This window comes from Mixophyes fleayi, chromosome 12 (genome assembly GCF_038048845.1).
Source record: "Mixophyes fleayi isolate aMixFle1 chromosome 12, aMixFle1.hap1, whole genome shotgun sequence".
Classification (NCBI taxonomy): domain Eukaryota; kingdom Metazoa; phylum Chordata; class Amphibia; order Anura; family Limnodynastidae; genus Mixophyes; species Mixophyes fleayi.
Window position 1 is genome coordinate 764,934 of NC_134413.1, and position 68,285 is coordinate 833,218.

General features: G+C 43.8%; 1 protein-coding gene across 1 annotated transcript; it reads right to left on the reverse strand.

Annotated features, from left to right (window-relative positions):
* Nucleotides 1–30,216: 30,216 nt before the first annotated feature.
* On the reverse strand, nt 30,217–46,391 carry DIO2 (iodothyronine deiodinase 2). Its single transcript, XM_075192970.1, has 2 exons — nt 45,518–46,391; nt 30,217–34,986 (listed from the first exon to the last, which is right to left on the reverse strand). Exons 1-2 carry the CDS (start codon nt 45,737–45,739, stop codon nt 34,411–34,413), a joined length of 798 nt encoding a protein of 265 aa, XP_075049071.1. The 5' UTR covers nt 45,740–46,391; the 3' UTR covers nt 30,217–34,410.
* Nucleotides 46,392–68,285: the final 21,894 nt, after the last annotated feature.

Below are 68,285 nucleotides of genomic sequence, written 5' to 3' on the forward strand. Positions count from 1 at the left end.
AATGCTACAAAGGGAAAAGTGTCGGCCATACAGACCACTCTTTGGGGCTACGCAAGACAGCAAATGCCTATTTTTCTTCCCTGAATGTCCACGGATACATTGCACAGCACGATATCTAATGACGACCACCGTAACACTGTCCAAAATATCACAGCCAGAACTGCACTAAGTGTTCCCAGCTTGTGCCCAATATGTTATATGGTACTATCCTTCTGTATGGTACCAGCGGTCACAAGCCAGCATTCACCTGAGCCTGTGTGACGTGCGTGAGACAAAGGATTGATCACATCAAACCCACCTGGTCTAACTTACAATGATTAAAATCCCATTTTTTATATTTGTTTTATTTACAAGCACACACTTACTTTTAATTCCCAAATTCTGCAACCACCAGGTTTGCTTCAAGAACTGAACTCTTACAGAAATCCTTGGTTTCCCCCTGCCTTATCTCAAACTACAATCAAAACTTACGTTCAACCAGTTATCAATAATTAAATAATACACTGTATTTCAGTTATGTAGCGCTACCAAGTGACCTAGTGACCAAGCTTACTTAGCACATGAATTTGTTAAGAAAACAGACAGAACGTTATTAAATTTAATATGGCAAAATAGCCACAATGCTTAAGATATTCAAAACAAGATAAAGTGACAGCAATATTAAACAAAGAACTTTCCTTAAAAAGAAAAAGAGTAAATGCAGAAATAGAAAACTCACATTATTCCTTAATTTCTGTGCTGGAGAAAGAATAAAGTTGGACAAAATTTCGCAAGCCAAGTGATCTGATTACTTTAAAAATGATGAAAACCTGTCAGACTTAAATCCTTTACCCATCAGCCCGCTCCTTTCTGTGGTCACTCAGAAAAGCAGCATATATGATAATAAAAATCAGACCTGGGTTTGAATTATAGTATATTCAGGAATAGCCAGAAATGATTAAACAAGCCATACATTTCCTCTTGAACATCACATGATCATAATACATGCTATCATCAGAGTTTAACTATACCTACCTAATTTGGGACAATACTCGTTCTATCGTTCCTGCCCAGGTAGACCTTTCTACTTGACGTATTGGATGTAGTTCATTCTCTAGAGTATAAATAAGTACAGGGATTAGCTCAAATTGGTTTGATGTGGACATTTCATATTTGAAACAATAAATCAGCCTATGTGCTCTGAATTCAGAATGGAAGGTCATAAATTTCTATCAGACATGTGATAAGAGTCTCCACATTTCAGTAATCCTAACTTCACTATGTACAGACTCTTGTTAAGACAGAGGACATAAAGAACAGAAGAGGTGCCTGGCTATGGCAAATGGTTAGTTGATCTGTCAGCAAAGCTAAGAGGACTGGAGCAGGGAATTTCTTGACCGTTATGTCACCTAATTCCGCTAAAAACTACAACTTCTAGTTTTGGGTACAAATATTATTTATACTTTTTACAAGTGCATGGGCCTACATGTTATGCCGGATTGGGTATGAAATGTCTGCATCCATAATGTCTACATTCAAAATGTCAATATGCACGATATGTTTACAATCATATTGTCGACACGGCTAAAATGTCAACATAAATAATGTCAACATGTACAAAATGTCGACATTTTGGATGTCAACTAGTACAAAATTTCTACAAATTGAGTGCCGACTATGTAAAAAGAGATATTATAATATGTTAACTACCATAACTTCAAAAGGTGTATATATAAAATGTCCAATTAAAAGGAATAGCACTCAATCTATACAATTATATGATATTTTTATATGTATTAAATATAATCTGTATTATAAATCACAGCCTCTTTACTGTATGTTAATAATAAAATACAGATTTGCATACTAAAACCCAAACTTATTTTAAAAAATTATAATAATTTATTTGCCTGTATAGCTTAGAATATCAATTAAGTGAATTTTACATTCCTATCTCCTTTGTTAATAATTTTGTACAGTAATAGTGTATTTTTGTATTCTGTAACCTCATAGCTTTATAACATCTCTTTTGGTTACATTTATTGTTGTGAAATACTTTTATTCATAATAATAGCTTAAAACACTTGTAATAACAATAAAACAGACTTTGTTTCAAAACAATTACCTTATGCACGACTGTATCCATCACTGGTAGACACATTTTTAAACTAAATATTTCATTAGTGATAATGATTATCTCTTGAAAACATGCACTGTACATTTTCAAGGTGTCACGGGCACTAGGAGTCTTTACCCAGGGATCACCAGATGGTAGGCTTACCAGAGCAATGTAGATGGTAATAGGGTACTCTGGTAGCTGGGTGATCACGGAACATGAAATGATGACCGATGAGATGCTCAGGAAAGTCTATGACTAGCAACACTGGTAATACTGAGGTAATGATACACAAGGAACTGTATGGACAAGGACACGTGAAGGTAGTCAGTGGTCTGCGATAGCAAGTTGTACCACTGCTATAGTGAGGAGGAATGTCCAACAGAAACAAGGAGGTGATGAGAGTCAGCGGTCTGCGGATAGCAAGTTGTACCGCTGTCTGAGTGAAGGAATGGAATCCAAGTGGAGGTATCCAGGTAGTCAGTGGTCTGCGGTAGCAAGTTGTACCACTGCTATGTGAGAGGATAATGGAACAGGTGATACCGGAAACAGGGATCAGTGGTCTGACATCAGCAAGTTGTACACTGCATATATATATGTGAGGAGGTGCACGGGGGAAGACTGCAACACAGGATATACACAGGCACCTTATACACGATCCACAGTAATATGCACAATATAGGTATATATATATGTAAATGACTGATCAGGTCTGCAATCTAGAAAGTCTCTTGAAGTAGTCCAGCACAATGATAACACAGTCAATGATGGCAATAGACTCAGCGGATAGCAGACTCCAGAGAGAACCAAACACAGTCCAGCAAGATATGCAATACACAGCACAGTCAATGAGAAGTATGCATACCGTGGTTCGGCAGTAGCAGTCAGAGGGGATTGCAGCGGTACCTGAGCGGCTGGAGACCGACTGGATAGGAAGTCCCTGGATAGGAGAAGCAGCGGTCTAGCAGGTGCAGCGCACAGGTGAGTAGACCGACAGGGACACGAATCCACAGGAGTCAGCAACACGTGGAACTGGACTCATAGGAAACCCAGGAGAATGGAGATGATCCAGCAGAGGGTAGTAGAAGAGATACAAATCCAATGCTGACAGGAGGGTAGAGGCCAGTGGAACACGTGAAGACGTGGAGAGTGGATCAGCAGGAGATGGACGATAGCGCTGACCACAGCGGCAGGACTCAGCGGCACACGGAGGTAACCAGTAGCAACCACAGGAACCAACAGCGACGGGAAACAGGAGTGCAGCGCAGGGCAGGAGCTGTAGATCACGAAGTGTAGCAGATGGTAATGAAAAGCGGCAGTCTCGAGGAAGCCACAGCAAAGATGAGATGAGAATGTAGTGCACGGAGGCAGCGGATAGTAATCAGCTGGTAGTCACGATGTTGAACACAGGCGAGTTGCAAGCAGGAGACGGTAGTGCACAGAGGCAGCAGATAGCAGTCAGCTGGCAGTCACGATGTTGAACACAGGCGAGTTGCAAGCAGGAGACTGTAGTGCACAGAGGCAGCGGATAGAAATCAGCAAACAGACTTGATGAGAAGCAGGTGAGTGAGGTAAAAGCTGGAGTGCACGGAGGCAGCGGATAGCAATGAGTAAACAGTCACATAGATATAAAATAACGTTGAAGTGGTGTAGAAGACTGTCGTGCACGGAGGCAGCGGATAGGAATCAGCAAACAGACTTGATGAGAAGCAGGTGAGTGAGGTAAAAGCTGGAGTGCACGGAGGCAGCGGATAGCAATGAGTAAACAGTCACATAGATATAAAATAACGTTGAAGTGGTGTAGAAGACTGTCGTGCACGGAGGCAGCGGATAGGAATCAGCAAACAGTCCTGATGATACAGTTGATGGTAGAAGTGGTATGGAACCACAGTAGTAGAAGTGGTTTGGAAACCACAGGAATCAGCAGCACTGAATACACAAGTAATACAGGAACACCTTCAGAGACTCATGAGGAATGAGACTCCAAGATCAGGCAACGTGGTAGTGACCACAGGTGCTTAATATAGGGAGGTTGCCTGATCTGCCAATTAAGTTAAAGGGGTATACACTGAAGTATAGAAAAGGGCTGCGCATGCGCAGACCCTCAGGATGGTGGACGGCCACGGTTCCTAAATGTCCGGGAAGAGGCACTCACGGTCCGGTGAGTGACACAAGGTTAATGAGTTTAATATCATAAACACTAAACCAACATACTTTTACAAAGATAGACAAGTCCACCCATTCTACACCTTTTTATACTAAATTTCTTGCTGAGAAAGAGGGTAAAGCTCAAGTTCTTCTTTAGAAAGAAATATATAATTAGTGTGGTTCTTAATGTAAAATGCACCAAGATGTATAGATTTTTAACTTTATCATCATCATTTATTTATATAGCGCCAGCAAATTCCGTAGCGCTTTACAATTGGGAACAAACATTGATAAAACAATACTGGGTAATACATACAGACAGAGAGGTAAGAGAACCCTGCTCGCAAGCTTACAATCTATAGGACAATGGGAGTTTGATACACAGGGGCACGTGCTACATCATATTGCACACTGGACCAGCTTCCATGCAAAGGTAAAAAGTACTGAGTGGGCTGTGTGATCAGTCACACAACTATGTTGGTCAGAGGGCTGTTGTCTTGTGTTAGCAGTGTAGAGGGTGGTAATAGGGTACCCTAGGGAGATTAAAATGCTGGCTGAGGAATATCATAAGCTTGTCTGAAGAGGTGGGTTTTCAGAGAACGCTTGAAGGTTTGAAGACTAGAGGAAAGTCTTACTGTGCGAGGGAGGGAATTCCACAAAGTGGGTGCAGCCTGAAAAAAGTCCTGTAACCGAGAATGGGAAGATGTGATGAGAGAGGAAGAGAGACGTAGATCTTGTGCAGAGCAGAGGTGTCGAATTGAGAGATATTTTGAGACAAGTGAGATGTATGATGGCCTTGTAGGTTAGTAGAATAATTTTATATTGGATTCGTTGAAAAACAGGCAACCAATGCAGTAGTTTGCAAAATATCTTGTATATTTTCCTATAGGATGTCAACATTTTAAACCTGTCAGACATGTCATGTGTCAACATTTCATAGGTCAACATTATGCACGTGTAGGCATTGTCTCAGTCGACATTATGATGTAAACATTTTAAATGTCAACAATTTCATTTTAGATGTTTCGACTACATCCTGATATCACCATCATCGTTTATTTATATAGCGCCACTGATTCCGCAGAACTGTACAGAGAACTCACTCACATCAGTCCCTAACACACACACACAGACAGACAGAGAGACTATGGTCAATTTGTTATCAGCCAATCAACCTACCAGTATGTTTTTGGAGTGTGGGAGGAAACCGGAGCACTCGGAGGAAACTCACGCAAACACGGGGAGAACATACAAACTCCTCACAGATTAGGCCATGGTCGGGAATTGAACTCATGACCCCAGTGCTGTAAGGCAGAAGTGCTAACCACTATGCCACCGTGCTGCCCAATATATGATATGCCATATTACAGCTGTGTCATTAGCTTGATGGAAGGGGATTTTACAGCTTGAATATTTAGCTATATTATTGTTTAATGCTTGTTACAAGTTTTAACTCCTCTAAAAAAAAATGTATATTTCCATGTAGGTATTTATAAGCAAAAATGGTGTTTCTCTTTGTTTGCCAATCCATATTAATAAAAATACAACTTTATAAAGTTCTTCCAGATATGATTAAAGAGGATGGGAAACTATGCATGCTGAATACAATAGATTAACTTAAAGAGGTCACTGAACTCCCCCGGAAGTCCAGGTGTGGGGCAGGAGGCCGGCGGGGGAGGCAGTGCACTGTCCCGTATGCACTTAACATGCTGAGCACACTGTCAATCTGTCCCAGGGTAACTGGACGGAGGGAGGGGAAGCTTTGAACAGCCCGAGGACTTGTGACATAGGTAACAGAAGAGCAAAATCATTGTCTACCATAGCTACAGACCCTATACTCTGTATAATTACATATCTATCCTCTGCATGACCTCTTATCCTCTCCCAGCTCCCTAAACCACCATTCCATAGCCTGGCCCCCCTCTCTAAGTGTCCTCTCCCTTGCCTCTCACCCCGGCTCTCCCAGCTCCCCTTACACAAATATAGCCACCTTGGGAGACTGTTTTCCTGGAAACGCTGGGGTAATACATACATACTCCTTTAAAGCAAGCAGCATTTTTTGAGTCTCTGTAGAAACATTAATTATAAATAATAAAAACTGCTGTAATCAATCTAAACATTACATTTACCTAACTAACTAGCATGGGCTAGGGAATAAAACCATAGGACAGGGTACTCAGTGGTCGTGTGATTGTACCTGTTTGTAGGATATTACCACCAAGCAGCAAAGATTTACTTTATTGATCCTGACTCATTGCATATTCAGTCTCTCAAAATCATGTGTATCAGTGCTCCTCACAGTAACTGTAGTAGGAGACACTTAGTGGTCATGTGATCGTACCTGTGTGTGGGATATTACCACCAAGCAGCATAGATATACTTTATCCATGTTGGCTTACTGCATACGGGGCCTCCTGATTAGTGGTTCCAAATAAATGTGCCCGTAGTGTCTCCTACAGACGGTGTGAATAACTGTCAGTAAGAGCCCTAGTGTCACCCACGAACATCTACAGAGAGCACTTTAACTGGTTAAACGATATTGTGCGTTCTTGTGAATGAACAGTATCTGGGTATTGCTCCACTCAGTCTGCAGGAATATAAGCAGCAGGACGCATGTGAAAGGTTTTATACATTAACCTTGAATTATTTTATGACTAGTCTAAATTCCAGACATTAGTGACCTAGAAATAGCAAAACAGTCGTGACAGATAATAACTTTAAACAAATTCAAATAAAACAAACTGAGTTCTGTAATTGAAATAATGCGATAAGAACCCAATTTTCTCTGATTTTAACATGAGCTCATATCTTGCTTCATCCTATACACCCACTCATCTCCCCCACCGGCAGCAGATATACTCTGCCATTATCTCCCCCCACCTACACTTCATCAACCCGTGATAAACTGCAGAGAGATCAGCAAGGCGGAAGGGGTTAAAATCCATCATTTTACAATCTTTTCTTGTGGTTAAGCCAAATTTTTTCGGGCTCCGCGCCAGGCTTCCAGATTTATTGGGAATAGGGAGGGCATATTTAATTACATATGATTTATAAGGCGAGGACAGAGTGGAGGTTTGTCATATATGGATGCCGTTCAGGGAACGCAGAGCTATATTTCCTGAAGATTGATGTGCAGGTGGCCCTTTCTGCTCATGTTCTGCTGCATGTACAAATAATCTGCCGGACATCTGGAGGGCTTCTCCGCAAGGACCAAATACCACCCTTTCTCATGAAAGGGAATGTCACCGTCATGAGGATATATGAAGGAGATTTAAAGAGCAAACTGCAACATATATAACCCATACATTGGTGGCATAAGACCTTGGAAGTGATTGAGAAGCACAATACATTTACGTTGCAGTTAGGCAAGGTATGATTAAAGTGGTCAGACATATATACATACATAAACACATAAATATCCTTACAATGAGTACCGAAATGAGGACCCCGCCTGCCTAACAATCTTAAAAGTGCCACCAAAAAGAGCTGGAGATCCACAGCATAATTCCCACCTGACCCCCTTGCGGACCACAATCACACTGCTCATTGTCCCATCCGCACTATATCCGAATATCTCCTGTAGTGATCTTTCAACACAAGAAAACTGTTTACATAAACCCTAAAGCTGGGTGCACATGAACACAATATTGTGCAGATCACACGATTCACAAATGTCTGGTCAAATATTGCTAGAGTGCGTACGCTCCCATAATCATGTTTATTTTTGTACCACAACACATTGCATTTGTTGATTCAGTTTTATAATCTTCCTAAAAATCACGATGAACGATGGAACGACGTTGGGTAAATGTGGCAGTGTGTATGCACTCACCACCAGTATGCAATCACGATCTTTTCAGCAGATAGTTATGGGAGAAGAAGATCACAGATCTGAAGGTAAATTGTGTAGGTGTGTACTCATGAATCAGCATGATCATCAAGACTTTAAATTGTTGGTAAAATTGCATCTGAAGTAAGATTGCATGGGTGTGTACCTAGTTTAAGTCTTCCCAACTGACCACTTGAACTGTTGTGAAATATTCAGCAGACTCATGTTATAGAGTAAGCACATTGTACATGTAAATATAGGTAATAACAGCATTTAATGGTCATTCCCCTTCATACGGTTAACCGGAATCCCAAATTGTCTGGATATATTGACTATAAAATGCACTTTGTCTATGTTCGTCCAGGAAGCAAAGGCTCAATAGCAACATAAAATCACAGATAAATCTCATCAGTCACTGAAATAAATGTTAACCCAGGTTATTTAATAAGGCTGACGATTCCAAGACTACAAAGTGTCATCATAAAAGAAACTTACCGTCCGGAGAATATTCGGTATAGGAGTCACACTCGAATCACATGACCATCTGTCAAATAAACACACATTAATCTTATACGCAGGTCACTTTCAGTATTATTCAAGATCATTAAACGGGGGATACATTTTTGTCTGTTTATACAACAAGCACAATACTAGACATGCTTGTAATTAAATATAAATAAAATGATCAACGATATGGCATTTCTGTATAAAGACATGCAGAATTGATCACATATTCTAGTTCCATTGCAAATAGAGCATCTGGCGATATTAATACGTTTATCAGAATCTCTGAAACAGTAATACAGAGGTTGGAAATCGCTTCTCAAGCTAATACTGTCAGGCGATATGCTGGCACTTCTAGTTCTACAGCAGCCAGGGATCCATGTGCATAAAAATGTATTAAATAATCCATGTGTATGCATGTAGTGCCACCAGCGCCTGCCTTGCAAGGAAAGGGTAAAACCAGTTTCGTGCTAGAAGTGGTGATGTGAGGACTTAGTATCAGGCTGCCAAGAGCCCTAATTTACTGCTCACACATCACTGAGTGTTGAATGCAACATAATGACACTTTAATAGAGCGAGCATGATCAAATACCAGCAGCAAGCATTCTGGGTAATGACCCAGACCAAACGAGCTTGGTAATGGCTTTTCCTTATCTATTTACCTGTGCCCACACCAACACAAATACAACAACGCGCAGTGTGGGATGAGGTCGTTTGGGATTCAGCAAGATGCTTAAATCACCCAGACACCTTCATTACATGTGTGTCAGGTGGCCAAGGGGGGTTAAGAAATATGACTCCTCAGTATTATCTTAAACACAAAAAAAACCTCACAGCAGCATTTCAGTCACCAAACAAAATACGACCTCCGCCTCTGAACGTGAGGACAAAGCAGTCTGTGCGGAGAAAACCAAAAATGGCACCCAATTACAATTCCAGGATCTTCTCACAATTACCAGATTACTCACAGACCCCAGATAGAAAAAGCACAGGTATTTTATAGTCTACCAAAGACAGTATTGTTGCACAAAAATGTCTAAAACAGGATATGGGAGCACAAATAGGAGTCTGTCCTACCACAAACAAAACTAGGACAGATGCCAGAGGCAATCCCGTCAATGCATCTGCGGTGCAGGACTTGGAATTCTGCTTCAGGAAGGGATAGCGGCATCTGACGGATGGGTATTGGGTTACCCAATTGGGTGCATCATACCACTATGAAAGCCGGCCCAAGAGGGGTCCTGGCGAGTTTTATATCAGTATGGGTGATGTTTCCAAGAGACTGACGCTTGACCTTTACTGCACTACTAAACAGCTCTGGGCAAGAAATGTCCTTGTGTGGACAACCCTGGCATATTATTATTACTATTGTCGTAGGTTTGTAAGGCGCCATGGTGCTCCGCAGCACTGTACAATAGGGAAAACAGTGCATAAATGAAACAGGGACATGCAAGGTAGACAAAATAAATGCAGACATGAAAACAAATGAAACGAAGGACCATGCTCATTAGAGAGCTTAAATTCTAAGTGGACGAGGGCACAGCTGAAACAAGAGGAGCAAATATGGTTCAGAGTGGAGATTATGGATATGAGTATTGCTATCGGGGATAAGGTCACCTTCAAAAAAAAAAAAGAGATGGGTTTTCAAAGAGCGTCTAAAGATTTGAAGGCTGTGGGAAATTCTGATTCAGCATGGTAGGGAATTCTATAAGCGGGCAGCAGCACGGGAGAATTCTCGTAGGCAGGAGTGAGAGGTGGTTATCAGAGACAAGACAAGGCGCAGGTCAGAGGTAGATCTAAGAGGGCGGGAGAGTATTTTGATATGAGATTTGAGATGTATGAAGGGGCAGTCTTGAGGAGGCCTTTGTAGGTAAGGGTGAGTAATCCAAATTTGATTCTGGAGGACACAGGGAGCTAATGTAGGGATTTGCAAAGTAGTGCAGCAGATGCGGAGCGGTGACAGAGGCAGATCACTCTTGCAGCAGCTTTTAGGATGGATTGAAGTATGAATATATGGGTGTTAAGACGGGAGATGATGAGAGAATGGATAAGAGTTTTGGTAGCATGTTGAGTAAGAAAATGGCGTATTCTGGCATTGTTTTTAAGGTGGAGTCGACAGAACTGGGAGAGACTCTGAATGTGAGGAATGAAGCAAAGGGTGGAGTCAAGCATGACATTAAGGCAGCGGGCTTGGGAGACTGAGGAAACTGTGGTGTTATTGACAGTGACTGAGATTTGAGGGCAGGTGGTGACTCTGGCCGGAGGGAAGTTAATAAGCTCTGTTTTAGACATGTTAAGCTTTAGGTAGCGTTGGGACATCCATGTGCAGACAGCAGAAGCATAGTTGGTTACACAAGATAGTACAGAGGGAGAGAGGTCAGGGGAAGAGATATAGATGTGGGTGTCATCAGCATAGAAGTGGTATTGGAGGCCCAAAGAGTGAATTAGAGCCCCAAGAGAAGAGGTGTATAATGAAAAAAGTAAAGGGCCAAGAACAGAGCCTTATGGGACCCCTACAGATAATGGGAGTGAAGGGGAGGATGTGCCATAGGTAGAAACACTAAAGGAGAGGTTCGATAGGTAGCAAGTGAACCAGGAAAGTACTGTGTCACGAAGGCCAATAGAGTGAAGGGTGTGTAGGAGAAAAGTGTGATCTACAATGTCACAAAAGCAGCAGAGAGGTCCAGGAGAACGAGTATGGAGAAATGACCCTTAGACTTTACGGTAAATAGATCGTTGATCACTTTTGTAAGAGCAGTTTCAGTGGAATGTTGGCGGATAGATGGAGGGCATTAATAATGGGCTTGGAGGCTGCTCGGAAATCTGCCCTAAGGCCTTAGTACATGCCTTAAACCTTAATGATCAATTATATGACTTGTCTAATTCAGTGCCGAGTGTAATTTTATCTTCTCTCCGAAATAGTCATTGCCAGTTTGTAGCTGCTATACAATGCAAACAGTAGAAAATGAGAACGAAAGGATTGTCGTGAGAGAGGATGAGGAGACTTCTGTCATCTCAGATATACTATAATATGGAGGTTATCCACCCATTGTTCTTTCAAGAAATAGATCTCACAGCTGTTCCACTTTACAATGTAAGATTATTGCTCGTCAACCTGAACATGCAGCCTCCAGAAGTGAGGGGGTCAAGTGATGAGACCACAGGGTCATATGATGAGATCACATGATTCACACAATTGTATCATGTGATTACTGTATGGTCTATATGAAACTAAATAGTCCCTTCCATTATAGTTTGCTCCTGGGCAAATTCTTCTTTTTTTTTTGCATGCAGCCAGGAAAATACTGGCTTCTTTTCCATGTGGAGCACAAATACTAGGCATACCCCCTCCCAACTTTAAAGCTGTCGGCACATTTTACATTTACTCCCACTGCAGAATTACGGTTTTGCCAACGTGCAAAGTTGGATCTACTCCGGACTCTAAATGCGGTCTGTGCAAGAAATTTACAGCAACATATTAATTTATGTAAAATGAAACCTGTTCCTCTTCAATGTGGGAGCACAACATTTCACAACTGCCAAGCGTGTCACGGACAGATGTGTGATTCACTGGGACAGGAAACACCAACATCTGATAAGGTATGGAAATAGGCCATAGGGACTAATTACAAGCAATGGGTGCGGTCCTACATGACCTACTTGTTCTATAGCCAGACACCACACAAGGAGTAACGCACAGTAGGATTGGCCGCAGTCGTCCCTCATGGCTCAGGGATACTTGGCCTGGGCCTTCTGCCAGTTAAGGTTTATCTGTGCACACACATTACTTAATTCTATTTCAGAGAAGAGACAGAATCTCAGAGATCTACGGAGGGTCGCACCAGCAGTACGTATGGCTGTCATTACAAGGTGGATGACGGAGCAAGAACGGAGGAAATTAAAACATGTTCTACTTTCACTATTCCTTCATCCGGCCTTGTAAAAACAACCGCATGCTCCTGCATTTCTCCATCATGATGGACATATGTCTCCTTTCCCCCTAAACTACCAACTATAATCCCTATCCGAGACTCGCTCAGCTGTCAAAAACAGAGCAGAGGAGAGACAGAAATGACGGACGCCTGTGAGCACAAAGCCTGTAGCGAAGCAAACAATCTAGGTCTCCGGTCAGCGGAAATGACTGGGCTGTGGCCTCTCTAAACTGGGGACCCATTTCATAGTTGTACCGTCACATTAACAATGCAGCCAGGAGGGACTTCAAAGGCCTGCAATGCACTGCTTCTCATTTATGTTAGTTTTCTATGTCTCCATTTCTCATGGTCTCGGTAATAAAGCATAAATCTCTCAGTCTCTCTCGTTTCACTTAACCTCTGCTCTTTGCACTAATAAAGACACCCATGCCTCTGAAACAATCAGGAACAGCCATCCCTCTTGATCAGTTCTCTAACACAAACACTGGGCTATCTTGCAGGTACATCAGTTCCACAACACCAGGGAAAAGGGGACATATCCTCTCGATTCTTCAGTCTGTCTCTTTCTGGTCTCTAGTTCTGTGACACCAGTGTGAGCTGCAAAACCACAGGCTCAAGGAGACTTTCAGGACTTCATAAAGCTCTGGCTCGGCCAAATAACACTACTTGTCCAATGATGCTGTCCATTTAATAATTCTGGGGAGTGATTGTTAATTCACTATTAAATAAAAAAATAAAAAATCACCTAGACCCTAAATTATAATACTGTGTACGGTGTCAACTGCACAAGTGGTGGGAAGCCATTGTACAAAAACTACCCCCACCACTGTCATGGGGAGATATAAATATCAGTGTCTTGAAAACTCTGGTGTGTGATAGGATGGTTGATACAACGATCACTAACTGTATTCCAGAGACCGCGCTGCGTTATCGATCGGACAGTCAAAGTTCCATCACTTTTTCCGTCAGGAGAGTTGGTGATTAAAGAGGCGCCAGTGGGGCGAGTATTGAACAGCAAGTGTCACGCCGTTTTCTACTAGGACGTTTTTATAATGAACGGTTAGGGTGGGGACCCGTTTTAAATGGGTGCACATTTATATTTGTCTCGGACTCTTAATTCTGATAGCAGACTTTGCACTTTAAATATTAAACTATTTCCAAACCAACATTGCGAGATGAAACCAAGAGGATAGGATACATTTCACCAGAATATTCATGCCCTGACCAGTACACATTAAATATCCGCACAGCAGGATCAGAGGCAAGTCTGCAACTGTACAGTGACAATCATACATAATCACAACTTACACAAGACTTACTGCAAGTCTGGACATTTCCAGCAGCCTGCAGAGAGGGCTTTGATGACATTTCCCCAGTAATGATGTATGAAAAATGATTTATAATTTATCTTTGGACCCAGGTGCGATGATAACGTTGGGGAGCTCTGGGGCTATTAAGACTGTGACTGCTGTCGTGCTCCAAGATCTTAGCACAAATTAATTAGAATTATTGAAAGACAAATCCTGTAACATTTTTTTTCAACCAAAAAGCAATATCACTAACTGTACGTATGCTAAAGAGTAAGGAAGTGTCTGTACCGCAAATATAAACAACTATAGCAGATGTTAAATTGGCATTAAAAAAGGGAATATTTTATCTAGGAAAAACCAATGTAGAGTAAAAAAAATGGGCGATTTTATTCTTTGTAAAAATAAGGGGAAATTGGTTTTATAATAGATACCTTTTCATCTCAAAAAGTCCTTAAAATAACTTAACTTCTTACGAACATTTACACTGAATGTCAATAAATTTAGCTTCTCTTTTACTGCAGCTCTTCAATATAGTTTGCAGCACATTGTACCTAGTGATGTTCCAATGTACATAATTACGTGTATGCAGAGACCTGCGAGTGTAGAAATTCCTCTAACTTCAGTGCGGTACGGGAAATATCTTAGCTATGTGAATGGGAGGTTATAGTAACGGTGTATAGTCAGCAATGGCTCTACCATTAGGGGACCTCTGGCAAGGTTTAGGGGGCACCTACAACACTGGATGAGGGACATAACATCACTCATTCTCTGTTATTGTATTCCCCACGGTGGCCTGGTACCAGGCTCTGGATACGAACATGAAGAAGCAGCAGTCGGCAGCTTTTAGCTCCTTCATAGTGGTGCTGGGCTGGAGTGTGGAGCTGGGCTATGATGTCAGCAGAGCCGAAACTAGGGCTGTGCTAGAGGGGCGACCGCCCGGGGCACAACGCTGAAGTAGAGCCCAGTTTATGAATATTTTAGGTTAATTTGGCTAAAGGTGAGGTCTGGGGGAGGGGGCTCTGGAAGTCACAGTCTAGTGCCAAACTCCCAGTTTGACCCAGAGGTGCGGAAGATGTTGTCTGCCCCCCGCACCCCCATTGCTCCACACAAGGTAAGATTAGGAGGGGAGGCTTACGTGGTGCAGCACCTGAGGGGGAGTGTTCCCTGCAGGGGCCTATGGTGCTTGCACTGTGTATACTAGCTATAAGTTCTTGATGGCTCTTAAAGCCTGATTTGAAAGGTAAGTGAGAAGAAGGATAGGGAAGTAAAGCATTACAGTGACACACAAAGCTGTGGAGTAACATTTTCACATTAAATTCAGAGGAGAGCAGGTACCCAAAACAATGAAAGGGGGTAGCAGGAATAATAAAAGGATCAGTAAGGGAAAGGACTCCAGGGGGTATATTTACTAAACTGCGGGTTCGAGAAAGTGGAGATGCTGCCTATAGCAACCAATCAGATTCTAATTATTTATTTATTTATTTCATACATTCTACAAAATGACAGTTAGAATCTGATCGGTTGCTATAGGCAACATCTTCACTTTCTCGAACTCGCAGTAAATATACCCCCAGGGGGTAAATGTATTAAGATCCGATATCTGCAAATCACCAGTATTTGGCGACTTTGCAGGCAAAACTTACCTTTAAACACATTGCCATTTTAAGTTTTGCCTGCAAAGTCGCCAAATACTGGTGATTTGCAGATATTGGACTAATACATTTACCCCCAAGAGCCACAAGTTGGATTTAAGTGGTGCAATCTTATGGAAGGAAGGCCAGAAAATAAAGGGGTATTCAAGGTGGGAATGATGGGTGCATGTATTAGTATTTTGAAAGTGATTTTAGTAAGATGGGGATGAATACAAGAGAGGTTTTTGAGGTGTAAGTTGCAGGATTTTGACAGCGCTTCAATTGTGTATTGGAGGACAAGAACACATGGACTTTGACCACTTTAAAATAAACATACTGAATACAGGTGTGTACAGTGCATCATGCATATATGGGGTTCCCCTTTATAGCTGCATCTGACTCACTTATAAACTCTGTAATATATAACATATATAGCATATTATACACACCACCACTGTAAGTATGAGCACAGACTCACCTGAGGGGCAGTGGCGGATCCAGCCTTAGATGTCGGAAAGGGGGCGGGGCATAAATCGCCCGGGTATAGCAATTTTCTAGGTCCGCCCCTGCTGAGGGGGCATGGAGCTTGGATTAGGAATATAAGGGTCACCTGAGGGACTACAAGACCCAGCATGCCTTGTCAGCCTCGTTCACACCAGCTGCAGAGTCATGATGTAAAAGAGCGGTGTCCAGCTCTAGCTAGAGCCACATCCGGGGATCTGGCCCTGGATAGGCATGCTGGGACTTGTAGTTCCGGGACTGCCTACCTGAAGGATAATGCGGGCAGACTATTATATAGGCTCACCCGCTCTGCGCCCGGATTCTGAGAGATGTGGGCGCCAGGCTCAGGTGTCGGCGGGTAATCTGCTCACCAGGTGAGGAGAGGGTGTAATAACATCACCCGGCCACACATGACACGTCGTGATAATAATACTGGGGGGGAGGTCTACTGTCCCTGTAACCACCAGACAGTACCCTAGAAACCCCAACTACTCTGTTACCCCATTGCGCCCACCCCTGGTACCCCAACATCCCTCTGTTACCTCAGAAATCCCAGCTCCGCCCACTCCTGGTACCCCAACCTCCCTCTGTTACCCCAGAAACCCCAGCTCCGCCCACCACTGGTACCCCAACATCCCTCTGTTACCTCAGAAACCCCAGCTCCGCCCACTCCTGGTACCCCAACATCCCTCTGTTACCCCAGAAACCCCAGCTGCGCCCACTCCTGGTACCCCAACCTCCCTCTGTTACCTCAGAAACTCCAGCTCCGCCCACTCCTGGTACCCCAACATCCCTCTGTTACCCCAGAAACCCCAGCTGCGCCCACCCCTGGTACCCCAACATCCCTCTGTTACCCCAGAAACCCCAGCTGTGCCCACTCCTGGTACCCCAACCTCCCTCTGTTACCTCAGAAACTCCAGCTCCGCCCACTCCTGGTACCCCAACATCCCTCTGTTACCCCAGAAACCCCAGCTGCGCCCACCCCTGGTACCCCAACATCCCTCTGTTACCCCAGAAACCCCAGCTGCGCCCACTCCTGGTACCCCAACCTCCCTCTGTTACCTCAGAAACTCCAGCTCCGCCCATTCCTGGTACCCCAACATCCCTCTGTTACCCCAGAAACCCCAGCTCCGCGCACCCCTGGTACCCCAACATCCCTCTGTTACCTCAGAAACCCCAGCTCCGCCCACTCCTGGTACCCCAACCTCCCTCTGTTACCTCAGAAACTCCAGCTCCGCCCATTCCTGGTACCCCAACATCCCTCTGTTACCTCAGAAACCCCAGCTCCGCCCACTCCTGGTACCCCAACATCCCTCTGTTACCTCAGAAACTCCAGCTCCGCCCACTCCTGGTACCCCAACCTCCCTCTGTTACCTCAGAAACTCCAGCTCCTGGTACCCCAACCTCCCTCTGTTACCCCAGAAACCCCAGCTGCGCCCACTCCTGGTACCCCAACATCCCTCTGTTACCTCAGATAATCCAGCTCCGCCCACTCCTGGTACCCCAACATCCCTCTGTTACCTCAGATAATCCAGCTCCGCCCACTCCTGGTACCCCAACATCCCTCTGTTACCTCAGATAATCCAGCTTCCCAAGGTAATATAAGTATATATAAGTCTTTGTGCTTCTTAGATGCAATAATATCTGTGTAATATAATCTGAACTTTTTAAGTTTAATATATATTTACAAAATGCATTATAAATAAATGTTAATATGACGTATGAGGGTTGTAGTCCTCTGAGACTGAGGACATAAATGACCACTGTGGATATCTCGATGCTGCAGCAAAGTGTTCCTGTACAGTATTTTGGAAACTGATTTGAGGGTCCAGGCAGACAGCTGGGGATCAGTATATACCGCAACCTGTGGCACCAGTTCCATCAAAACCGGTCTGACGAGTGCGCCACAGAGCAGGATACCATGCACTGAGTATTGCACCTAGAGATGGACCTTTGCGAGCTCAGTGGCGTAAATCGCTGGACTACGGCACAGTGGAAGAAGGCAATACGGTCAGATAAATCGCCATGTTCCTGACAAACGCGTGAGTGCGTAGGTGGCACCGCCCTAAAGATCTCTACCGCCCTGATCGCTTGTTTCTGACAGTGACGGATCTGTAATGTGGGGTACGTTTTTCTGGCATGGTTTGGGTGCAGTTATTCCATTAGAAGACTAGATCAATGTTATTCACTACTTAATGATGTTAACCTCATGTGCAGTATTTATTGCTAACATATGGGGTGTCTGCCTGGGGACAATGCCCCCATGCACAGAGCACGTGTGGTCACCCAATAATTTGATGGGCATTACACAGTTATTTTCCATGTCTCATGGCTTTCTCAGTCACCCGATATCCCAATCCGGCATTTATAGGATATCCTGGAACGACACCTCTTCCCCAACATAAACCAGGCATTAGTTGAGTGATTTTCTTGTGGAAGGAAGGTGCTGCCCAATTCTAGACCCTGGTAGACGCGATGACGCAGCACCTACGTGGTAGCCTAATGCTCCAAGAAGTGACTTTACTGTATATTGCTGTTTCCATTTTTTGTTCACTACCAATGTATACATTTATAACCACAAACTTGCTCTTATCCCAATGTTTGTAACTTTCGAGAACCTCTGAATATGTAGAAATGTTTGCCAAGTAAGCCTTTATGTTTCTCAGTTTAGGAAAAAAAAATACCCTTTCTAATTTGTTTTCAATGTTTTATTCATTATTAATATATTAAACTGTTATTTAGATTTTTTTTTCAACTGGTGGAATTACCCCATAATCCTTTCTGATGTACACAGATGGGTACTTGTACTACAGGTTGTGTAACCTTGTGCTATAATGATGTTAGGCAAGCACACCAAAAATTGAGCGCAGCGCAGACATAAGTTTATGTATAAAGTAAGTGTGTGATTGGATGGTGATGTCACAGCGCAGTCACACAGTCTATGTAGCAGGTTAGTGTGTGATTGGATGGTGATGTCACAGCGCAGTCACACAGTCTCTGTAGCAGGTTAGTGTGTGATTGGATGGTGATGTCACACAGTGAGCGCAGTCACACAGTCTATGTAGCAGGTTAGTGTTTGATTGGATGGTGATGTCACACAGTGAGCGCAGTCACACAGTCTATGTAGCAGGTTAGTGTTTGATTGGATGGTGATGTCACACAGTGAGCGCAGTCACACAGTCTATGTAGCAGGTTAGTGTGTGATTGGATGGTGATGTCACAGCGCAGTCACACAGTCTATGTAGCAGGTTAGTGTGTGATTGGATGATGATGTCTTCTTACCAGCTTGTTTAGCAACTGTTTGTGCTGTATGAACACTAGATGATTCATTAATGTCATAATGTTTCTGTACAAGAGTAATGTCTGGGCTCCTTGTGTGTTGTAGGGCCACGTGTGGTGCTGCCCTAGACGTCCACTTTATGCCGGTGTTATATGTGGGATGTGAGTTGCTGTTGCATTGTCCTGTTTTTCCAGTGGCTGGAAGCGACTTATAGCAGCTGAGTATTACATCCTTCACATTGCGGGAATTAACAGAACGTGATGAAGTAGAAGCATCAATTCCATGTGTATTACGCACATATAAATGTATACAGTTTGTAAATGTATTCCATTGCTGGGATTGTCCGCACCGTGTTTCATTCTCGAAGATGGCAATAACAGCTCATCAACCACAGATGCATTTCCTGTGTGGACGTTGTATGGATTTCATGTTTTATGACCTCTATTCCCTATATGAAATGTGTATGTGAACCAGCCATGTTGCATGCTGCGTGTGATTGCATAAGTGGAAGTTCTCCTATTAAATAACATTTGTCTTATTTTCCATCAGTTTTTCATCAACTTTTCATCAAGTCAAACTGTATGAAGTCCAGATGGAAAATATGATTGTGGAAATGGGTCCTCGGAGCGAACGCTTTGTAGATGGTTTGAGTGGAACGAGGAGACCAGATCTTGCTTATCGCTACATGAGATCCTGCCCCTGACAAAGACCGTCTTCCAGTACAGGTAACGATAGATATGCTCTGCTACAGATCTAACCATAGGAAGAGATTTCACAATAGAGCCACAAATGGTGGTCTTCCTTTCTCTGCCCTGTTCTTGTATCAGCCCGTATGGCTGGATCCACCTCCCCCACACGAAATGGGAAGAAATAACTTATTGTTTCAATTATTTCTTTTATCGGCCTGGTGTATAATATTGTAAATGCAAAAAGTGTATTAATTTACAAGGGAGCATGCCTATGTATATTGTGTGACACTGAAAACAGGAATTCATATGTACATTAGAATCTCTCCTCAAATGGGTCATCGGAGGGTATCACCTTTCATGGCAGGGGCCTCCTGTCCTGTGTGAGTGGTGGTAGAGATAATAGGGCAACTAATCAATGATAAACCAAATAAATATTTGAGATTTACAGATTACTGTATATTGTGTTTAACTTCTTATTTTCTCCATGTGCTCTGATCTCAGAAATACCCCCTGCTACATTATTATATAATAAACACTATTGAGAGCTATCCTCCGTACTCATGACTGATCATAACAAAAATTAGCTATGCATGTTCATAAAGCCTTTGCCCATTAGCTAACTTAGTTTTGATTGGTTGGCTCAGTGCAGTCTACCCTCCCTCCCAGATTGACCACTCTGCTCGTGCATTCACATGTGGCTATATTCAGTGTATACAACCCTGATTTAATGTGTTAGTCTTTGTAAGGACCCTTAAAGAGCAATAAACCCCATACTGCTTACTAGATCCTGCACGTCTACTATTACCTGTTGTCTGTGTCGGACTGGGACAAGAAGGGCCCACCGGTGGAATGCAATATTAGGGGCCCCCTTAAGTAGCACTGTTGTAAGGGAGTGGCCAGCCGCCAGCGAGGACCAAAGGTTTATTTAAAAACTAGAAACAGGAGCAAATTGGACATGACTAATTTTAAACATGCCTGTATGGATATTCTTAAACAGAGTTGTAATTGGAGTAGGCTGATTTTAAAAATGACACATATTAAACTTCATGTCATCTATTTATGTGCACGGTAGTATGATGGCATTATTTAATTTAATTAGTTTGCTGTAGGTACATAAAATTGTAGTTCAATAGAGTGGCATCTATTTTATATCTCGGAATTAGGTCAGCGCTAGAGGATTAAATATCCCTAGCACTAGTGGCCATCTATGTGTTTTCTACAGATTGAGCTCTCCACTCTCACCTGCCCCTGATTGCAAATGCGATAACTTTTCTATAAACTATTCCCCCGGGACAGGTTCGTTTAGGAGCTGCTGTCCTTGCTGACCAATGCTAATAAATAGATAAGTTATGTAATTTATTATCAATGCGATAAGATTGATAACTAATGCGATAAAAATAAAATGGGTCATAAATAGACCGCTAAGGCTCCTTTTCACAGACATATTTACTAAACTGCGGGTTTGAAAAAGTGGAGATGTTACCACTAGCAACCAATCAGATTCTAGTTATCATTTATTTAGTACATTCTACAAAATGATAGCTAAAATCTGATTGGTTGCTATAGCAACATCTCCACTTTTCTTATTCTTTTACAACATATGTAAAAGAATATGCTGATCACGCATAATTGTCCATTGTATAAATGGTATGGATTGTATGCATAACTGAACCCACATAAGCTCCTTCAAAATATGGATTGATAAAAGTCACTTTCCTGACATGAAAAGTCTCTTATAAATACCGTTGTTATCCTGGAGCTGGACTTAGTGGTATTTGAATGACGAGATCTGCTGTCCGAAATCGCTGGGATTCACTTGTATTCAAGGTGGCACTCTGCGATATATGGTATATGTCCCCAATGAAAGGATATAACCATCCGACAAATGCCGCTGGCCAAAACGGTATTTATAAGAGATTTTTCATGTCAGGAAAGTGACTTTTATCAATCCATATTTTGAAGGAGCTTATGTGGGTTCAGTTTTGCATACAATCCATACCATTTATACAATGGACAATTATGCGTGATCAGCATATTCTTTTACATATGTTGATTATGAGTGTATGATCACAATTGATCCACTTCAAATTTTTATGGTTATATTAGCCATTGTATACATTCAATTTTATTGTTTATTGCTTTCTGTTGGTAATTATGTATATGATGTGCTCTAAAGCTTAGTACTGAGCGCTGCAGGATCAAATTAATCAAACCCACTATTAAATTAAATAGCCCTATCATCACCCCACAAATAAAATAGCACCCATAATTAACCCCCAACTTGCACTCTACCATTAAGTAGCCTACTTCCCACACTATATTAGGAACCCCTCTTCCCTCATGCGTTATATTAACATGCTCCCCTATCACACACATACACACACATTGTATTAACATACCCCTCCCTCAACTCTCACTTACCTAAATTAGCCTTATTTCTGTTTGGCCCGGGGGGTGCAAATCTGATCATCTTCTGCACCTGATTTGAATGGATTGTGCCAGTTCTCTGATTGGAGCTCCGCTTAGTGAGACCGGCCTGTCTGAGCTGTCTCCAGCAATGTCTGCAAGAGCCATTCGGAACTCGCTGAGACGTAAAGGTTGCATCTTGCAGTCATTGCTGTAGTCAGCTCAGGCAGTCAGTCCTAAAGGAGAAAGCCCCCACTGACTACCAATGAGAAGTGAGAACTGGTAAGGAAGTCATGAACTGGGGACACAAGTCCTGCAGCACTGTGACAACTTGCATTTGGACGATATTGTGGCTCCGCCCCCTGTCGGGAAGGGACGGAGCTATCCGACTTTGGGGCCCCCTAGAGATTTCCACGATCCCCTGCTGAGCCAGTGCGACTCTGCCTGCTGTAGTTCTGTAACCTACAGATAAGAACTAAACTTTAATCGATTCCATGGATGTCCTGTGTTGATTCCAGTTGAGTCATCGCTCTACCTGCTACCCAGCAGCCCTGATTCAGGAGGAACCAACCGCAAGCGGTGGTGGCTGCGAGTACTTTCCTCCAGGTGGTGCATAGTCAGTGAGTGTCTGGTGTCTGAGTAACACTAGTAGGAGTGGTCAGTAAAGGCAGTCTGCTGACGGTAAAAGGGAACCTCCTTAGGGAGGTGAGGCTCCTAGTCGGACCTACCTTTTGGTGTACGCTAGGCAGAAATTTGACACGGGGAGCCTGTTCTAGGCCTTCCATTGGATGGATTTGGAAGACCTCTTGGCTTCTAATTATTTTTAAAAAGTTGCCGTTGCATTCAAATCATTGATTACTTAATAACTTGAAGATTTAAACCGAGGCAATGTCGGGGACTTCAGCTAGTTACAAATATCAGGGATTCACTGGATACCCCCAGTAAGAACTTTTGTGGCACTTTCAATTAAAACCAAAAAAGCCCTAAATCGTATTGTCAGAGTTCTTTCCAGCAAGTCCCCATCCAACTGCTGTTGCTCCATTCTCTTATAAACACCAGGGGGTAAATGTATCATACTCCGGTTTCTTCAAATCGCCGGAAGTCGGCGAGATGACAGCTAAAATTTAAAGCGGCGCTGCCTTGTAAAGGCAAGTTTCCCTTTACAAGGCAGCGCCGCTTTAAATTTTAGCTGTCGGTTCAATTCCCGACCATGGCCTTATCTGTGTGGAGTTTGTATGTTCTCCCCGTGTCTGCGTGGGTTTCCTCCGGGTGCTCCTTTTCCTCCCACACTCCAAAAAAAACATACTAGTAGGGTAATTGGCTGCTATCAAAAATTTACTCTAGTCTCTCTCTCTCTCTCTCTCTCTCTCTGTGTGTGTATGTTCGGGAATTTAGACTGTAAGCTCCAATGGGACAGGGACTGATGTGAGTGAGTTCTCTGTACAGCGCTGCGGAATCAGTGGCGCTCTATAAATAAATGGTGATGATGATGATCTCGCCGATTTCCGGCGACTTGAATAAACCGAAGTATGATACATTTACCCCCAGGTGCGCTCTCCGTTATAGGAACAGCGCATCTGCTTCCTGTTTCATCTTTTCTGGTATCGTTTGGAAATACTAGGCTCCGACAGCGGTGATGATGAAACATTAAGCAAGTCTGTACGTGGGTCAGCAGGGGGATTGGGCCAGGAGAGAGTCCCTCATTGCTTCTTAATACAAAGGTTCCTCTCTAATGTCTAGTAACATGCTCCCCTCAGCACTGTTTAAAAAGAAAAAAAAACACAAGATGAAACACTGTCGTTTTTCAGATTTTTTTTTTTATGGCATATGTGTCCATTAGCACAGAAAACACAGATTTCTTGCGAGAAAAAGAAATACAACTGATATAATAAACACCAAATTCCGGAGACCCCTGACCATATTCTCTATAGAGCTCTGTGCAGTGATTGGTGCCCCCTTCAGCCTCATTGCAGAGACAGCCCCCCTCTCTAATACACCCGCTTCCAGCATGGTGTTTGCGCTATTTGTCACAATGTAAAATTCACTTGGTTGGATTGATAATTAAAAGAATATAATCTATCTGCTCGTATGAAACACATGTGATGTTATAGGGAACATACAGGTCTATCCACCTGCCCCTGGTTGAGACCCCCTGTCTGGCAATCCTCCTGTCAGGAGGACCTATGAATTCTGTCTTCATAAAAGGGGAATTTATAAACCTTTACATGCTTAGTCAGTGGCTTGGTATAACTGTGCTCAGATTAGGAGGCATTTAGAATAAATTAACATGAGAAAAAGGGAATAAATATTTGGGCGCTCGGCCACGTTGGTACACATATAGTGTCACACGGGTACATATTCTAAAACAACTAGGGCAGGTACTTGTTGTGTAACCTGCAATCAGCAGCCACATCTGGATTACAGATCTCTTTTTGCCCCAAGATGTTACACAGATTGCCATAAATTTCTTTATAACAGCAATTAAGTTTGACTTTCCATGTACCAAGTAATTAAAAAGATGAAGCAGAATCTCTGTACAACTGCCAACAGATGAAATACTCGGAATATCCTAAAGAGAGGAAAACCTGTAAACGTTTCTAGCCTACAGGTCCTGTGTAGTTTTATAATCGTGCTCACTAGCAAGGGAACCTCCCAATCACCCCTCCATCAAATCACAGCCGATTGGCTGACATTGAAGAGGGAAGCCGTAAAATCCGTTCATCCATCCTGATTAACTTTTCATAGCCCAGATCAGTTTTCCTCTGTACTTGCAATTGTAGGATATTTTATATTGTATGCTAGTTTTCGATTACAGTACTTTGTATTTAAAAACAACACATTTGGTAGCACAGTGCAACATTGCCTGTTTCTCTAGCATATAAGACATTACAGTATTTGTTACTTTGCAGTATGTGGTTACATGAAATAAAATGCAGACCTTCCAACATGACCTATCCCAGTGTGTACAGTATGTTCTGCTCCTGAACCTACCATTTATGTTCCTATCACCGCATGTTTGGCTGCATGAATTCACTGAAAGACGATGGATATATGAACTTTGTCTCATAGCACATTATTCCTGTATCAGGGTGACAGGAGCCTCTCATCTCTCATCTGTGCTGCTGGGACCCTGCTCCTTCCACTATGTAACTCTCAGTCTGTGACTTCCTGCATCAGTGCGACAGGAGTCTACTCTGCAACTTCTAACATTAACAGATATTTGTATGCTTTATTGAAGATTGTTTTTCTAACTTCATTAATTTATTTTTTTTCACACATCGTAAATGCAGAGCTCTTTTCTCTTACAGGAAACACTACTAATCACATCACCAGTGTTTCCTGCCCTTCAGAGGGGACAGTTTGTGGCACATGGGTGCATCCAATCAATAGCCAAGTACCATGTGGCTCATTGAAGTTCTAAACTGTGACAAATGGTACTACTTATACTACTGTGGTAGTGGCTGCCAGCTGAGGCGGCTGTGGCACTGGGCAAAAGCTGAGAATTTATGCCAGTATCCTCCTAAGTGTGGGACAGAAACTGGTGCAGATTCTACCACTGTGGCAGTAAAGGGGTTAAATCCTCCTCTCTCCTTAATTAATTCAACCAAATTTATTTCAATAGGACTAAGTTAACGTGCTAAACATTTTGTTACACCCTTAAACTTGTGGAAATGATTAGTAGGTGTCAGGATTTAATGCTCTTTTTCTGTGTCAGGATTTTACTCCAAAGGTCTATAGTCAGTGCACTATCTTTATGTATGTGAAACCTGATTTCCTGGTGACAACAGTGAAGAATGTACACTACTTGCACCTTGAAATACATTTCTGAATTTTTCCATGTGCTCCAGTAATCATGACTTCTAGTGAGTCTCTCTTATGCCCAGGTTATATGGATCCTTTTCTGTAATGGATCAGTCCGACAAGCATTTTGGCATTGATCCAGTGCCTACAAATTACTGCAGGTTAGAATGAAAGTCCAATTTTCCTACAGAGCCATACAAGATCCGGAATCATTGATCCAAAGCACTTTCAGTTCCAGTAAATCTCAGTTCCGTTTCTGCTACCGTGTCCCCCCGTAGCTGCCTCTTCTGGTGTGTGTGTGGGGCAGTGATTAGCCAGCAGGACGGAGGCCTCACATGGCAGTCTGAAGAATGTCTGCTTTTGTCTCTGCATAGCTTATGTTTCCTGGTGGTCTAATCCCTCCATCCACCAGTCTGTCCATTTCCACTTCAATATCGTTAATTAGGTAAATGAAAGCGAGGTACAGCAAATCAATCAGCGCCTTCTACAGGGAGAAGCTTTGGAAGTGGGGCCTTATCTCTGGATGTCTTTTAACAGTAATTTGAACATTAATTGCTTTGCAATGTGCAACGTGCTGAGCCATTGTTGCTCCACATCTCTCGACAGGGGATTGGGTTTAATGAGCATCAAGTGAGTGTTTTATACTGAGCTGGCTGGTTAACGTGTGACGGAGGAGTTTATTCTTCTAGGAGGTTTGTTTTTTAATCCTATCGGGTTGTCAGCTTTACTGGCTCTATACATGAGGATTGTGAATTATTGTCACATTCCTGTATCTGGCTGTACATGAATGAGATGAGGTTATTACCTAACATACAGTACTAGAAATCATCAAGGAGAATTACTGCTGTAACTGTCTCATCCAAACCAAACTGGGAAACCCAATATCTCATCCACCCCGCAGCACATGGCTTCCATTGTCATGCTATGACTCCCATCTTTAATTCATTACTACGTGACATGTATGTTGCATATTGTGCTATATCAGTAATGAATGAACAAAATGCAATGAGTAAGGATTGGATTATGAATTAAAGTGACAACTGTCAGCTATTCCTTTTGTGCGTCAATTTAAGTACATTTTACATATGATAACAACTCTTAATTTCTTGGGGGGTTTTGTTTAAACTTTTTATCGGTCACCCCTAAATTTACATGACCCATCCAGCCTACTACTATGGGGATGTACACCCTCGGGTCTCCTCATTCTTTCCACTTCCAGGTCAAGAGTGACATCGGGGAATGTCAGCTCATAGGGCTAGCAGATAGGGAGCCATCAAGAAGCAAGTCTTGATAGTGGTATGAGATTTATTATGAGATGTCTATTTTATTGGGGGCACTGTGGCACAGGGGTTAGTATTGCACTTGGGCCAGAGGTTCGATTCCAACCATGAGCCTATCTGTATAGAGTTTGTTCTCCCTGTTTTTGGGTGGGACATGCAGGTAGGTTAATTGGCTTCTGAAGAAATTAACCCTAGCATGTGTGTTGTGGGCAGCACGGTGGCTCAGTGGTTGTCACTTCTGCCTCACAGCACTGGGGGCATGAGTTTGATTCCTGACCATGGCCTTATCTGTGTGGAGTTTGTATGTTCTCCCTGTGTTTGCGTGGTTTTCCTCCGGGTGCTCCGGTTTCCTCCCACATTCCAAAAACATACTAGTAGGTTATTTGGCTGCTGACAAAATTAACCCGTGTGTGTGTGTATATGTATGTATGTATGTATGTATGTATGTATGTATGTATGTGTGTGTTAGGGAATTTAGACTGTATGCTCCACTGGGGTATGGACTGATGTAAAAGATTACGTTTCTATACAATAAACTGTTAATAATTTTTAATCTATTCATAACAGTGCAGACAGCATTCTACTTGCATATATATGTATTTGCACGCTGTTATAACCCTGAGAGGTATTACCCTGGGAAGATTTCCTCAAATCATGACGGTTGGGAATACTGTAGTGTTATTACAATCAGAATTAGTTCATGTTGTTCCAGGAATTTCTTCAGAATACATAGAGAGATGGTTCCTATATCTATACATCACGGTACTAAAGAGGTTCTCCTCGTATATCATTCATCACACCGGCTGCTGCCATTTCTCCTAGTACGGAAATGAAACACTCGTAGATTCTGGAAGAAAGTCAGGTTTCTCCGATAAGATCTGCACAGAAGACACAACATTCATTTTGTCAGAAGTTTTGAGATCCTGCTCTCTCAGCACCGCTGCTGGCTAATTCTTAGTAGTTTAGACAGCTGAGGAGGTGCGTGCAGGTGTGTCATCGGGGCCTGTGATGTGTAGAGGAAGGGGATCTAAAATTAACATCCAGACCCTTCCAGCGGCTGCCGGGCTTTTCAATGATTCATTAATTACCCAGCTGGGGATCTAAGGGATTTGTCACCAGAGCTTGCAACACAGAGGTGGGAGCCTGTAGTGAGCAGATCAGTCACTGTACCATATGGATCGCCAAGAACAAGATAAATGCAATATGACAGCAAGTCTGGGCCAGCCAGATTCTTTCTATTTCACTTTGCTACAGACTGGATGATAAATTCTCCAATGAGTGATTTGCAGGATGAACCCCTAAATGTTTCACCTGATTATCAGATTATCGTGTTTTAAAAGAATCCCTGTAAAAACAAGCGCCTGGGCCAGAAACGGTGATGTAGGTGTATAAATGGCCGTCTCTTGTGACGAGACTGGTACGATCACGTACAGATTGACAGGCTGAGTTATTACACACATCAATACAGATTTGTTTTAACAATAACTTGCATTTCATTTCAATAATTTCTGCTGTTACTTCAGTATGTCGCCTCCTACAGTCAGGAGCAACTCCAGCTACACAGGCTGCCCATCGTGTGCTGCAGGGGGCAGTGTGACATCGCCCGCAGGTGAGAGCAGTCATCTTTCCCTTTATGTAAAAAACATTTACATTTGCACCCCTTGCTGTGTAACATGGTTTACTCCACTGCAAATACATTGTGACTTACCTTTACTACATTACTATATATTTTTATATTCCATTTAAAAATGTTGATCCTTCTTGCACTGTAGATGTACCATTGGCTGTAGATATAATTTACGATCTGAACACACGCGGCAGCATGTATAGTGTTACACAGGTAATCTATGTGAGCGCTGTAGCCACACCAACATTCTGCTCTCTGCTCCTTGTGCGGTAGTTTTGCTGTCTGTCATAGAGCGGCGATTGTCCGCAAAGTAAAACTGCCTATTATCATTTTCACACCGTCCCATTACATAGTTATACCAGCAGTCGATATGTAATTGGACATATAGTACATTTACACTGTATAGATTCTTCTGTATTCACCTGTTTACATCACAGCATGAAGGCAGTCGTCTTCTGGGCAGCTATGAATATTCATGAGTATAATGAGTGTTACCCACCCATGTACTGGCAGAACATGCTCAGTGTGAGAAACATCCTGTGACATCACACTGCCAGCTCTTAGTACATTGGCTCTCAGTGATCACATGGACTCAGTCACTGGACCTACAGCCCACGCCCAGAGCGAGGTTGGATAAAGCTTAAGGCATTTATGACAGCTGATTTTTCTCTGTAACGGTAAAACAATTCCAGATTATATGAGTCATGCTGGTACCTGTCAACCTTCTTATTGTATTCTGGTTGCAGGGACAGTATGCCTAGATGGTGTGATCTGGGTCCCAGAATGTAATTGTAAATGCCTGACTATAAAACCCAGTAATTTTATGTGGATTAAAGGCCTCTGGCCTCTCTAAATCCTCAAAATGTGCAGTCTCTACTTTTGCTGTTCATTTAAGTATTTTGTCCTCCAACACAAACTACTGCTCCTAGCTTGCGTTACGTCAGCAGAAGGTGCTACATCATGCTCCTGTGCAGTCCCTGCCATCTTTATCCGCAAACCCACTCTTTTACCCATATAGATTACGCAAAAACAGGAGCATGACAACACATCTGCAGATTTGCAGTTTATAAATAACCCTTGCGTCTGTATGTGGCCACAATGACAGAAGTTTCAAGTTGTATTTAAGTTTGATTGCTTGTTAAACATGCGCGACTTTGATAAACCACACTGAACTAATTGGCTGTTTTCCCAAGTTTTTATTAAAATACAAGTAAAAATATTGGCTAACTGATACTTGTTCCAGCACCTTATTGTGAAGAGTCTGGGTTCTTGTTTATTGACAAGTCGAGGGGAACATGAGTGATGGAGAGAAAATGGTACGGTGACGGTGACTGAGGGCAACAGTGATGTGACTCCATCCAGCCACCAACAGAGAACTAGTCTCTTTCCATGGTGCCCTTCATACCCACATCAAAGCCTTTCTGTCTCTACCCTGCTGTATTGGTGTCACTACCACCCCACCACATTGTCTCCTCTCCCCTGCGGTTATATATCACACTCATGTTCCATTTCCCTGTTTCATTTTACTAGTAACATGTTGGCGGCAAAGAATGAGCCACACGGAGCCATGACCTCATGAGCACCGCTTGCCAGTGGCGTATATTCTGGTGCGTTATATAAAAAAGAGAGAGAGTGCTACCGCACTTCAACGTAGAGCTGAGTAAACATATAGGTTCTTCTATCTAGTTTGAGAATTACTTATAAAAAAGATATAAAATACACATAGGACAAATAAACAAATAAATTGGTCTGAACATAAGTAACATAAATGAGGCACAAATCTGGCTAGTGCTGGGAGTATGCGAGGACGCTGCCGCACCCTTCTGTGAGCGGATTGCTGAGTAGCAAGACACTTTTGGCGATCACAGCATAACAGGTTCAAGTGACATCTAAAAAGTGTATAAAACAGTAAGAAAATAAATCCATGTAGAAATACACATTATTTCCAGGCATAAAATAGAAGTCCTCCTCCTCTATATCGGCATATGGAAAGAGCGGAACTTGCATTTTGTTATGCGGTAGTCTGGCAGCAGTATGGCGGCGGTCACCTATATGTCCCTCTCCGCCAGCTGACATGGAGAATCCCAGGTGCGGAGCAGTGGAAGATACAGAACAATTTGAGTTGTTGAAGTGAGAGATGAAAAGTGTTGGCTTTATCAATAAAGATCTGACATGTCATTATGCTACAGTACGACAGGATATCAATACAGTACAGAATAAATGGCACAGTATGTCAATACCTTCACAGGGAAGGAAATAAGCAGACTGCTAGTTTTACCCTGACCGTGCCGGAGAGGACCAGTCCTCTGCATGCAGAGAAAGTGGATTTATCCCACCACCCATGTACAGTAAATGATCTGTAATAGTCACATATGGGATGAGGCAACCAGGTTCTGTTTTCTGAGTTCACTAAGTTTATGTTTATAAAAACTTTCTCTTCTTCATAAAACCCTTGAGGGCTCAATCTCACCTTTTCTCTCTTTATCCGTTTATAATACCTTGATTACCTAAAAATTGAATGAAACACAACAGCAAGTAATGGAGTTCCCATAGCTAGTCCCAATAACAGGGGTGTGTTCGTTCCTATGAGACAAGTAGCATGTGCCACAAAAGCTTGCGATCTATCCAATTTCTTTTGCATGTTTAGAGGTGTTGGATAAAACTACTAATCTTTGTTAATTTTTGCTCATTTTTAAGCAGTTTTTATAATTGACACCCACTGATTTCTGCTGTGCCTCTTCCAGCTGTTTATCTTTCAATAAATGTATTGAACTTTGAAAAAGAGAATGAAAATCCTATCTAAAGACATGTGCTTCTGGCGCCTTCAGTAAAATTGATAGAAACTTCGAGCTGTGAACGGCCCAGAGTAGAAGGAAGTTAAACAAATTCTCCCTGTATCTTCGTTTCTGTATCAGTTCCTCCACTACTACTGATGCTGATCTATTCGCTAAGTTTAACGGATAACCTTCATCAGGAACACATTACCACACATTTCAATGCATTTACTACTCCATAATCTTGAGCCAAAATACTTTCATAAATATGCCCCAATTTATTACAGATTTCAAGCAACTTCTTGTTGTTACGTAAAATGTTTTACATCCAGTTTTATGCTCCTAGAAAGATCAATGTAAATCTATTGATCATAATAGGAGGTCTTACATATATACTGTTTTGGAAATATCAAAAGGTATGACTACTCCCCTTCTGGAACCTCGTAGGGGAAATTCTATAAAAATAGAGGAAGCAGAAAGTGGAGGTATGTTGTCTTTAAAATGAGGGTAATAAAACTTGGAGGTAAGTGGTCATAATTTGTCATAGAATATGGCTTAATGTACCCCCACTTTTATAGAATCCCCCTATTAGACACGTTTTTGAGCACAATTTATTGTCCGACAGATCCTTGGTCCCAATAATACTCCTTTTATATAAAACAACTTGTATTTGCCGCGTGACTGGATCATATAGCTTAATAAGCACTCTGGCTGGACCAATATGTAATATGTAACTCCATTGTCCCATAGATTGTAATCTTGCGAGCAGGGTTCTCTTACCTCTCTGTCTGTGATACCCAGTATCGCTTTATTATTGTTTGTTCCCAATTGTAAAGTGCTACAGAATTTAAAGGCGCTATATAAATAGACATTGATGATGATGATTGTGTGTTTACAGATCCAATGGGACACAGATGAGAAATTTGCCATTTTCCATCTAAAAACCTACTTCATGCTGTAATGGGGTCTTGTCATAAGGTGAACAAACTGAGCGTATAATACATTAATCTCTCAGTAGGCCTCATTTACTAACATCGCATGTTCACCAACCAGTCAGACACTTTTTTCTTGTCTAACTTCCAATAGTCTGATAATGGTTCTGTGAAAACATTCTATCTAAACGCAATGTTATTAAATGTATTGACAGGAATTGCTGAAGAAAGGTGTGACGCAGAGTTGAACACAACTGCATACGTAAAAATAAAGTAAAAACCATTTCTGCCCATGTGTTGGTTGAGTCACCCGCATCTCAAAATTCGCCCAGTTTCGCATCTAGAGCATGTATGTCAGGATTACGGCTGGTGTACATACACCTACATGCACAGAACCAGGTCGTAGGCGCACTAATACTTTGTAAACATTTGTTTTCAGAGGGAAAATGCCTTTGCTATTAGATTTCATATATTATAGCAGATGTAATCTACTTTCTCCACAGACACAATCCTAATCAAAAGCAGTTATCCCGTCATCATCACCCCTAGGCTGACGCAAATAATACAGCTGTTAAAGCTTGCAATTCCGCGAACATGCCCCTTTCCTCTCCTGTGACGCCTCCCCAGGCACAAGCGAGCAAGTGGAGATGCAACTCCACATAGTCGTAGATACTTGCAGGTTTTCGTGGGCATATGTAGAGCAAAATCACGCAGAAAGCTATGCAAATGGGCGTACTTGAACTCTGCATCAGGCCTAAAGTATTGTGGGGGTGAATGAGATGCAAATCGACTCATCTGTAGTGCAGTGGCGGGTGATACCCAGGAGCCAGAGTATTGTAAGCACATAGACCGGGGCTATACCTTGTATTCTGGTCCTTGTCACGATACAAGCCACTGGTGAAGCATGTTAATATAAGTTTGTGCATATATGATTGTATGTATGTGTACAGTATCCCTCAGGAGTAGCATCAGACCATAAGCGGAGTATTAGAGTCCCTGTCCAGAGCCTGTGTGTAATTGGTGCCAGAGTTGTCACTGCGTGGCACATGGGGCATATTTATGGCCGTATGTGTTCCTAAGCCCCTCCCCCACCCCCGACCCACCAAACAAAGCATAAACCTGCAGATCATTTCTCCTGGGACAGCAGATGCTACTGTTGCCCTGTTGAGGTAACGCTGTCATTCCTGGATGCTTATCGGTACGTATACCGCAGGCTTATAACACAATAAATTATGTTAAAAAAAGAGACTAACATGAGCTACACCTGATGAGTGAAACATTGGAAACGTAGAAATAAATACTCGACAGGGGATGTTGTGCTGCGTCTTCCTCTTCTTTTCCCAGGAACAAGGAAAGGTTACTATACAACAGCTGTCAGATGTCGGCTCTACGTTCGCTGGTCTTCTAACTTTCCCTTCTTGGTTTTGTTTTTTTTGTGAGATCCTTCGATGTGCAGCTTTTACCACACCCTCGTCTTCCTAACTTCTGCCTATTCTACTGTGTATTGTTGTAAAAAGAGGAAAAACACAGTGGTTTGAGGTCTGCCAGAGATCAGGGTCACATTGAGGATAATTTCACACATCTGGATTGTGGCTTCTGGCAGTGAACTGTGTAGTGTGGTCAGTTTCTTGTGTTAACCGAGGGTCCAAACAAAAGTACACTGGCTGCTTATTATGCCCCCTCCTCACCAGTCACCCTACTCTTTCCAAACGTAAGTTCCAGCCATTGCCTCACCTCCCGGAGGTTATAGAAGAACGGCCCTTTGCCACCAAGGTATACAATTTTTTGCCTCTGTACGATGCATACCCTTTCGAAGGAGACACCGTAGGCCACATTGGCATTATTGTCCATGCAGTCTGCTACCACCTGGCACTGTTGGGGGAGGGAGAATTGCTCCAGGAGTTTGTTGGCGGCATTGCATCGCTCTTCTTGGCTTCTGTGTCTCTTCACTTCATAAGAGGCCACGCCAGGAGCAGCCCAGCCGTCCGATGGATGAGCCTCGTCGATGTACACCAACAGGAAGTCGGCAACGTTGGAGAACTCTTCCACCATCTTGCTGAAGGCTGGCAGCTGGCTTATGAATGGGGGTCAGGTGGCTGATCCAAAGTTGATGACTAGAGGGCGCTCTGAGCTGGCGAAGTCGAGAAGGTGACATTGCATCCCGGCCTTTGCAGAAGGGCTGCTGTCTGTCTCCTTGCTTGACACATGAATGACATTCGAGTTCGGGGCATCACCTCCCAGCTTCACCTAGAGAGAGAGGAAACACGTAATTACTGTGCGGAAGATTATTGCACCATTCAAATGGAAAAGAACATGACAACTGTGGCAATATATTGAACGATGAGTGTGCCTGGGTTAGTGTGGCCCACATTTCGGGCCCTTTCTGACCCTCTGACACACCTGCCCTGCACAGAAAAGGTGATAAAAAGAATACACTTGTGTCAAGAGTTCCTCAGTCTGCTGTTAGTTTGTACAGACACAATAAAGGCTTTGCTGTATTTTACCCTATATTGAACAAAGTATCTCTTTATAATGACTAACTTCTTGTCTGAACCAGATTCAGCATCAGACACTTGTAGCATCAGTCTGCAAGAACATTAGTGCTACATAAGAGATTATCAGTGTTTGATGCAGAGTCCGTTACCAGCCTCATTTTGATACTGAGGGGGGGGGGGGGTTATTTTTAATTGCCGTAGAGAGAAATTGTCAGTAGTGTGTTGCTGTGTGTGGGGTAGGCAATTCTAGACTGATATGAATCATTCATTAATTAAAAGTATATGACCGTAAATGGGGCCAAAGAGTGGTAATGAGTCATATAAAGAATTTTATGTTCATTTGCTCTTATTACCCATATTCTAGTTTTAATGTGTAAATAACTACATTTATTTTACCATTTGCTTTTGAGTATTGTATGTGGATGCATATCTATTGAACCTTGGAGTATTACAATTTAGGGGAAGTAATTGGTGGTTTTCAAGTGAATATTCTGTTTAAGAAGCCATCTTTGAGTAGGCTTGTACCCATGCAGATATCTATTTTGAACTATACAGAAAAAACGATGCTAAAGTAAAGCAATTCCTGTCTGTTGTGTAGAACAGCAGGACATACTTAATTGCTACTGTTAAAACTAAATGTACAGAAAGTTGAAAGGTGGTGATGTTTATCTCATGACACAAGAGGTGACTGAGTGCTCACCATGTGATACAAGCATCAGAGGAAGGGCTTAGTGGGACAGGAAAGCGTCTGTCGCACAATAGGTTAATATTTATTACTGAAATCAAGCCAGAAATATCAGCTAGTAAATTCACATCATTAGTGAGAGCGACAGGCCCCTTAAATCTGCCTCTGCACCTGGCTTCTCCCAGCAGCCTGTTACTGTAGCCCAAGGTCAAATTGTAGAAGAGTATAAAACTCCAAGCTCTGCTTCCTTCCTGTACCTGGAATGAGAAATGCGAAGTGTATGGAAGGCTGTTGTGTCTGTGTATTGGGAGAGATGCATCCCATGCACATACTGCCCTGGTCAGAGTGCACCTTTTATTGAATCTCTTAATAAGAAGATAACACAATCTCTGCAGGGCACAAACTTAAACATAAAACATTTCTGATTTAATATGTTTTTTTGTTTAAGGCTTCAACACTTGATTGACTTCTTAGACTTTAAGCCAGGTGAAGACCATTTCAGAGATTAGTAAATGTTGTGACCCGTCTAACCTGTCGGGATGGTGTCTCCTCTCAGCACCCTTGTACTCCTCTAATTAGCAGACTGAGAACATGACAATAAAGATAACTGACTGTTACAAAGCACGGTTGAGCTATAATAAGAGCTTGGAATTGCCTCTGTCAGAGACCTCATTAGAAATTTAAGTTTAGGGGAACTCTTGAAGTCAGGAAGACACAGAAAAATCGCATAGACCTGCTCATAAATTGATCAAATGTGCAAAACAAAACCCACATACCCCCATGTCTAGGGCCTGCAGAGCCCACATACACGCCGCTGTCTAGGGCCTGCAGAGCCCACATACCTCTCGCGCAGGGCCTGCGGAGCCCACATACCCCCCCACCCAGAGCCTGCGGAGCCCACATACCCCCCCTGTCTAGGGCCTGTGGAGCCCACATACCCCCAGCCCAGGGCCTGCAGAGCCCACATACCACACCAGCCATGGCCTGCAGAGCCCACATTCCCCCTCCCCCCCCCTGTCAAGGGCCTGCGGAGCCCACATACACTCCCGCCCAGGGCCTGTGGAGTCCACGTACCCCCCCCCCCTGTCTAGGGCCTGCAGAACCCACATACACCCCCCCCCTGTGTAGGGCCTGCAGAGCTCACATACACCCCCCCCTGTGTAGGGCCTGCAGAGCTCACATACACCCCCCCTTTCTAGGGCCTGCAGAGCCCACATACCTCTCGCCCAGGGCCTGCAGAGCCCACATACCCCCCCAGCCCAGGGCCTGCAGTGCCCACATACCCCCCAGCCCAGGGCCTGCAGTGCCCACATACCACACTGCACATGGCCTGCGGAACCCACATACCCCCCCTTACTGTCTAGGGCCTGCGGAGCCCACATACCTCCCGCCCAGGGCCTGCAGAGCCCACATTCCCCCCCCCCCCCTGTCAAGGGCCTGCGGAGCCCACATACTCCCCGCTCAGGGCCTGCGGAGCCCACCTACCCTTCCGCCCAGGGCCTGCATAGCCCACATGCTCTTTCCCAGGGCCCATGGAGCCCACATACATCCGTCCAGAGCCTGTCTAGCCCACATACCCCCCATCCAGAGCCTGGGTAGCCCATATACCCCCCATCCAGGGCCTGTGGAGCCCACGTAACCCCCCACCCAGAGCCTGCGGAGCCCACGCACCGCCCGCCCAGGGCCTGCATAGCCCACGTACTCCCCGCCCAGAGCCTGCGTAGCCCATTTGCTCCGCACCCAGGGAGGTCCTGCGGAGTCACGTACCCCTCGCTCAGGGCCAGTGGACTCTACATACCCCTCCGCACAAGACCTACAAGAAGAATTAACTGGTACCAGAGTAGTAGTCACAGGTCCTCAGTACAGCGCTGCTTACACTGAAATGATCTGCATGAAGAGTGGTCAGAACCTTTCCTTTGAAAGCTTTCCTTCTGACCATTGACACATAACTCAATGCAACGTGAATTATGTGAAGCAAAACTTAAAGAGACAGAACCTTTTTGGAATAAAATTCTGTGGACTGATGAGACAAAAATGTAACTGCTGACCACAATAGATTTTGAGAAAAATGGTTGAAGCATTTGAAGGCAGGAGCACCTTGTGGTTGTGTGGCACAGGAAATTCTTGCCTGGGTGTAAGGAGGAATGTTAACCAATCCTAGAAACTAATGCCCCAGACTCAGTCTAAAGAAACTGAAAAGTGGTTGGATATTTCCCGAAAGACAATAAAAAACATAGCTCAAAAATCATCTAGAAAGTACTTACAGGGATTAAGCTGGAAGTTTTGGGATGGTCCTCACTGTCTCCAGATTTGAACATTATTGAATATCTGGGGAAAGATCTCAGACACGCACACATGGAAGAAGACCTAAGCATATTTCTGAGTTAGAAAAATTCTGCTAGGAAGAGTAGGGAAAAATTCCTAAAGCAGAAATAGACAGACTCTTAGTTGGCTACAAGAAATGTTTGGTAGCTATGATTTTTGCCAGAGGAGGTGTTGTTGACTATTAACTGACTCAGTGCCGAATGTTTGGACACAGTACATACTCATCACCACGATTTAACATTATGTTATGGCAGCAGATACTTCCCCAGTTCTACTCTACTCTGCAAGAAGCTTGATTTGCAATTACAGTTGCACTGCTCCAAAAAGAATCTAAAACAAAAAGCTTTTCTAAAAAAATACAGTATATTGTACTTTGCTATACATAATTTAAGGAATTGTATATACAATATGTTCTATGGTTTTAAAATGTATATAACAAAATTCTTGGGTGTAATTGGACCTTATGATACCCTGGGTGCTAGTCACAAAACATGGATGTATTGAATTACTTTCAGCGTGTCATATTTACATGCTGACGCTACTAAAGTAGTGTCTGAGATCAAGCTACTGAGCTCTGCATCCGACCATTAAACCTGTTGTGAGATTCTGTAGTTGGCCATCAGGGTTGTACCAAGTGAAAGCACTAAAACCATAGTGACAGATAAAGTGTATAATACGTTCAAGAGCAAATACTTAAATATCTAAAAGTGCAAAGGATATGGTGCAGAACATTGAAGCCCTTTGATGCACCTAGATAACGCCAATTGTGAACATTAGCATGTTTGGTATCAGGATGAATTATTATTATTATTATTATCATTTATTTGTTAGGCGCCACAAAATTTCCGCAGCGCCGTACACAAAGCAAACAGTAGACTATACAGGGTATAACAATACAGAACAATAAACAAAAATACCAATGCTTCAGAAACTCCAGTTAGGTCAATGCAGTAGAGGCGGAGTAGAAGAACAGGTGTGGAGACAAGAGGGAAGAAGGCCCTGCTCATTCGAGCTTACATCCTAAGGGTGGGTGAACGAACAGACACAATTGGAGGAATTTGAAGTGTGGGGAGAGGGACCGGGAGGAGAGAGGGTAGAACGTTTGGAGGAGATGCGGGTTAGGTAGAAGGTTGGTAGGCTTTAAGGAACAGGTGAGTTTTGAGTGCTCGTTTGAAGGAGCACAGATTAGGAGAGAGACGGATGGAGCGAGGGAGGTCGTTCCAGTGGAGGGGGGCGGCACGGGAGAAGTCTTGTATTCTGGAGTGGGAAGTGGTGATAAGAGTGGAGGAGAGGCGGCGGTCATTAGCTGAGCGTAGGGAGCGGGCAGGAGTGTGAATGGAGATGAGGTTAGAGATGTAAGGGGCCGTAGACTGAGAGAGAGCCTTGTACGTGGTGGTAAGGAGTTTGAAAAGGATTCTGTAGGAGAAAGGGAGCCAGTGTAAGGCAAGGCAGAGAGGGGAGGCAGAGGAGGAAGGGCGTGAAAGGAAGATGAGTCTTGCAGCCGCATTGAGTATAGAGCGGAGGGGTGCGAGGTGGGAGTGGGGGAGGCCAGTAAGGAGGATGTTGCAGTAATCAAGGCGGGAGATGATGAGTGCGTGTATGATAGTTTTGGTGGCTTCCTGAGAGAGGAAGGGACAGATGCGGGCAATGTTGCGGAGTTGGAAGCGACAGGCTTGGGCGAGGGATTGAATGTGGGGGGCAAAAGAGAGAGAGGAGTCAAGAGTGACCCCAAGGCAGCGGAGTTGGCCGACAGAGGAGATGGTGGAGTTGTTAACAACGATAGAGAGGTCATGGTGGGAAGGGAGTCGAGGTGGGGGAAAGACAATGAGTTCAGTTTTAGAGATGTTAATTTTGAGAAAGCGCGAGGACATCCAGGAGGTGATGGCTGAGAGGCAGTCAGATACACGAGAGAGGAGGGAGGTGGAAAGATCAGGAGAAGATATGTAGAGTTGAATGGAATACGGTCTTCGATATCCATCAATGAAAGTAAATGATACCTGTTTACAAAAGGAACATTTGGCTAAAAGATGTCAGTGCTGACCATCATAAATTTGATCCATAAATATGGGTAGGAATCACAGGACAGAATTTTCAAAGCCTTCAGTCATCTCCTGCTTTCCAAATCGAGGGCATTGGCATATGGAAAATTCAGCGGAGAGATAACAAATGTGGTTTAGCTTCATCGATTGGTGTATGTGGTGGTGAATACTCTGCCCCCTAAATCACAAGTAGCTGAAAGCATACTGAGCAGCATTTTGTCATGTTCCCCAATACCATAAGTTGCCTTATACGAGGTGGTCACAGAACGGACATGGTCATCATCAGCCGGTGACTGCTCTTACAACGTTCTTCTCTGCAAGCTCAGCTAAATATCTAGATCAACTCTTCTGTGGGCCAAACGCTATCATATCTGTTACAGTATTTGGCAACTGGCCCAATGTTGTAGCATGTATAGTCGAAAAACTACCCCCATGGCCACTGATAATTATTATCGGGAATGTAGGTAAATTGGATGATGACTGCAGATCGTCCTTTTTGCCTGGGTATACAGTCAACTTCTGACTACAATAAACAGGCCGCTTGGAAGCAGGAAGAGAACCACTTAAACTTACTTGTTTGGTCAAATTGGGCATTGACCCCGTCGCGTGGGCCCGGTGTTGGGATTGTACCGTGGCCAGAATTAGACAATCCGTTGGAGGGTTACACGGCTGTATTTATGTGAAATGAAAACTGACTTTATCTGGCTACACAGTATAACGAGCATCAGTTGTTCAGGTTTTTTTTTCCTACAGTATTTGTGTTCATTTTACATGGCCTGAGTTGAGTTCACATTAAGTCATCCCTAGTAAACTGGTGAATAGCAGGGAATGGAGTATGATGCCAGGTGCAACAAATAATGGCTGGTTTTGCAAACCCAGCACAATTGAAAAAACAAACAGTTTGTGTTTAGTAAATATATTGCTGGCCACAAAAACATTGTTTTATTTTTTGCAGATTTGCTCATGTAATAGTTTAGTTCTTTCTCCCCCTCTTGTGAGGAGTTGACTGACCTAACAGCTCCCCAGGCACCAAGTCTTGGGTGAGTGGATGAAATCCCTGCTCCATCCAGTGTGACTCAGTCATCAGCTGCCGGTTCCTGACCCCGGAGTGTGGCCAAACCATTTCCATCTGACTCTCCCTTCTTGGCTTGTGACCGACGTTCTGTTCTCACGCTCCACACAGGGTTTGGAAAACTTTTGTGAGAAAAGCACTTAAAAGTTTACGGCATCGTAAACACCAAAGCCATTGGCACTCACCAGTTCATGTTCATTTTTTCCTGCTTATGTCATTTTTTCCTGTATCATTTTTGCATTTGGCTTAACCCCGAGGACACCAAGCTGATGAAATGCTTCATACGTGGATATGATGGACCATTACTTACATGAACCCCTTCTTCTGAGAGACATTGGGAATAACACTGTATCTTGAGGTTATTGCGGAGTTGACAGATCGGTTGACCACTTTCTACAATCGCGTCACTCCTGGGGAAGCCGTACTGTATCCCCAATGAAGCAGGATTTTTCACATTTGGGGGCAATTATGAAAGTGGAGTATAGAAAAAAGTGCCACTTTCTTTGAACATTGTGGAATTGTCAGATAATGTATTTTTTTTTTTATCCTAGCTTTGCTTTCCCAAATGACCCATGGAATCATTTATTTACATTTATGTGGGAGTTAATGAACCTGGAAATATAGAAATCTATTATTTCTGCATCCTTATAGTCTCCTGGGGGGGGGGGCAGGGGATATATCTAATGATTGCACAATTGATGGACAACCAGTAAACTTACCAGAGTGTAAATGTATAATAATATCACTTTTGTGTTCCAGAAATAAACTCTGCCTATAGTGAGGGACATTTCCTTTAAGTCTAATTAGACTGACATTACCTTTTCTGTAAGACTAACGGCTGTTTATGCACAAACCAAAACGGCTGTCTTTTCACTTAGAAGGCAATTGCATTTCAGTATCTGAGAAAAGTCTCTCTCCATAGCAGTTCTCCAAGTTTCACAGCTCCGTACAGTTACCACTCTCATCCTGCCAGAGTCTGGCTGCCTTCCCCTGGATATCAGCAGTTTTATATCCATTCTCTATTCCCTAATGCCAGCCTATATCAGACAGATCATTCATTCATTTCTGTCTCTTGTGATAGTGGCCACAATTCATGACATTGGGCGACCTGTCAGGTTATAGATTTATTCCACAATGTGTGCCCCCCACCCCCTTTTTATTTCTTGAGCTCTATAATGCATATTCCAGAAACTGTTGGCCATTTACAATTCCAGACACACCGCACAGCCCAGGACAGCAAACCAGAAAGTACAAACTTGCAAAACATTTCTCAAAAGCAGATTAGAAGCTGGAGCTACTGGTACTCACTTGTGGACCACATAATGAGCTGGAAATATTTCCTCTGCACCAGAGAAACACCTGTACCCGTTCTCTGGGAGTTATAAATGTCTTGTATTGGGACCAAGTCATAAAATAGTTGTGCTGTTTTTCTTGGTGGAGTGTTGCATTTGTTTTACACATGCCAAGTGGAATGGAAACTAATGCAGAGCAGCATACTCCAGCTTCCTGGTAACGGAGCGTTCCGTACCCCGCCGTAAAGCTACATGTTCTCTTTATGGGCCTAGATTTAGACATGTCGGCATAGACGTCCTGGCTTGTTTTTGCACACGCACTGAGCTCTAATGCAAAGCAGACGGATCTGCCCAAGGGGAGATCTTGTACAGCTGGCAGGTTCACCGTGCTTTACTCATTCCCCGGAGACACTGTGAATCTCACCCATTAATGAATGCCAAGATATTACTCGAGAACTCCACTGTATCTCCACCCCTATTGTAGCTAAGTGATATGTTTATTTCCCCCTTATCCAGCAAATACATTACTAAAATAACAAACCCCAAAAATATAAGTATCACAAAGTGCAATTTTTGGCAAGTTAAATATGTTTCATCAGTTTACCCTTCCCATGCCTTAGCTATGGGGACATTATAAAACTACCACTCCATTTCCTTCCAGCCAAAACTAGTGCTGAAAGGAGCGACATAACGCTGGAACACGGATGCAGCCGGGACGTGCATCCCATGTGTGATCTCTCGCACGGTCTGGAGACACATGACGTTGGCATGCAATGTTTGCCAGATCAGCTTGCAGCATTAATCCTTCTCCTCCATTGTGTTTCACTGGACTTTGGTCGTGGAATGAATGAGTTGTGTGCGTGCCAGTGAGAGGCATGCGGTCTAATAAACCCTTGTTGGCAGAGCTGTAGCAGTTCAGCTGTCTGATGGGACACAGAGCTAGGACTCTATAGAGATGCAGGGAGAGTCCTGGTCATATCTGTTCAGTTCGCAAGATCTCTATCTATGGCTTAGATGTGATCTGGATAATGTTTAATAAGACAAAAATATGAGGTATGTCTGTCCCTTGTGCTCATAGCTGTATGGTTTTATTAATTGTTAGGAATAGTCGACTGTTTTAAGAAGCGGATTGCAAATACTGATATCTCAAAAAGTTATGACCACCACTAATTATGAAATTAACACTGAAATAATGGGGAATATATATATATATATCTATCTCTCTCAAGCCTTCAGTATGGTCTTGTCTGCTGGACTGTATTAAACGTATGAACCTACAGTAGTGTTTACTCTACCTGTACTTGTCGCCTACCTACACTGTCCTGTATGATAAGTATCTTCTGTGTGGTAGGCATTGTGCTATAACCGTTATGAATATTTTGCACATGAAACATCTTTTCACAATGCTCTGCAGTCATGTAACTCATTAAATTTTACAACAGCAAAGAAGCCTTTCCTGAGAATTATTACCGGAAATAAAAAGGGACTTTTTTGTTATAATTGTATCAACATGTAATCTTTTTCAAGTAGTAATTTAGCAAGCTGTTCGTTACTGCCACCAGGGGGTGGTGTTGAGGTGCTCTGCCCCTGGTGCCAAGTTACAGGTGATAAAAGTGCAGTGGGTACAAGGATTGTTTATATCAACATGGGATTGCACACAGCCACACAGACCTGTAATCTGCAGGATCAATCTTAACCCTCTAGTGGTTTCATTTAATTGTTACAGAGCAGTAACATAGAAACTCTGACTGGTGGGATGGTTAATGTCTGCGACAGGCAACTTGGACCCTTTCAGAGTCCCATTGGTGCCAGCGAACTCGTATGGTAGAGACATCTGGCCAATATCAGCATCATTTGTGAGATTGTTTTATACAGGTGTCTGTGTACCTCATGGAATTAGTTACATGGGCTGACATAATGGGAAATCCACGTGTATTGCGTATACTATGGATGGCAACATTCATCAGTGAAACATATTCCACATTTCTCACACATTGGACTGGTTTCACCATCCCCCTGTTAAATATTGTCCCGGCTGCTTTCTGCTGTTTGTCTTTCAGGTAATCCACTAATACTTTCCAGCAGATCTAGAGCAGCTAATTGCAGTGTTTAGGAACACGCGGAGCCACACGGGTACAGTGTGAAATGTCTGCTGAAGCTTACATGACAGTTTGTCTCAATGATCAGCGTGAGTAGTTATCAAACCAGCGGAAACTTTCTAAAGCTGCAAACCTCATGCAGGCAACACAAACAGTAAAACATGGAACTTTCTCCCTGATAGGAAGCCTCTGCTCTGTACCCTTGAATCACGAATAAAAACTACTTTTATTACATAAACAACAAATTCCTTGAGGCAGTGATCTGCGCTTTGTGCTTAATAACCCAAGGAATGTACAATCCCTCCAGAATCTTTCTAGTGCTCCTGAGAGGGGAGCAGGGGAACAATGATTATCGTACTGAGGTCCCCTGAGCTGTCTTCATGACATAGAAATGATGGCACTCACCTGCTGGGTGTCCTTCAAGGAATCGTTATTTGTTTTTTTTCCCTCTTAGCAACAATTAGCTGAAATATTTACAAATAAATGTAGGCAACATGCAATGACATTCTGATCTCAGCAAATATTTCCAACTTAAAAAACATAGTTTTAAAAATATATTTGTTACTAAAGAAAAAAAAATAGCATTTTTTAAAAAGAAATAATCTTTTATTTATAAGACGCCACAATGAGTCTGAAACGCTGAATACAGAACATTCACATTTTCCTGCTTATTACCTGTCATTGAATGATTGTTCTTATGTCAATAAAGAAGCGCATGACAGTACAAATGAAAGGTGCTTTAAAAGTGGCGGTTTCTCTATGCTGGCATACCTGCTTATAGGCGTCCAATAGGAAACTGTTCCAAACGCAGCGCAGACCTTCTGGGGTGAGCATCCGGCGCCATGGACTCTGCCTGGATTTGGAGCGGTTGAGTTGCAGGAGCACGTGCTTTACCAACACAACAGAGTCATACAGAGCCAGGAAGAGAAAGTTAGAGAAAAACCCAGGCAATATCTGCAGGGTGATCAACAGGTCCACGCTCAGCAGCCCCATACCTGCCACCTGTGTACTGCCCCTGTCTACTAGCCTCCCTCATCCAACCATGCAGCACCAAGGACACTAATCAGGATAAATGAATTGCTGGAAAGTTGCAAGGTGCTAAAACAGGTGTCTGTACCACTGCTCTGCTTACAGAGGGGCTACAGGCAGCTGCTGCTTAGGAGACCGAAAACTTCAGCTGCTTCCTCTCATTTCTTGCAAGTTATAAAAAGTTTCTGAAGTTTGAAATACCAGGTGGATTTTTTTTTTCTGCTGGAGGAATCTGAAATGTACTTTCCCCCCTGTCTCTACCTCTATCTTCCTCTGTCTCTCTCCCTCTCTGCTTCTGTGTCTCTCAGCTATCTCTTTTTGTCCCCAGATTTCCCCTCAGTCTCCCTCCCCTTTCTGTAACCCTTTTATAGAGTCCCAGGCTAATTGCTGCAATAAGAGAAATGAAAAACCCTAATCTTGCCTGTGATCTGTTCTTTGACGTCAGGGTAGGAGAGGGCATTAGTTTGGCTGGGGATGCTCTGAATAGGAAAAGAGCCGCTCAAAAACTTGCAAGGCGGGACTTTGTTATTAAAGGAGAGGATAATACTAACTCCTCCCATCATGCATCTCACAGTTTCTAACAACTCTCAGGCAGCTGGCATGCTTTACCTGACGTCCAGGGGAAGCTGTCTGCGAGGGCGTGGGGACTCGCCTATCAGTTCTGCACCCACACTTGTGTGTTCTGCACTCACACCTATCTGCTATGCACCCACAATTACACCTGTCCTCTACATTCACACCTATATGCTCTGCACTCACACCTATGTTCTCTGCACTCACACCTATGTGCTCTGCACTCACACCTATCTGCTCTGCACCCACACTTACACCTGTCCTCTACATTCACACCTATATGCTATGCATCCACACTCACACCTATGTGCCCTGCACCCACACTCACACCTATGTGCCCTGCACCCACACTTACACCTGTCCTCTACATTCACACCTATATGCTCTACACTCACACCTATGTTCTCTGCACTCACTCACACCTATGTGCTCTGCACTCACATCTATCTGCTCTGCACCCACACTTACACCTGTCCTCTACATTCACACCTATATGCTATGCACCCACACTTACACCTGTCCTCTACATTCACACCTATATGCTCTACACTCACACCTATGTTCTCTGCACTCACTCACACCTATGTGCTCTGCACTCACATCTATCTGCTCTGCACCCACACTTACACCTGTCCTCTACATTCACACCTATATGCTATGCATCCACACTCACACCTATGTGCCCTGCACCCACACTCACACCTATGTGCCCTGCACCCACACTTACACCTGTCCTCTACATTCACACCTATATGCTCTACACTCACACCTATGTTCTCTGCACTCACTCACACCTATGTGCTCTACACTCACACCTATCTGCTCTGCACCCACACTTACACCTGTCCTCTACATTCACACCTATATGCTATGCATCCACACTCACACCTATGTGCCATGCACCCACACTCACACCTATGTGCTCTGCACTCACATCTATGTGCCATGCACCCACACTCACACCTATGTGCCATGCACCCACACTCACACCTATGTGCCCTGCACCCACTTTCACACCTATGTCCCCTGCACCCACGCTCACACCTATGTCCCCTGCACCCACGCTCACACCTATGTCCCCTGCACCCACGCTCACACCTATGTCCCCTGCACCCACGCTCACACCTATGTGCTCTGCACTCACACTTATATGCCCTGCACCCACGCTCACACCTATGTGCTCTGCACTCACACTCACACCTATGTGCTCTGCACCCACACTCACACCTATGTGCCCTGCACCCACGCTCACACCTATGTGCTCTGCACTCACACTCACACCTATGTGCTCTGCACTCACACCTATGTGCCCTGCACCCACACTCACACCTATGTGCCCTGCACCCACGCTCACACCTATGTGCTCTGCACTCCCACTCGCACCTATGTGCTCTGCACTCACACCCTGCACCCACACTCACACCTATGTGCTCTGCACTCACACTTATATGCCCTGCACCCACGCTCACACCTATGTGCCCTGCACCCACACTCACACCTATATGCCCTGCACCCACACTCACACCTATTTGTTATGCATTCTCATTCGCAACTATCTGTTGCTCAGACAAGCACACAGTGTGCTCTATTTCAACACTGAAAGAGCTGGAGCATGCGCTATTGCTTCAATACCCCACTCTGTACTGCACATTTCCTACCTCCAGTGTACACACAGTGCTATCTGTACAGAACTTTAATGTCATCCTGCTTCTTTGCAGTTACATTCTAGATACACAGTGATCTGTGTCACCCTCCTGTTATGCAGCTATATATATATCCTAGTGGATAACATCATTTTGTGGGATAGGATACAGATGTCTCCGTAAAGCAACAAGTAAACTGCATTCCGGCCACCTGAGTGTTTCTCTGTCTTGCGAGATCTGTACAGCTCAGATTTATGGTTTAGACAGGATTATTTGTGTAAATTCAATCTGCCAATAGCCGCTAGTGGCACGTGCAAGGGCTGTGTCAAAGTTCATTTGTGTGACACACCTGTGTTTGAATATTGTGATAAATAAGATTGGAATTGTGAAGAGTAACCAAGAACAGATCTGATTTTTAATATATCCCAGACTGCGGTAATCTCTGGGGGTAATGCTACATCGAGGGTACATGAATAGTCAGATTGGTAGGTAAAGGTGTACAATGTCTGCCACATATATAGTCCTTACTATATTACTTGGCACTGACTTGTTAGAAGCAGTAAATCAGGATATTATTCAGGTAAACAAAAATGTATGAGTAAAAGTACAGGAAATGTTACTGACGAAGTTTATTTTTTATCAGCATGTATAGTATAAATAGATTCTTTAGTTTTATCATAAGACAGTAGTCTTTAATTAGATTAGAGTATAATTTTTATAAGACTCATGGGCATAAGGTAGACTGGCAATGAGCTGGTTAATGTTCCTCGAGGCCAGTGTTCCAAACTGTTGGGGAGATATAGTCAAGTTATGTTTGACTGTCAACTAGTACAGAATAAACTGAACCAGACTTAACTAAGGGGCAACCTTGACAAAATCGGGTATGAGTACAAGAGTTGGCTCATGACACCCGAGTAGCAGGGCACTTGGGAGTGTGTAAGACTCATATATGCATAATTTCTTCAGGCCAGGAATCAACCGTTAGGCATTACCTAGCCCTGAAATTATGTGGATCAGGTTTGGGGTATATCCCACCCACACTACTCTGTACCATCCTCAGGCTAACAGACTTTGTTAGCAGTTCAACAGAACTCTCAAGCGATTGTAGCAGGCATACATTTAATCAGAGGGGGAGACTGGGAGAAGTCCTTGGAGCAGCTGCTGTTTGCGGATTGCAAAGTGCTGCATGACTTCACTGGTTTCTCTACCTTTGTTACTGTATGGACGAGAGTCAGTGGACCTCTAGACTTAATCCCTGAGTTAATTAAGACCTGGGAATGGACTTTTTATCAACCTGATGTTCCTGTCTTGGAGTATGTGGAGTTGGTCCCAAAGTGTTAGTCATGATCAGAAAGAGGTGAATGAGATGCCGGAATTGGTAGTTATTGTGCCCTACAATAGCCCATGGGCAGCTGGGGTCGTGTTAGTGCCCAAGTAGAATGGCAGCACACGGTTTTGTGTGGCCAGTGGGAAGTTGCATGAAGTGACGGTGACGGATGCTTATCCTGTGCTTCACACAGAAGGGTTAATGGACCTGCTGGAACCAGCTCGTTATTTGTCCACCTTGGACCTTACTAAGGGATATTGTGCTGTATTTTGAACAGAGTTGGAGGAGGGAAGATTCAACCAGAACCAGCAAACATTGAGGCTATAATAAAATGGCCTAAACTCCCCAACCAAAAGCAGGTGCAGGCTTTTCCTTGGCCAATATTACAAAAAGATAATTTCTCACCACCGCATTTTTGCCAAACCATTGACTGATTTAACATACAAAAAGTACAGTAGACAACTGGACAGGACTTATGACTGTGAAAGGGTCTTTAGTTAACTAAAGGACTAACTTTCCGGTCCCTTAGTGCTAGTAGCCCCAGACATCCCGAGCCAGTTCATCATTCATACAGATTCCTCGGGTCATGGACTGGGAGCTGGGCTGAGCCAGGTAGGGATGTTGGTTGGGGACATTCTATGGCAGACCTCTCCTGCAAGCTACCGGCCCGGGAGATGGCTTATGCCACAATTAAGAATGAGTGCAATTATATAATGTTATTTCCCATTGAAAAGGTTCTGAGCATGGAAATGCAGAGGGTTTGCCAAAAACAGAAGATCAAGATCCAGCAAGTTGAGCCATAAAGAAATCCTGACCCTGTATTAAACCAGGGGATGATTGTGAAGGAATACCATGAGACGGCTATGTAGATTATTTTCTTTAGGCATGTATAGTATAGATAGATAAGTTAGTCATTGGCAATGGACATTATTATTATTATTATTATTATCATTTATTTGTTAGGCGCCACAAGGTTTCCGCAGCGCCGTACATAATATTACATTAGTGACATTAGTGTTTAATTACGTCAAGTACGTCAAGTATTAGTTGTATTAGTTAAGTTAGATTAGAGTATAGTTTCTATAAGGGTTGAGGGCATGAGCTAGACTGGCAATCAGCTGGTTAATGTTTCTTGGGGCTGTGTACCAATCTGTTGGGGATATATAGTTTAAGGTTAAGGTATACAGCATGAGACCCCAGATCTTAACTAACTAAAATAACTGATAAACAAACAGTTATTTTAGTTAGTTAAGATGTGGGGTCTCATGCTGTATACCGCTGATCTGCTGACCTCAAAATAAACTCGTGTTGTGCCATAATCCTGGTGTCAGCCGAGATATCAAAGTACCCATATACTCACAGAGTGGAAGGGCCACTTAGTTCTAGACTTATGAATAGAGGTATCAGTGCTAAGGATCTGTTAGTCGTACGCAAATCCTGGGTGCAACAAGATATGAAGGAGAAGTGTAAGAGAGCGGTAAGTGAGATGGGAACAAAAATGGATTTATTATAACTGCTGTGCTGGTTGTGGCTATAGCAAATATTCATGGTGCTGTATATAATGTTGTTGTAAACATAATAATCCTTTTCAGGAGCATAATACATACAGCAATAAAAGGTACAGGTAAAATGGATTATGCTGAAAATTAAACAAAATGCATTGCATGTCGGTCATCACACAGAGATGATACTCTGTAAAGGGTCCCATAGACAACAAGGTTCATCTGGTTGTGATTTTGAGTGGGTGTTGGTTAGTCTGTTCTTTGCCAGTGTGCCCTCAATAGTTTATGTAGAAAACAGGAAAGGTTTTATTTCCATGCAGTAAAAGCAATATTCACTTCCATAGATGCAGAATGGTGACAGCACTTATAGTCTCTCCTGGCTGTGTGCAGGTCTGTATGACAAGACGGCAAGTTTACCCCAGTGCTTGCTTGTGATCCCACAAGTAGTGTTGCTAAATGAGGCGTGAAGGGAATGGGACCCTCTTAGGTGTAAAAAAGGCTTTTGTAATTGCCCTCTGTAGAATATCATAAGTTACATGTCTGTATCATGTTTCATCAGTATATGACAGAATTTCTCCGGGTTCAGTCAGGGCCATCTTAACAACATTATGGGCCCCCGGGCAAAGCAGTGCATCGGGGCCTCTAGATATAGATATATAGATGTATACAAATACAGATATAGATATAGATATATAGAGATAGAGATAGATAGATGTACTTGCTCAGTGACCCTTAAAGGTTTTTTTTTTTTTTTTGCAGGATTATTTATTCTCATTAAGAGCCCTGCCTATGGGGCCCCCTTGCCAGTGGGGCCCCCGGGCAGCTGCCCATCGTGCCCAATGGAAAAGATGGCCCTGGGTTCAGTTGCATTCTGTGTGTGTGTGTCTATGTATTTATAGGCTGGTGTGGGATAATGAATTAATGTAAATCCCTACACTGGTTCCCTGTATCCTCCAGAAGCCAATTTAAAGTCGTCACCCCCACCTAAAAAGCTCTCAACATCCCTCTCCTTACCTCTTACCTGTGCCTTGTCTGATTCCACCTCTCACTCCCACCTAGAAGACTTTTCCTGTGCCCCTTCCCACTTCTGGAAGTCTCTCCTACGCTCAATCAGCCTTCACATCTTTAAGCGCTATCTGTAAACCCATCACTTTATTAAAGCTTACCCAACTACACCCTCACACCATCCTACCTATAAAAAAGCCACACATCATCATCATAATCATTTAGTTATATAGCACCACTAATTCTGCAGCGCTGTACAGAGAACTCACATCAGTTCCTGCCCAATTGGAGCTTACAGTCTAAATTCCCTAACATACATACATACATACACACACACACACACAGACTAGGGTCAATTTATTAGCAGCCAATTAACCTACCAGTGTGTTTTTGGAATGTGGGAGGAACCGGACCACCGGGAGGAAACCCACGCAAACATGGGGAGTATATACAAACTCCACGCAATTAAGGCTATGGTCGGGATTCAAACTCATGACCCCGGTGCTCTGCGGCAGAAGTGCAAACCCCTAAGCCATCTTCTATAATTGGGTCATTCATCTATAGTTAAATGTCTGATTAGAACTAAAAGAGATTTGGATGGCAAATAAAAGTAAAATTTTAATCCATGAAACTACAATTTCCCTAGAATCGATGATAAATGTTAAACATTGCCAGACTGCTACTGCTTTCACTAGGTCAGTGGGGAAAGACTTGGAGCAGATAAGTGCTATTTGCAAGCTTAAGGTTTTAGAATCACTTTGTTCTCCTGAATTGTGATATGTAAATGACAGTTTGACATGGGGGGGACTCGTAAAATTGAAGTCTGCAGCACACACAGAGGATTCTGATGCCAGGTGGCCGAGATCTACAGAATCACTACTGCTTGTCCTGTGCAAAGCGACAGCTCTGCTAGGCGATAGCAAGGTTAAGATCTCTTCCAGACTGTCTTTATCTACAGGTCCTCACCACTGACCACAGAGAACAGACCTTTCCCATTTCAATAAGCCTTCTGGTATTCAGTGGTCATCAAGAATTAGATGGGAGTCCTAGATGGATGATCAAAGAGAAGTGAAAGAGACCGAAATACAATAGCAGGATCAGGAGATTAAGCAGCTTCCGCTCACAAGGAGACAGTAATGTGCAGCAATTTATAGCGCCTACATTTCCAGATTGATCATGGGACATAGGTGCAACCCATTACATAATTAGTTGCCACAGCAAGATGGTGATATGGGATAAAGGTTAAGCTGTGGGGACTCATTTTAATGCAGAGTCCACATGAATTGCAATAGGAATCCAGTCCCCTAGATTGAGGCCTGATCACCGTACTAGGGAGCTGGCAGTGTAAGAAGGGTCTTATCCCACCCACAGTTTTATGCATAACATTCTCTTTCTCTCCAGCTACATCTCGGCTTTACCCTCTTGTGATCACTCTCATCAAGAGAATTGCTATGGCAACACCTATGTGGTGCATCTTTCGGAAGCGATCTCGCACGCTGGTTGTGTAGCCGGCCCCATATAACAGGTCCATCATCGTGTAATTCTTCTAGAGGATTAAACATGACCTTTGAACTAAGAAGTCTACACTAAAAAGTTCATGTCTACCTTAGCTAAAAAAAACAACTGAACATAGTGCGGTATTAGCAATTTGAAAATCTTTTAATATTTGGAAAGTCAAAAATCCCATCTCAGGGTTTACATGTTTAAAATGTTTAAAGCTATGAACACTCCGGACGTGTTGATCAGGGACCCTTGCAATGCATTGGGGTGCTAGAGGTCAGATGTCACGTTTTCCACTGCCATGATGTGACATAGTGGCGTCCGTTTCTTTGCTATATATGCCATCTCGAACAAGGCTTGGGCAAAATACTGGTCCTATAGTAATATTGTGGCAATAGAGAGCAATGGGAAGGCAGTACATCTTACTTTTTATTATCTCTGTATTATAGGTATCGCTCTGTTTTGGCTCCTTCCTCTCCTCCACCATCTTGTACCTTGCTTTGGTGTCTAGTCGAGGAGTGGGCTAGAAGATTGCTCTACACAACTGCTCACACAGCGCAGGTCAATGTGGACAGAAGGAACATGTGTGGAGCGCTGGTGACAGCATCAGTATGAGGCACAGACACTGTCTTCTACCCTCCACATCAGTTAGTTTGTGGACAGAAGAAGACTAGGACCAGCCAACTTCCTCATCACATCACTTCATCCTGCACAACGCAGGGAGGCCACACAGCTCATCCAATCAGATGAGAAGGGGGTGCGGTGCAATATGCCCCATGTACTCTACCTCCTTCCTCTGCAGCTCCAGCTGTGAAGGTAGCCATTTAAAGGATGTAGATTATCCAGTGAGTGGGCCTGTGTGGGGAGGTGTGGCTCGTCAAACGCTCTCTGTGTTGCGTACAGGCTCGTCGAACGCTCTCTGTGTTCATGTCCTGAGAGTTATTTACTATTTTTGTTACTTTTTTTGTTTTGTTTTACGAAATGAGCAAACGTTTTCTTGATTGTCCATATGAGCTGATCTTTAACACTTAGGACTGATGTATACATTTTTGTTTGGGACATTCACCAGGCGATCCCGGCCATAATGACTTGAGAACTACTTCCCCCAGCATCTATGTTTTTGCATTTTACATGTTTGTATCTGTTGAGACTCTGCAATACTTTGTGTTAAAGGATTGGCTATGATCAAGTGACCTTTGAGATTGCTCCACGTGCGAAAGCATCTAGAAAGCTTGATGTCTTACTGGGACAAGTCTGATATTTTTTCTATATGGCCCAAGACCGCAGTCATAGGCCATCCACGCTGCTTGGGAGTCATGTGATACAATCGTACAGGCTGATCATCTGACAACTAGATCTCCGCTCTGGTGGCCTCCCGCTTGCGTGGCCAATTCAATCACAAGTGCTCAGGCCGAACAATCAGACCTGCATCCTGCATGTTTGTCACCAGCATTAGAACATAGGTACTTCCTGTGTCACGGTGCATGTGTGCTCCATTGGGGTGGGGAGGGAGGGGGGGGGGGGGTGAGTAGTCTGATAGGATTGGTCCTTCTCCATACACTTTCCTTGTGCACTCAAGAATGTGACAAAACCGAGCATTACCCTGTAAATGTGCCAGATACCTGAGAAGTTCTGGGTTAGATGCGACACAGTGTGTGCAGATATGGATGTGGGCCGCACGGTGGCCTAGTGGTTAGCACTTCTGCCTCACAGCGCTGGGGTCATGAGTTCAATTCCCGACCATGGCCTTATCTGTGTGGAGTTTGTATGTTCTCCCTGTGTTTGCGTGGGTTTCCTCCGGGGGCTCCGGTTTCCTCCCACACTCCAAAAAACATACTAGTAGGTTAATTGGCTGCTATAAAAATTGACCCTAGCCTCTCTCTGTCCGTCTGTGTGTGTGTGTGTGTGTGTGTGTGTGCGTGTATGTTAGGGAATTTAGACTGTAAGCTCCAATGGGGCAGGGACTGATGTGAATGAGTTCTCTGTACAGCGCTGCGGAATCAGTGGCGCTATATAAATAAATGGTGATGATGATGATGATGATGTGAATGATTCCAGTGCCTCTAGATATGGCCCATGTGGGTATCGCTTGTTGTCAGGGCACACCAGGCAAGGGAAATCCTCCTGGTCTGGTATTGACATGAGAGGACAACACTAATAGTATAAAATGGCACAATAGGTTTGTCTAGTACCGCTCAACATGTCATGATTTTAGGATTACCATGTGCAATAATGTTGGGTAATTACGAAGCCAGTCAATGACATTAATTCACCTGTGCATGAAAAAAATAAATTCTCTAAACATGACCTGTGAGGGGTGGTAGACAAGACTTCAGTGTCTGTAGAGAATGTGAAGCTGGTGATGGTGGCATCACTGCGTCCAGCTCTGCTTTGTGGATTTGATCCAATTCGACAAGGAGTAGGTAGAAGAGGCAGCTGCCTTGGGTACAGCTAAGCTTTGGCAAGCCATGAGTACAATCATTAGTTTCCTTCTTTGTAGTATCAGCCGGTGGACCGTATCTTTAATGTAAAGTCTATTCTGGCCATCAGCACCAAGATGGAACACGCAGGCGGAGAAAATATTACTCCCGGCAGCATTGCCTTGTTGTGACCATGTCATTATACCGTGTCTGTGTGTGGGGTCTAGTGGAATAGATACAGACCTTGTTCCACCACTTAAATTAAACAGGTTTCTGTATATGTGGTGGGGTGCGACCAGTCATTGTTCTTATACCAGTTTACAAATAAAGAAGGCAAATATTGCTATGGGTTACATCACCTTTTTTATTCCTGTGCACCAGTTTTCATAAATGCCCGCTAGCATGAATAGTACGTGTATGTATATCTGTTTAGTGGGATGTGTATCCTTTCTATCGCTGTGTGATGGTAACAGTTGTGTGTGTGTGTTATGACACATGGTGAGTGCCTGCAGTCTGTTACCCCTGCACCTGTACCTTGTGTAGGCTGTGACCTGAAACTCCTGCAGCTCCACACCTCTCCTTATGGGTTCTAAATCTTCTTTTTTGAATAAATGAATGAATTTTTTCTGGCTCGTTCCACATCCTGTAAGATTTAGTGTGGCAGATGTTCTGCCTTCTAACTTGCCTGGGATGCACGGACGTCTGTTTTTGTTCTCAAACACGATCCTTGGCAGCCTCTTTAACATAAGGTTATAAAAAGAGTAAACTCAGCCTGTGGTTAAAAGTACAAAAAAAAAAAAAAGGTTTTAGTGCAATGAGCTAGTACGGTGGATAGGTTATTGAGATGACCCAGGGTGCCCTGTTACACAAATGATGATAATCTAGGGGCACTCTGTCTAGAATAACAGTTGTGGCTTTTCCATCGCTCTGTGTGATCTTGGACAAAACCCCTAAATCTCCGTCCCCCAGTGACCATCTTGTAATTGGGTGATAATGATATCTTTGTTCATTTCTCTCTCCTGGAACCGTGCAGAATAGAACTTCAGCAAAATCTTCTGCCCAAAACCATAGAGTTCACAGGGTCAGGCGTTGTACTGTATTCTGCAGATGGAAATTTCCAGTGTTGTCTGTGGCTGCTCCTTGCTGTTTGATTTTTGTATGATCAGGAAAGACTTATATGAACACCAGGTCCCCTTTAGGTCTATTATATGTCTTGGTTCTAACATCCATGTTCATTATATGCTACATTCCCCGTATGCCGGAGAAAGAGCTGACGTATCTGTGACCACATATCCACTTATTACTCTGATCTTATACACCAACTATATCTATACCTGTCCACTGACACGTTCATTCAAGCTGTGGTCATTGCCATACTCCTTTCTAATTGCCCCAAGCCTATTATTTTCCATGCCTTTCCTTCCCTTATCTGAATGCAGCTATGAGACCGGAGCAGAAACAAAGATTGCTGATGGAGGACTGCAGGACACCCATGGTGTGTCCAAACACCTAAGGTGGGAGGTGTGTATTGATTGCAGTTCCTAATTGGATGGTTCCAATCCAGTCAGGTACCACATTCAGTACACGCCTCCTATACATAGAAGTTTGAATTTCATGCCCACAGCAAGATCCAGCAGCAAACTGTCTGCTGTTCCTCACTAATGGCGCAGTCCCTGGGCTTCAACTAACCTATAGTAAATACGACCTCCACACTCCCTCAGTATGCACGTGCTGCGTTTCCGGGGTGTCCTGCTTTTTATTGAGTGAGATGGATAATACAACGCATTGCTCGCACCGTTTCAGCCTAACTACCCTAGACTTCTGTTGACATGCAGTGGAAGGAGTGAGGTTAATATGGTGCATACAAGCCATTTGCCATCATCTTTGGGTGCCGTCTATCATTTTGACTAAAAGCTTTAACTGCATCAGAAGTAAAATGCTGTTGTTTTAGCCGACGTATATGTAGTCTTAGTCTCTCTAAAACTGAGTAAATTCCCCAGCCATATCCACTTCAAATATCCCCACAGTCTCCATCACAGTCAGTGGCCCCATCACCAGACCCGTGGCCTACTTCCCTGCCAAACTCTGTGGTAGTGAAGGCTCTATTTTTGGAGCAGCGTTGCATTATATGTAATAACTGAATTTTTATATATGGCGCTGATCTGCTTCAAAAAATGATTCCCCATAGTCTGCAGTAGTTATAGGGACAGAAACCGGAATACAGTTGTATATATTAAAGTTTGGGTATGTTTCACAGAATTTCTAAGTGAAAAGAAGGCCGCTATTCTCTCCTGCTCCCTGGCTGCGTCCCGGATGTCGTCATGACAACCGGGACGTCACTTTCGGTTCTCATCTCGGCCATCACCATGCAACGGCCAGGATGCTCTTCATTTCACCATCGTGATCCGGCCAGCTGGGCAGCTAGGCGTGTGCGCACTCTAATCATTATGAAATTTTTGATCACTGCCAGCTGGGATGATTAAGGGCACTTGTGTAGCACCAAGCTGATTGGTGCAGGTTTACATATAAGGCTTAGCCTCCCTGCCGGTTATAGCGTCCTGTGTATCCACATTTGCTCACCAGCTTCCCTGTTCCTGTGTACTCCTGTATCCTGATTGATAGCCTGTTGTGACCATTTGCTTCACTTTGGATTCTGCTTGAACTTCAGTGCCCGTTGACCTTTGCAGCTATTTGTACTATCCGTATATGCAGCCTGCCCTGACCGTTTGGCTGTCACTGTCACAAGCCGCGGCGGTTCCCAGCCGCCATAATCCTCTCTTCCGCGTCTCGGCCGTCACTATGACGACCGGGACGTCACTTCTGGGTCTCGCCCCGCCCGGTGCCTAGGCAACGGTCGGGATGCTGCAGGTGATAGCGCCGCGTCCCGGCATTAGGTGCAGCCGGGCGCGCGCGCTAATGAGCTGAAGGGGCAGGTGTTTTAGTAGACAGCCCCTAGGGCTGATTGTTTGTTCCTTCCTATTGGCCAGTATTTCTTTATAAGGCAGGGAGGGTTTAACCTCCCTGCCGGTTATAGCTCAGTGCTCCTGTGCCTAGCCTGCTCCTGTGCCTCAGTGGTGTTTGCCTTTAGAACCTTGTCTTTCCGTGTATGACCCCTTGCCTGTTTACTGGATTCTGCCATCTTGCCTGTGTCCCTGATCTTTTGGTCTGTACCCCGGATTCTGCTGACCGGCTTGTGACCCCGACCCTTTGGAGTGTTTTTGACTATCCCTCTCTGCAAGTGACCCTTGACCTCGGCTCGTTCTCTAGAATCACGGGCTGCCATAACTCTCCGTTCCTGGGTTCCCCGCAAACCAGTACACATCTCACGACCCTCCGTTTGTCTGCAGCCAAGTCTGTCCCCACCACCAGGGGCAACAGTGAACACCAGACTTTCGGAGTAGACTCCGGGTTTTGTGGTACTGGCTGCTGGGGTCCCTAACATTATAACCGGCCAGTGAAACTGGAACACGCTTCACATGGATGAAAGCGGAACAAACCTTTCTCCAGCTCAGGTTTTGGCGGGCCAAATACAAACATTGTCTCAGATGATCCAGGGTCTGTCACATAGGTTGTCTGCGCAAGAGGAATCTGCCAGAACCTCACAAGCTCAGCATGCTCCCGTGTCCGGGGCGGTTGAACCCAAATTGAATCTGCCGGATCGGTTCTCCGGAGATAGAACCTTATTCCGCAACTTTAAGGAAAGTTGTAAATTGTATTTTCGGCCTCGGTCTTCAGGATCGGAACTCCAAAGGGTCGGCATTATTATATATCTCCTGCAGGGTGATCCGCAATCCTGGGCATTTAGCCTGGCGCCCACAAGTCCTACTCTCCAAACTGTGGATGCGTTCTTTGATGCCCTAGGACTCCAGTATGATGATCCTGATAGAGTAGCCTCGACTGAAACACACCTCAGGGCCCTGAAACAGGGTCGCCGCACGGCTGAGGAATACTGCGCGGAGTTCAGGCGCTGGTCCACAGACAGCGAGTGGAATGACCTGGCACTTCGTAGTCAATTCCGTTTGGGTCTTTCTGAACAAATAAAAGATTCTCTGGTGCAATATCCAGTACCAACTACACTGGAGAATCTCATGCAGCTGGTCATAAATATTGACCGCAGATTTAAAGAAAGGAAGGCCGAGAAGGACACCTCTTTTCCCTCGAGTTCTTTGTTTGTTCCCCCTGCTGTACCTTATGAAGCAGCTGAGCCCATGCAGCTGGGTGCGTACCGTTTCACTTCCGAAGAAAAAACCCGGAGACGTACCTTAGGCCTTTGTCTGTATTGTGGTAACAGGGGCCACCTCTTTCGTGCTTGTCCATACAAATCAGACAAGTCGGAAAAAGAGCAAGCCTAGAGAACATGGAAGAGGTTCGTCTAAGCTGACAAATCATATCTTCCAAAAATGCACTCCTGGTTCCAGCAGTCATCTCCTTTGGTGCACAACCTGCTCCTGTCTCTGACTTCCTAGATAGTGGCGCTACTGGAAACTTCCTGGATCTAGACCTGGCCCATTCCTTGGGGATACCCATCGTTAAGCCTGAATCACCCATCACTGTCTGTGGTTTGGATGGAGGTCCTCTACCAGGTGGGAAAGTGTGTTCTCAGACGCCACTATTACAACTCATCGTGGGGGCGCTACATTCCGAAGCCTTGTCTTTTTTTCCTTATTAGGTGCTCTACCCTTCCGGTGATCCTGGGACATCCTTAGCTACAGCTCCACAATCCGGTCATTGATTGGAACAAGGGAGACATCATCCACTGGAGTCCATCTTGTTCTTCGTCCTGTTTGGCTACGCCTGTTCGTTTGCTCCAGGTCTCTTTAGATCAGCTGCCGGCACCCTACCATGAGTTTCAAGATGTATTCTCTAAACAGGCAGCTGACACCTTACCTCCACATCGTGATTACGATTGTGCTATTGATCTTGTCCCTGACTCTAAACTTTCTAAGGGGAGACTGTATTCTTTCTCGATTCCGGAAACACAGGCCATGGAGGAGTACATTAAAGAAAATCTAAAAAAAGGCTTCATTAGACCCTCCAGATCCCCGATAGGAGCCGGGTTCTTCTTTGTGTCAAAAAAGGACGGATCTCTTTGACCCTGTATTGATTTTCGTGGGTTAAATAAGATCACTATCAGGAATACCTACCCACATCCACTCATTTCGGTCCTGTTTGATCAAGTGAGAAGCGCCTCAATATTCACCAAGATTGATCTACGAGGAGCGTACAACCTTATACGCATCAAGGACGGAGATGAATGGAAGACCGCATTCAATACCCATTCAGGCCACTATGAGTACCTGGTCATGCCTTTTGGCCTATGCAACGCACCTGCTGTCTTCCAGGACTTAATTAACGACGTGCTACGAGAATTCCTGGGGCGCTTTGTCGTAGTATACCTGGATGATATCCTAATATATTCTTCATCCGTAGAACAGCACCGCCTCCATGTGAAACAGGTTCTTACTAAACTTCGACAACATCAACTCTTCGCAAAGTTAGAGAAGTGTGAGTTTGAGGTCCAAAAAGTCCCGTTTTTAGGATATATTATCTCTCCGGAGGGTTTCTTCATGGATCCCAGCAAGGTCCAAGCAGTCTTAGATTGGGTACAGTCAACCAATCTGAAGGCCCTACAAAGATTCTTGGGCTTTGCGAATTATTATCGCAGATTTATTCATTCCTTCTCTGACATTGTAGCGCCTCTTACGGCCCTAACCCATAAAGGGGCTGATGCTACTAATTGGACCTCTGATGCTATTGCCTCTTTTGAAGCTCTGAAGTCTGCCTTTGCCTCCGCTCCAGTATTAAAACATCCTAACCCTGAATTACCGTTTATTGTCGAGGTAGATGTCCCTGATAAAGGTGATGGTGTGGTCCTGTCCCAGAAGGATCCTTGGGATCATAAACTGCACCCGTATGCGTATTTCTCACGAAAATTCTCAGCTGCTGAGAGAAATTATGATGTGGGTAACCGGGAACTGTTTGCTATTAAATGGGCATTTTGAGGAATGGCGACATTGGCTGGAGGGTGCTGTTCATACCATCTCAGTATTCACAGACCATAAAAATTTGTTGTTTATTGAATCAACCAAACGTCTTAACTCCAGACGGGCACACTGGGCCCTGTTCTTTACCCGCTTCAACTTTATTATTTCCTACAGACCAGGTTCAAAAAATGTTAAAGCAGATGCACTCTCTCGCAGCTTCGTGTCCTCTCATGCTCCGTCCACTATGCAGCTTCCTATTGTGCCCTTATCTTCTATTTATTCAGGATTGACCCAGGATTTGGTTGCTGTTCTCCAAAATTTCCAAAAGATTGCTGCTCCTGAGACCCCGTCGGGTAAATTATTTGTGCCAGTACACCTCAGGAAGGCTGTACTTTCCGAGGCACATGACAACAAAGTTGCCAGACATCCTGGAGCATTCAAGACCACCGAGATCCTCTTACGCACGGTCTGGTGGCTCTACTTGACTGCTGATGTCAAAGAATTTGTTCTATCATGTAGAGATTGTGCTAGAACCAAGACTACTAGAAGTTCTCCTTTGGGTCAACTCATGCCGTTATCTGCTCCCAGTAAACCATGGTCCCATCTATCGATGGATTTCACTGTAGATTTACCCCGGTCATTCGGTCACAATACTATCTGGGTGGTGGTTGATCGTTTTAGTAAGATGGCTCACTTCATCGCTTTGGCAGGACTTCCCAATGCCCAAACTCTGGCATCATTATTTATCCACCATATCTTTCGTTTCCACGGTTTGCCCAAAGATATTGTTTCTGATCGTGGCTCTCAATTCATCGCTCAGTTCTGCAGATCTTTCTGCAATCACCTTGGCATCAATGTCAGTCTGTCCTCTGCTTATCACCCGCAGTCAAATGGACAAACAGAAAAAGTCAACCAGTCATTGGAACAATTTCTTCGATTCTACATTTCCAAATTCCATAACAATTGGTCATCCTTACTCCCCTGGGCCGAATTTGTCTACAATAACTCTTGTCATTTTTCCACCCGCACATCTCCTTTCTTTTGCAACTACGGCCTTCATCCCAGGTCTAATTCTTTTGCTACAGTCAACCTTTCTGGATCTCCTGGGGTACGCCAAACAGCTTCCCGTCTCAGAAGCATCTGGAAAAAAGTCCATGCAGCATTGCTTCAGGCCTCTGCTCGGTCCAATTTTTTTGCGGATCGTCATCGCAAGAAATGCTCTCTTAAGGTGGGAGACATTAAAAAAGTCAATCCTGTTGCCTTCAGGCTAAAGATTCCATCTTCCTTGAGAATGCCCAATACATTTCACTGTTCCCTCCTGAAACCTGTTGTCTTGTCCGCTAAGTTTCAGACTCCGGAGAAACCCAAACCTCGACCAGTTAACTTGCACGGTTCCAAGGAATTTATTGTAGAGAAAATTCTTGACTCCAAGAGGGTTCAGGGACAAATCCATTTTCTAGTGCATTGGCGGGGCTACGGCCCAGAAGAACCTTCTTGGGTTCCCCAGAAGCGCCTGCCTACATGCCAACAGACTTCTCAAGGCTTTCTTTAAACGGTTCCCTGGAAAACCTGGATGTCGGGGTTCCTTGACCCCCTCCTCTAGGGGGGGTACTGTTAAGAGCCGCGGCGGTGCCCAGCCGCCGCGACCCTCTCTTCCGTGTCCCGGCCGTCGCTATGACGACCGGGACGTCACTTCCGGGTCTCGCCCCGGCTGTTGCCTAGGCAACGGTCGGGACGCTGCAGGGGATAGCGCCGCGTCTCGACATTAGGTGCAGCCGGGCGCGCGCATTTAATGAGCTGAAGGGGCAGGTGTTTTAGTAGACAGCCCCTAGGGCTGATTGTTTGTTCCTTCCTATTGGCCAGTATTTCTTTATAAAGCAGGGAGGGCTTAACCTCCCTGCCGGTTATAGCTCAGTGCTCCTGTGCCTAGCCTGCTCCTGTGCCTCAGTGGTGTTTGCCTTTAGAACCTTGTTTTTCCGTGTATGACCCCTTGCCTGTTTACTGGATTCTGCCGTCTTGCCTGTGTCCCTGATCTTTTGGCCTGTACCCCGGATTCTGCTGACCTGCTCGTGACTCCGACCCTTTGACGTGTTTTTGACTATCCCTCTCTGCAAGTGACCCCTGACCTCGGCTCGTTCTCTGGAATCACGGACTGCCATAACTCTCCGTTCCTGGCTTCCCCACAAGCCAGTACACATCTCACGACCCTCCGTTTGTCTGCAGCCAAGTCTGTCCCCACCACCAGGGGCAACAGTGAACACCAGACTTTCGGAGTAGACTCCGGGTTTTGTGGTACTGGCTGCTGGGGTTCCTAACAGTCCCTTGACTATCCTGCTTGCTTGTTACTCCCAACCTCCAGCCTGTACCTGACACCTGCCTCCAGTATTCCAGTTACCTTTTCCCTGCGCTGCGAAAATTTAGATAAGTTTTTACTACCTTTTGAGTTTCAGTCCTGGGGATATTCGAGTACCTCGGAAGAATATCAGTTCTACGGGAAAGGCAGCTGCTAAAGGTGAAGACCTTTATTAGCCAGGTTCTAAAAGCTCATCTAATAACTGCAGTCCTAACACACTTTTACTATGTATTTGCTTAATTTTGTCAGATCTTGGCATATGCAAATGTTTGGGCACCCATCTGGCTGATTAATATGGAACGTCCGCTGTCAGAAATATTACTAAGTAATGGAAGTTAAGGGGTTGAAGTTAAATCCTGGTAGACCTAGAAAAACCTCTGAAACTGGTCAGATGTGCAAAGCAGAAGTCGCACATGGCCATAGAAAGGATTTGCTGACTCCAGAGCAGTAGTTAGCACTACTGCGAAGCTTACATAAAAATTATCTACTTGGAAGAAGGAAACCTCATCCCAAAAGTCAGCATCTGAAGTATGGAAGTCAATTTTAAGATAAAATGCTGTGGACTCATGAAACAAAGTATTGTGATGCATGTTAACAAAAGATCACCTTACTAAAGTTGAAGCATGGGGGTCTAGGGTGGTGTGGCAGCCAGTGGCACAGGAAATATTGTCCTGGTGGAAAAAAGAATGGATTCAGTATCAGCAAGTAAATGTCACAAAGTCTGTGAAGAAGCTGAAAAGAGGTTGAATATTTCAGCAAGACAACCCCAAACATATCTCAATATCAGCCATGGCCTCCATAGTCTCCAAACCTGGCCGTTGTTGGAAAAATGGGGTGACTTCAGAAACACTTTGCATGGAAGATGACCTAATGATATTTCTGGGCTCCTCCTACTCTCTTTCCATCTTCGTGTCACCCACGACTCTCCCTCTGCTTTAGATTGTAAGCTCTCACGAACAGAGCTCTCCATCCTTTTGTTTCCACCGCTCTCCTTTCCCCTCCTTGTTTCCTCCTCTGCTTCTTCTTCCAGACTTTACCCTTCTTCTGTCACCCAGATTTGCTATTTTTGCTTCTCTTACACCCTCCACTATATCTTCACCCGGCGTTACTCCCAGCATTCAGCTGCCCACGTCATCTTTGTTCCCTTTTTTGTTATACTACTCGTCTTTTGTCTTCTTGGTTTATGTCATGCTCGTTTCTCCCCTGAAACTTACTTGACTTGTGTCTGCCCTCTTTTGTACTGCACTTCGGGAAATTTTGTGGCTCCTTATAAATAAACGTTGTTAATTATAATAAACAGTTTTTCAAGGAAGTGTGTGGAACAATTCCTGACGTAAGAATAGAAAGTCTCAGAGTTGGCTACAATAAACATTTGGAAGCTGTGATTTCTGCCAGTGGAGGTGTTACTAAGCACTGACTGACACAGTGCCCAAACATTTACACAAGGCGCATACACTGGTTTATTTTTTCAATTTGTTAAATTCAGCTACTAAATGGTAACTGCACATTAAATTGTACAGAAATATGTTGTGTTTAAGTTTGTACCCTGTAGAGAACGTGTTAACTCCTCTTCACTTAAAGATTCAGTGAAACATTTTCACACTTATGCTTGTTATTTATTTTATTTTAACAAGAGGAGACCCTCAGGAGGAGTTGGTAACTCAAATAGATCTCCCAGAATGTTATATCTGATAAATCCAATGCTAACAATAACTGTTAGTTGAAGATCCAGGTCAGTATGGACCTAATAGTAATGCCTTCCATGGAACACAAGATTCAGTTACCAGGAAGAAATCACTAGTAACGTCTCTCTGCTTTTCCGTTTCTGTACGGAAGCACTTTGGTACCTTTGCGGTGTACAAGCAGTATTCAAGTTGTGGTGGCAGAAACTGGTTCCTGTCCCATTGGTACATCCTATGGCTGCCATTGACCACCGTCGTCAGCAGACTGGGAAGTCGCAGTGGAGTGCATTATTGCCATATTTATAAAGACGTTTAAATGCCAATCTGCTGTGTGGCACCGCCAGCTGTGACGTGTCTATATGTCGATGTGCGTGAAGGGGTTAAATCCGACCGCATCATTCTGTTGTCTGCAGATTATCTGCCACTGTTCCCTTTCTCATTCCTTATTTTGAGACTGCCAAAAAGGTACATTTGCCCGCAACGAGGCACACATCCCGGACTCATAACTCGCGTTCAGTAAATACCTTTAACTGCATATGTTTCTGCACGTTTTTAGTGTCGCCAAAACAAACAACGTGCTTGTCTCGCTGTACAGGAAGGTTTGACAAATGAAGAGCATTTTTCATTGACTTGTAGCTGTGTGCTGAATGCCGGCCGGCCCCCGGGGCTATGAATGGGGAAGGGGTTACTGTGCTGGTGTTTCTTTTCACAACATGTGTTATTGGCATCGCTCCCACACATATAAAATAAATATGGGAATCTGTAAATCAGGCTAATCTTGTAACCGGAGCAGCTGCCCCTCTGATGGAATGGACTCTATATTCATTTCTCTCTCTGTGTGACTCTGACCAGGAGTAACGGGTTATAACTCTCTTGGCCCAGACTTACTATTGTCACGTGCAGCCGAGTTTTGGAAGGTCGCTGGCGCTTTTTATAGCTGTTTAGTAATTTGTGCACTATGTTTACTTTGGAATGGACTCCGTTTTGTGAAGGGAGCTGGAGAGCATTGTCCTAATGGTATAATAATAAGGTCTGGTGTTTATACACCACATTTTAGCTCTTTCCAGTCTGTCTTCAGAGGCTTTGTGCAGCCTGGTCTGGGGTGAGATGCTGGCAGCACTTTTATCATTCTTGCAGGAAGCAACAGCTGTTCATATTAAAGAGAGGTCCGCCTGGGAAGATGAGTTAAAGCCACAAATGTGTACAACTAAGTCTTGAGTTTTGTATTATATTTGCATTTTCCGTAGTTCTCCAGTCTTGCGCTGTGACTGACAGGCGGCAGCTTTACAGACCACTCTGATGTGTAATGATGTTCTTGTTCACAATGACGGCTCACAGCTTCGGGAGAAAATCTCTGCTGTTATCACTCCAGATAGATCTCCCCTAGCTGAAATAATGCTGTGATCACTTCCAACACTTTATATATGATTCAGGCACCTGTTGAAGGTCCGGAAATATAAATTATCACTGCATAATTGGACTGCATAATTTTCTGGCGAATGAGTGTTATGTGTCATTATTTGATGTAGGCTCCCCAGCACGTAATACCCTCCCCAGTTATAACAAAAGATGTAACTGTGTTTTTATTGTTCACATCATCAATAAGACTGTACATTTTTGTCAGGATGACACCTGGCGACCCTGCCTTGTCACTGGTCCACTAACTGGCGTCAGTCACCCCACTCGCAACAAAAAACAACCTTTTATCCTGCTCGCAAGTACTATTTAGCCAATAAAGAAAATTACAGACTAATTACGACCATTCGGTTGTAATTAGTTTTGGATTCTGCCTATCCCTATGCAGGAGAGATGTGACAATTTTTTATTTATATATATATATATATATATATATATATATATATATATATATATATAATGTGTGTGTGTGTATGTATATATATATATATATATATATGTGTGTGTATATATATATATATATATATATATATATATAATCCCAGCTGCTCTTTCTTCCTCCTCCATGTGTCTAGCGGTGCTAACCCTAACCCTAACAGTGACAGAGTCCTTTTGTGTTTGTTATTTGTAAAAGTTGAGTTTTTCATTCACATCTTTATTCATTGCATCATAACTTCCAACCAGATGTAAAATTAAGAAATGAAATGAAGTGGTTTATGGACTCTCCCGGTTACATGGACACCGTAAATGTCCCACGACTCACATAACCCAGTACTGCTTAGAAGATTCATTTAAAGAAAAAAATGCCGTTGGAACATCTCAAAACAGTGCTGATGTCCCTCAGACCTATATATTTCCTAAAACTACACATAGCAGAGATTCAAACAGTGATTTCAACATTCTCATAGTTCTTAAAATTGTGAAATATTTCAGTAAATCCTCTCCATTTCACACAAAAAAGCATTCTGTGTGGTTAAGTAACGTGGACAAACCATATACATCAGTGATGGGCAACCTGATACACTTCAAGGGCTGCACGTGCCACTCTCTAACCTTCAGAAGGGCTTCACGTTACCCTTAATCGTAATAATTTAAAACAAGACAT